Source organism: Stegostoma tigrinum, unplaced genomic scaffold, assembly GCF_030684315.1.
Source record: "Stegostoma tigrinum isolate sSteTig4 unplaced genomic scaffold, sSteTig4.hap1 scaffold_93, whole genome shotgun sequence".
NCBI classification, from domain to species: domain Eukaryota; kingdom Metazoa; phylum Chordata; class Chondrichthyes; order Orectolobiformes; family Stegostomatidae; genus Stegostoma; species Stegostoma tigrinum.
The window spans coordinates 1,337,501-1,396,704 of NW_026728818.1; the positions used below are offsets into that span (position 1 = coordinate 1,337,501).

A 59,204-nucleotide genomic window follows, 5' to 3' on the forward strand; every position below is an offset into this window, starting at 1 on the left:
CAACTATAACACTAATTTCCAAAGCTTTGAAAACTCAATGTCCTGTTTTTCGAAGATGTCTGCATGTTCCATGTAAAATCATGTATTTTCCACTGCCTCCCAGGCTAATCATTTGCTCACTATGATCTCTGACTCACTCTCTCGCCCTCTTTGATTTCTGTAATACCCGCCATCCCTACCCTCAGCTACCTGTGCTCATATGCTCAAGGCTTCTCCAATTTTCTGATGTTCATGCTCATGTTTAAGATCCTTGCACTGAATGGCAGCAATTTTTTCCAGACGCCTCAATGACTACTGCCCAGCGGCTCTTCCATCCATATTTATGACTATCAAGTGTTTTGAGAGGTTGGTCATGGGTCACATCAACTCCAGCCTCCCACATTCCCTTGATCCACTGCATTTCACCTGCTGATGCAGCAGATCCATGGTAGGTGCCTTCTCCTTGGCTTTACACATATCTCTGGAATGTCCAGATAACATGGGCATCTACGTCAAGCTCCTACTTATTGACCACATCTCCACCTTCAACACCCTAATTCCAAACAAACACATCTCCAAGATTGTGTGTAGGATTAATTTCTTATATTTTTATGCCAGTTATATGGCTGAATTAAGTAAGTCGATTTAATTTTCAAACAAGTCTAGGTTCCTTTTTATTTAATCAGAGTCCAAATGTAAATGTATTCACATTAAAATTATTTGTATGTTGAAGCCATTCATCTAAGTTCTTATGACACTTACAAAACATGATGTAGCAAAGACACCCAACGTGCTGTCTCTATGACAACAAGGGGTCGAGCTGAATGAGCACAGCAGGCCGAGCAGCATCAGAGGAGTCGGAAAGCTGACGTTTTTGGTCTAGGTCTTTCGTCAGAAAATGGACGCTAAAGAATCTGAGATAACAGCTGTCGAGCTGAATGATGCTGCTTGGCTTGTTGTGTTCATCCAGCTCTACACTTTGTTATCTCAGATTCCCCAGCATTGGCAGTTCCCGCTAACTATGTGGGCGCTCCAGTTTCCTCCCACAGACCAAAGATGTGCAGGCTAGGTGGATTGGCCATGCTAAATTGCCCGTAGTGTTCAGGGGTGTGTGGGTTCGAGGGGGATGGGTCTGGCTGGGATGCTTCAACGGGCGGTGTGGACTTACTGGGCTGAAGGGCCTGTTTCCACACTGTCGGTAATCTCATCTCTGAGCATGTGCCTCTGTCTCAGTTCTGTCACGAATGCATTGAGACTTACCCTTCGTATTGGCCCTCTAATATTGCGGCACTTCCTCAAGACTGACCATACAGAATTGAGTCGCTGCCTCAGCATTGACTGCTTGACAACAAGCCACTGGTTCTGAACAGAGCTGCAATACCTCAGTCCTGACCCTCCATTCATGGGGCATGCCTTGAATTCTGACACCTGCATAATGAGGCACTGCCTCTGACAGCAATGCACTCCCTCAGTTCTGACTCACTCAGCACTGAAGATCTAACAGTGCTTCAATATATCAGTGTTGATCCTATGAGAACGAGGCAGGCAGTCAGTGCTGAGCCTCTGATAGAGCTGCATAAAGCTCATTCCTGATGAGTTAAACACATGCATACCCTCAATTCTGACACTGAGGCACTGCCTCAGAATGGACCATCTGACAATGATGCAATACCTCAGTTCTGACCCTCTGACAGTTCTGCAACACCTCAATCCGCACCCTTCAATCAGGAGGCACTCCCTCAATTATGAGCCCTTTGTGGGTTCGTTCTGTGGCAATACCTCATTGCTGCAGTGTCAGTGCTGAGAGCGGGCCTTTTTATTCACTCATCAGTACCTAAGGCACTGGCTAATTGTCAGCAGCTCAGTGCTGAGGCAACGTCTCTTTGACAGAGTGTCAGCACCAAGGCAGACCCTCACTGTAATGGTGTCAGAATTAAAAGATTGTCATTTAGAGGGTCTAAGAAGTGGTGTTTCAGATCAGTCAGAGGGTCTATACTGAGGCATTTCAGATCAGTCAGAGGGTGCCTCATTTTAATGCAGTAAGACTTGACAGAATGCCTCATTGTCAGAGGGTCAGAACCAAGTCAGTGCCTCATTATCAGACACAGTCCAAAGAGAGGGCCTTGATGTCAGTAGCTCTGTTATAAGGTGATACCTCATTGAAGGATCATTCTTGAGTGTGTGCCGCATTGTTCGTGGGTCAGTACGGAAGGAGTGCCTCAAAACTGGGGAGAGCCACGTAAATAGAGATTTGGTGCTGAGGTCAGTGCCTCATTGTTACAGGGTTAGTTCTGAGGCAGGCTCACATTGCTAGAGGGTTAGTTCTGAGTGAGTATATTAGTTGCACACAGTAAATACTGAGTCAGTACCTCAATGCATTGGGTTCAGAGTTGATGGAGTACAACATGATCAGAAGTTCAGTCCTGAACGACTGCAGCTCTGTCAGAGGGTCAGAACACAGGGGGCAGCGCTTTACTGTCAGTGGATCAGTTCTGACACTGTACCTCATTGCTGGAGGGTCAGATCTGAATGAGTACCACATTGTCAGAAGGTCAGTACTCAGCCAGTGCCTCAAACAGAGAGTACCCATGCAAATAAGCAGTAAAAACACCCATGTAAATTAAATCTTAAAACACAGAGGCTCCTGCAAACAAACCCTAAAACAGAGAGCCTCCTGGAAATAAACCCAAAAACACAGAATGCTCTGCAAATAAACTCAAAAACACAGATGGGACTGTAAATAAACCATAAGACGCGGAGCTCATTGTTTCAGGGGTTTTTTTTAAACAAAGACCCAACCGTAACAAAATCATGAAATGAAAATCCTCCTGTAAATAAATGCTAAAACCTAGAGCTCACTGGAAATAAATCCTAAACTACACTGCTCACTGTAAATAAACCAGACAACCTTCTGCAAATAAACCTTAGAATACAGCCTTTTCATGTAAACCTTAAATCACAGAGCTCTTTGTAAATAACCCTAAAACACAGGCCTCATTGTAAATAAACCCGAAAACAGAGAACTCCCCCCCGCCAGCGTATAAGCACTGCAACACAGAGCCCCCTGTACAGAAGCCATAAAGCACAGATCTACCCTGTAAATTAAGTCAAAAACATACAGGACACTGAAAAACACAGAGCCCCCGACAACTGTACACTCAAATACTCAGACCCCTTTAAAATGAACTCTAACACACATCCCCCAGGAAGTAGAGAGGAAAAGACAGGGCTGAATAAAGCCGAAAACACAGCGCACCTCTTCATGCACCCGAATACTGAGCCGACCTGTAAACTATCTGTAAGGCAGGGCCCTTCACAAATAAACCCTAAAAGACAGAGCTCGCGATAAATAAAGAGCGCCCTGTAAATAAACCCTAAAACACTGAGTAAAAACCCAAAAAACTGCGGATGTTGCAAATCAGGAAAAAAAAATACAAAGTTGCTGCAAAAGCTCAGCAGGTCTGGCAGCATTTGTCAGCTGAAAAACAGAGCTAACCGGTTCCGGTTCGGTGACCCTTCCACAGAACCTCCCTCAGTTCTGCTGGGCTTTTCCAGAAACTTTGTTTTTGTTCCTGATTTGCAGCATCCGCAGTTATTTCAGTTTTCAATTCACCAGGCAGTCAGTAACATCAAATGGTTGTGTATCACATATTTACCAGTCAGACTCAAACACGCCGGACTCGTTCGCTCACGTGGTCTGAGAGAACAAGGTGTTGAGCCGAATGAACACAGCAGGCCCAGCAGCAGGAAGGCTGACGGTTCGGGCCTAGACCCTTCTTCAAAAAAGTGGTCACTTGTTAATCTTGTAACCTTTGCCCCTGAATATCCTGTGGTCTGCCCTGTTTACTCATATCGATTAGCACTGAACAAGGCTTCCGGAGGCTGGCTGGTGTGTCTTTCGTGATACAGGGCCAATCGCCTTCAAATATCCTTTTGTGTGGTTTTTGTGTGACATTATATCATAAGCCTCTTTACTGTTGTACGAAAGGTCCTCTTTCCCGATGCACCCACAGCGCTCCATGTGACCACTGTCGCGCTCTCATTCATTCATAACTTCACTGAGCACTCACTGGGGTCCTCTGTTTCCTGTTACGCATTTCATTCATTCATTCATAAAATTGCGATCTTGCCATACTTTTCACTAATAAAGGGAGACTATAAATTAAAATGTTCCTTCCACGCATTACTGCCTTTTCACAGTTTGAACTCGTGTTGCTGACAGTGTCCAAACCTGTGTCGACATCAGAGTCAATCCCTGACTTTGTGTTAATTTTCTAATCTATTCAGAACAATATCTTCCCATCCATCGTGTCACCCGAAACTATGAATAATTATAATATTAATCAGCCCTCAACAAACGTCTCCCAGGACTTGAATAGCTGGCGGGACATCAAACAAGTTTCTGCTTTACCACGTCTCTGTTAGATACATATTGAATAGGGCCCGCGATCACTTTCAGAAAGTTCCTCCTCTCTCTCAAAACAGCTCTTCCGTGAAATTGAGCGAGAAGAATGAGAAGGTCGGCAATAGTGAAATCTCAAGTCCCGGCCGCGGTAATCAGGCCACTGACCTTTCTGCTGTCATCAACTGATTGTCAGCCCAATCAAATCACATCGGGTTGATAATCTTTCTGGTGTCGTCTAATTTTTAAAAAATAAAAAGGATCCACACCAGCCATTGCCCTATTTCAAATACCTCAGTCCTGTCCCTGTAATAGCCCTCAATCCTGACCCGATTGGCCGTCAGACAACACTGCACGTCTACGGTACTGACCCTCTGACCATGAGGTACTCTCACCCATTATCTCTGATACTATTTTAACCTCACTGCGAAGCCTCTTCCAGGGATGCCTAACCTGAAGAAGTTACCATCCTCCCTCCGGGCAGTTCCCATTATCTCTGACTCTCACAATGAGATGTTATTGTATAACATCCCATTGATTTCTATACTTCTACAAATTAAAGTCTTTTATCTGCCTACGCACAGGGATGCAGGCACTGCCCTGAAGCTTCCTGCCCAGCTAGCAATTCAGTGTAAAACTTTTGTAACTCTTTGTCTTCCCACACATCGGTATGCAGACACTGTCTTCAGCTTCCTGACTGAACACAATTAGAATTAAACTGTGTCAAATACGGTTCGGTGGGGAACATTTGTCAAGGTGTGAAACTTCTAAAGCATGCAATTTCTGTCGCTGACAAAGGGGCCAGGGCACTGAATTTGTGATTTCAAGTTGCCAGTGTGTCTGGCTAGAACAATCTGTCCGGATAACAACTTGAAATCGCCACATGCCATCAGCAGCCACTTCACGAGCAATCGATACTATATCCTGTGAAAATGGGAACTGCAGATGCTGGAGAATCCAAGATAATAAAATGCGAGGCTGGATGAACACAGCAAGTCCAGCAGCATCCTGAGATGTGCTGTGTTCATCCAGCCTCACATTTTATTATCTTCGGGACTATATCCTGGTCTTTTATGTTCTTGATATAATAATTGTTTGGTATCCTGTCTTTGTCTGTTGTAGTAATTGTTTTATGTATCATGTCATTGTAAAATGTGTAATTATTTTATGTATCATGTATTTTGTAAAGTATGAAGAGCGGGGACTGTCCGCTGCTCGGGGAGAATTACCTGCGAGACTCTGCGCTCTGTGCCGGGTTCAGTACTGTGATTCTCCACAGCTTGTACTTGCTTGGTAATAAAAGGATTCGTGTTTTCCTGAACAGGTCAGTGTCTTGTTATTGCAACAAATCCGTGAGGGTCTCCGAAAACGAACCTGACAACATACTGACCCTCTGACAGTGAGGTTCTCCCTCAGTACTGACCCTCTGACAATGAAGTGCTCCCTCAGTACTGACCCTCTGACAGTGAGGTTCTCCCTCAGCACTGACCCTCTGACAGTGAGGTACTGCCTCGGTACTGACCCTCTGACAGTGAGGTACTCCCTCAGTACTGATTGTCTGACGGTGAGGTACTCCCTCAATGCTGACCCTCTGACAGTGAGGTACTCCCACAGTACTGATTCTCTGTCAGTGAGGTACTCCCTCAGTAGTGACCCTCTGACAGTGAGGTTCTCACTCAGTACTGATTCTCTGACAGTGAAGTACTCCCTCAGTACTGACCGTCTGACAGGGAGGTACTCCCTCAGTACTGATTCTCTGACAATGAGGTACTCCCTCAGTACTGACCCTCTGACAGTGAGGTGCTCTCTCACTCCAGTACTCTCACAGTGCTGCAATAACCATCATCCAATGGTACTCCCTCAAATCTGACTCTTTGACAAAGAGGCCCTGCCTCAGAACTGACTTGCTGACTGAGGGACTAACTCAATCCGACTAATTCGCAGTGCTGCAGTGGGAGCTGAGTTTTTTCATGTTGATTTACAGTGGGCCTTCTGTTTTAGGCTTTATTAACTGGAGGTCCTGTGTTTTGGGGTTTGTTTACAGTTGCCTCTGCGAGTTTATTTGCAGGAGGCTTAGTTTCAGGGAGGATTTGCAGGGGGCACGGTGTTTCAGGATTTATTTACTTGGAGCTCTATGTTTTACACTTTATTTACAGAGACTCTGGCTTTTATGGTTTCTTTTACATTTTATTTCCTGAATGACCCTTATTAGGATTTATTTAAAGGGGTGTCTGTGCTTGAGAGCATATTTACAGGGTTAACAAGGTGTAGAGCTGGATAAACACAGCAGGCCAAGCAGCAGCAAAGGAGCAGGAAGGCTGGCGTTTTGGGCAAGACCCTTCTTCAGAAATGGTAGGGGGAGGGGGATCTGAAATAAATAGGGAGAGAGGGGGAGGCAGACAGAAAATGGATAGAGGAGAAGATCGGTGGAGAGGAGACAGACAAGCCAAAGAGGCAGGGATGGAGCCAGTAAAGGTGAATGTAGGTGGGAGTTAGGGAGGAGATAGGTCAGTCCAGGGAGGATGGACAGGCCAAGGGGGCAGGATAAGGTTAGTAGGTAGGAGATGGGGCTGGGTTTTGAGGTGGGAGGAATGACAGGTTAGGGACCCTGTACCCCAATGGTGTCAATGTGGACTTGACAAACTTCAAAATCTCCCCTCCCCTGACCGCATTCCAAAACCAGCCCAGCTGGTCCCTGCCTCCCTAACCTGTCCTTCCTCCCACCTATCCCGTCCTCCCACTTAATTTCTCCTCTATCCGTCTTCTATCGGCCTCTCCTCTCTCCCTATTTATTTCACAACCCCCTTCCCCTCCCCCAATTCTGAAGAAGGGTCTCGGCCCGAAACGTCAGCTTTTCTGCTCGTCTGGTGCTGCTTTTCCTGCTGCGTTCATCCAGCTCTTCACATTGTGACCACAGTCACAATGATCTTTAATTGTAAACTCATCTGTCATATAATTTGATCTGTTAAGGTTACAATGGTTCCCGTGCCTCCTATGGAATACACAGATGCTCTCCCTCAGCTCTGTCTCTGAGAATGCAAAGCTGCTTTCTTCCACGCTACCCTCAGAGATAACACCAGCTTTAAACCTAAGCCTAGCCTCAGCCCTAATGTTCACACTTGCATAAACATGAAGCCTAGCCTCAGCCCTAAATCTTATTTACTGGGAGCTGTGCGTTTATGGTTATGTATTTTATGTACTTGAGCTCTGTGCTTCAGGTTTTATCTAATGTGGGTTCTGTGTTTAATAAGAACCAAAAGAACTGTGGATGCTGTAAATCAGGAACAAAAACAAAGTTGCTGGAAAAGCTCAGCAGGTCTGGCAGCATCTGTGGAGGAGAAAAACGAGTTCACTTTTCAGGTCCAGCAACCCTTCCTCAGAATGGAAGGGTACCCAGGCTCGAAAAGTTAACTCATTTTTCTCCTCCACAGATGCTGCCAGACCTGCTGAGCTTTTCCAGCAACTTTGTTTCTGTGTTTAATAGTTTATTTACAGAAGGTTCTGTGTTCTAGGTTTTATTTACAGGAGGTTCTGTGTTTTCGGGTTTTTTACAAGGGACTCTGTGTTTTAGGAAAATTTACGAGCGGCTCTTTGTTCTGAGTTTCTTTTTTCCAGTGATCTCCGTGTTTTCGGGAATATTTACAGTGAACTCTGATTTAGAGCTTGTTTACAGAGGGCACTGTGTTTTAGGGTTTATTTACAGCTAGCTTTGCGTTCGGGTTTATTTACAGGGAGCTCTCTGATTGAGGGTTTGTCGGTAGTGAGATCTGTGTTTAGGGTTTATTTACAGTGAGATCTGTGTTTTTAGAGTTTATTCACAGGGATTTCTGTATTTCATGGTTTATTTATAGGGTTTTCTGTGTCTTTGGGTTTGTTTACAGTGATCTGTGTTTTAGGGTTTATTTACAGTGAACTCAGCGTTACAGGGTTTATCTTCAGGGCCCTCTCTTTTTTGGGCTGATTTACACAGTACTCTGTGATTTAGAGCATATTTACTGGAAACTCTTGTGTTTTAGGGTGTACATAGATATTAGAGGGTCAGTATGGAGGGAGTGCCAGGCATCAGCCCTGACCCTAACCTCAGCCCAGACCCTAACCTTCGCCATCGTCCTAGCCCTAACCAGAACAGGAAAGAGCCTAAGGGTCCAAATTGTGGGTACGCACCCTTAAATGGAAGGAGAGGGGCACCTTCTTCCCCCTCTCCCCCAACCCGACCTACACCCCCACCCCCACACCCGATCCCATCCCCCATCCCAAAACCCTATTCACACTCCCCCTCTACTTTTTATTCTAAAGAGGAATCCAAAATTAGCGGTGTGCACCCATAATCCCTATTTCTGGGGGCGCGGGGGTGCGAGATAACCCCCAGATTAGGGTTGCGCCAAAATAAATGCAGCCTCTGGCACCCTCTCGCCGTGCCCCCCCACCCCGCAACCTGACCTTTATGATAAGGGGGTGGGTGCCTTCCGCCTTTTAAGGGTTGGTTTGTAGGGAGGGCGGAGATTGGGAACCGATGCTGCCTTTCGGGGACCGAGCCGGCAGATCGCAGCAAAGATGAGCACCACCACGGGCGGGCCGCCAGGGGGCTGCAGTCACAAGAAACAGCGCATGGGCCCAAGCTATGCCTGCCTTTTTGTGGGTTGCATGGAACAGTCCCTCTTCCGCAGTTACACTGGCCCGAAACCCACCTCTTCCTCCATAACATTAACAACTGTATCGGCGCCGCCTCGTGCTCCCACCAGGAGCTTGAACAGTTCATCCACTTCACCAACACCTTCCACTCCAACCATAAGTTCACCTGGACTATTTCTAATACCTGTCTCACCTTCCTGGACCTCTCTGTTTCCATCTCCGGCAACCACCTAGAAACTGATATCTATTTCACCGACTTCCACAGCTACCTAGAATACATCTCCTCCCACCCACCTTCCTGCAAAAAAACATCCCCTGTTCTCAATTCCTTCACCTCCGCCACACCTGCTCCCAGGATGAGGCATTCCACTCCAATACATCTCAGGTTTCCTAATATTTCAAGGACCGCAAATCCTCCCCCCGACTCCCACAGTGGTCGAGAACGCCCTTGACCGCGTCTCCCACATTTCCCGTAATTCATGCCCCCACTCCGCAATAACAACCAAAACACAATCCCCCTCATCCTCACGGAGCACGCCACCAACCTCTGGATCTAACGTATCATCCTCCAACCATCATCTTCAATCCGACTCCACCAAAGACATATCTCCCTCCCCACCCTTATCTGCTTTCTGGAGGGACCACTGTCTCTGTGACTGCCTTGTCTGCTCCACACTCCCCTCCAGCCCCAATACACCTGGCACATTGTTCCCTGCAACTGCAAGAAGTGCTACACCTGCCCCTACACCACTCCCCTCACTCCCCATCCCAGGCCCTTAGAACACTTTCCACCTCAAGCAGATGTTCACTTGCACATCTGCCAATGTGGTCTCCTGCATCCACTGCTCGCGTTGTGGCATCCTGTACATTGGGGAAACCAAGTGGAGGCTTGGGGACCGCTTTGCAGAATACCTACACTTAGTTCGCACTGAACAACTGCGCCTCCCAGTCGCGAACTGTTTCAACACCCCCTCCCATTCCTCAGACGACATGTCCATCTTGAGCCTCCTGCAGTGCCACAACGATGTCACCCGAAGGTTGCAGGAACAGCATCTCCGCTTGGGAAACCTGCGGCCCAATGGTGTCAATGTGGGATTCATAAGCTTCAAAATCTCTCCTCCCCCACCGCATCCCAAAACCAGCCCAGCTCGCCCTTGCCTCCCTACCCTTGTTCTTCCTCCTACCTCAAGCCCCAACCTCCATCTCCTACCTACTAACCTCATCCCGCTCCCTTGACCTGTCCATCCTCCCTGGACTGACCCAGCTCCTTCCTACATCCCCATCTACACTCACCTTTACTGGCTCCATCCCCACCTCTTTGACCTGTCTGTCTCCTCGCCACCTACCTTCTCCTCTATGCATCTTCTATCCATCTCCCCCTCTCTCCCTCAGAATCTCCTTCCCCTTCCCAATTTCTGAAGAAGCATCTCGGCCTGAAACATCAATCTTCCTGCTCCTCTGATGCTTGACCTGCTGTGTTCATCCACCTCTACACCTTGTTATCTCAGATTCTCCAGCATCTGCTGTTCCTACTATCTCTGCTAATGCAGAAAACTTGTTTGATATCCTGCAAACTATTCAAGTCCTGGGAGACGGTTGCTGAGGGCTGATTAATATTATGCTTCTTCAAACGATGACACGATGGTATTGTTCTGAATAGGTTAGAAAATTAACATGTACTCAGGGATAGACACTGATGTAGACACACGTTTTGCAGCTGTCAGCAAAATAAAGCCGTGAGGATTAAAACTGTGAAAGGGCTGTAAATGGGGTGGAAGGAGCATTTTAATTCAGTCTCCCTTTCATCGTGAAAGGTATGACAAGATGGCAATTTTATGAATGAAATGCGGTAATATTAAACAAGCTATGCCAGTAAGAGGTCAGTAAAGTTCTGAATGAATGAGAGCGTGAGAGCGCTAATATGTAGTGCTTGTGGGCGCATTGGTAAAGAGGACCTTCAGTACAAAAGTAGAGTAAAGAGGCTTGCACCAGTAATTATTTACCAAAATTCACTGGAATCTGGGCTGGTTCCCGCAGATTGTAAACTTCCTTTTTAAACAGTGGTGTCACATTGGCTGTTTTCCAAAAAGCACGTAACTATCGGTCAGTTAGCTTAATTTCGGTTGTTGGGAGAATGCGTGAATCCATCATTAAGGAAGATAATAGCAAGACAACTGGATATAAATTGTCTCATTGGGAACAGCCAGCATGGGCTCATGAAGGGGAGGTCATGTTTAATTAATTTGGTGGAATTCTTTGAGGACATACTTGCATGGTGGACAATGGGGAACCTGTGGATATCATGTATCTGGATTTCAAGAAGGCATTTGACTAGATGCCAAGGCTGCGACATGAGATAACGTTGCATGACATTGCAGGTAATGTATTGGCATGGACAGAGGATTGATTGACTAGCAGAAAACAAAGAGTAGGGGTAAATGGGTGTTTATCTGGTTGGCGGTCAGTGGCTCGTAGTGTGTCTCAGGGATCAGTGTTGGGACTGCAATTGTTTACAATTGATACAGATGATTTATAGTCGGGGATGAAGTGTGGTGTGTCAACATTGGCAGATGACACGAAGATGAGCGGTAGAGCAAAGTGTGCAGAAGAACTGAAGGCCTGCAGATGGTTATACAGTCTGAGTGAGTGGGCAATGGTCTGGCAGATGGAGTTCAATGTCAATAAATGTGAGGTCATCCATTTTGATAGGAATAACAACAAAGTAAGCTATGGTTCAAATGGTAAAAAAATTGCAGCATGTTCCTGTGCAAAGTGACTTGGGGGTCGTTGTGCAGGAATCGCTAAAAGTAACATTGCAGCAGATAATTATAAAGGCAAATAGAATTTTGTCTGTCATTGCTCGAAGGATGGAGTTTAAGAACAGGGAGGCGATGCTGCAGCTGTATAGGGTCCTGATGAAGCTCCACCTGGACTACTGTGTGCAGTTTTGGTCTCCTGACTTGAGAAGGGATATACTCTCACTGGAGGGGGCACAGAGGAGACTGACTTGGTTGATTCTAGACTTGAGAGGGTTGGAATATGAGGAGAGTCTGAGTTGGCTGGGATTATACTCATGGGAATTCAGAAGAATGAGGGGAGAGTTTATAGAAACATACAAGATTATGAAGGGAATAGATAAGGTGGAGACAGGGAGGTGAGACTAGGTCGAGGCGGGTATAGCTCAAAATAAAAGGAAGCAGATGTCAGACTGAGGACAGAAGGAACTTCTTCACCCAAAGGGTTGTCAATCTGTGGAATACCCTGCCCAGTGAAGCAGTTGAAACTACCTCACTGAATGTGTTTAAGGCAAGACCAGATCACGTTATGAACATGAAAGGAATTTAGGTTTATGGTGAGCGAGTGGGTGAGTGGAGCTGAGTCTCAAAAAGATCAGCCAGGATCTTCTTGAACAGCGGGACAGTCTCGAGGGGCCGGATGGCCTACTCCTGCTTAGTTCTGATGTTTTTCTATTATAATGTTATAGAGCCTCACAGAAAAAGGATATTTTAAAGCAATTCACCCTGCATGACTGAAGACGCGCCAGCCAGAGGTTCTGAGGAAGGATCACCTGACCCAAAACGTTAACTCTTTCTTTTCCCTCACAGATGCTGTCAGACTTGCTGAGCTTTTCCAGCAACTTTGGATATTTTCCCTGATTTGCAGCATCCTCAGTTCTTCCGGTTTTTACTGTGTGTTTTGGTATTTATTTACAAGGGGCTCTTTACTTACAGCCAGCTCTGTCTTTTAGGGTTTATTTGTAAGGGGCCCTGTTTTACGGATAATATACAGGTCGGCTCGATGTTGGGGTGTATTGACAGGTGCTCTGTGTCTTCGGCTTTGTTTAGAAGGAGCCCGGTATTTCACCTTTTACTTCCTGGGGGATATGTGTTCGTGTTCATTTAAAGGGGTCTCTGCATTTGAGCGTATAATTACAGGGGGTGAAGTTGATATTGTAGAAGTTTGTTTTAACAGGACTCTGTGTTTTAGGGGTTATTTGCAGTGAAGACCGCTTTTTACGGATGAGAGAAAGGTGTTTGAGGGCATCTGTGCAGGCGGCTCCGTGTGTGAGGGCGAGGAGTGCGGCTGAAGCTTGGTTTAGTTTGGGCCTGAGGCTCTGGTGAGTGCCGGATTGGCCTAGCGTGAGGTCTGAGCTTTTCCAGCAATTTTGTTTTTGTTCCTGATTTTACTGTATCCACAGTTCCTTTTAGTTTTTACTTTTTTTTAGTGTTTATCTACAGGGGGCTCTGAATGTCAGGGTTTATACACTGGGGTTCCTGTGTTTTGGGCTTTATTTCACGGGTGCTGTTTGTTTTAGGAGGCTCTATTCTTTAGTGTTCATTCACAGGGCCATCTGTGTTTGGGGTTTATTCACAGTGAGCTTCGTGTTTTAGGGGTAATTTAGTGGGTTCGGACTTAGATACGGGGGCTCTGTTTTCGGGTTTAGTTAAAGGGGCCTTTTTTTAAGGAGTTATTTACAGGGCGCTCTATGTTTTAGGGTTGGACATCCGCGACCATCTCACAATGATCACTCCCACAGATCTGACCCGCCGACAGTCCTGCAATCTGTTAGTCCTGAGCATCTCATAATGTAGCACTCCCATCAATTCTGACCCTCTGATAAAGAGGCACTTTCTCAGACCAACACAGTGACAATGCCACAATTCCTCGCTACTGACAAAATACTAACTTCTGACAGAGAGAATTCCTCAGTATTGAGCCTCCAATAGAAATGCAATACTTCCGTACTGACCTTGTGAATGTGTTGCTCACCATTAATTCTGAACCTGTTCCAATGAAGCTCCTCCTCTGTGTTCAGTCTCTCATAATAATGCACTCTGGCTGTTCTGATCCTCTGACAATGCTGCAATTATGTATGAATTATTATTTTGTATTATCAGTACAGGACTCCCTCAATGCTTCCTCCATTACACTGAGGTCTATCCTTTATATAGGCTCCAACAAACCTGCTCTTATTTAACGGGCCAGGCATTGCTTCACTTGAACAGATTTTGTCAAGTCCTGCTGATGTTTCTGGGAGGACTTTTTCTGACACCTCAGAATTGACCCCTGACAATGTTGCACTCCCCCCTCACTAATGACCGCACCTGAGCTGCAACACCTCGGGGCTAACCTCCTAATGATGTAGCACCCATGAATTCTAAGCCCCTAAAATGAGATACTGCCTCAGTATTGACCCTCTGTTACTAATGCACCAAGTCAGAACAACCCTCCAGCAATGTGACCCTGCCTCAGAACTGACACTGAGAATGAGGCACTCCTTCAGCACTGCATCTCTAATCATACATTACATTGAGACATTCCTTGTGTACTGACCCTTTGAACAATCAGGCATTCCCTCAGTACTGACAGTCTGACGATTGTGCACTCCCTCGGTACTGGACCTCTGATAATGAGGCACTCCCGTAGTACTGACCTCTCATAGACCTGGAACACCTCAGCCCTTATGCTCTGACAGTGTTTCAATACCTCAGTGCTGATCTCCGGACAATGAGGAGCTCTATCAGATTTGACCACCTGACAGAACTGCAATACTTCAGTATTGCCCCTGTAATCAAGTGGCACTCCCTCAATTCTGACCCGATCACAATGAGGCTCTGCCCCTACTGAGTGCCTGAAAATGATGAAATCGCTCAGTGCAGACCCTGTGACAATAAGGCCCTCTCTCCTTCTGACCATCTCACAATGCTGCAATACATCATTACTGATTGTGTAATGTGTGGGTCTCTCGCAATTCGAACCCATTTTTCATGAGGCACTGCGTCAGTTTTGACGCTGTGACAATAAAACAGCCCCACAGTTCTGATACGCTGACAGTGATTCAATACCTCCGTACTGACCCTCTGACAACGAGTCAGTGCCTCAGAACTGCCCCCCTGACAATAAGGGAAACCGTCATACTGACCCACTGCTTCTGAGGCCCTCCCTCCACACTGACCTCCCAGTACAAAACTATTTCAGTACTGGCCCTTGAAATGTGAGCAACTTCCTTAATTCTGTCCCCCTTAAATGGCAGCACTCCCTCAGCATTGACCCTTTGATAATAACGCACTCCCACATTTCTGACCCTGAGACAATGAGGCACTCCCTCACCCCTGATGCTCAGACAGCGCTTCAATACCTCAGTACTGATTGATACTCTGGCAATGAGGCACTCTGTCAGGACTGACCCCAGGGTAGAACTGTAATATGTCACAACTGACTTGATAATTGTTTAGCAGCCTCTCAGTCTGACCCCACTACAATCAGGCACTGGATCAGTATGGATCGCCTCTGACAAATGCGCTCCATCAGAACTAAACCTCTCACAAAGAGGGACTGCCTCAAGACAATGCTGTGATTGAGTCAATCCCTCAGCCCTGAATCTCTGATCATGTGGCTCTGTCTCAGTTCTGTCACCATCACCTTGAGACTTACCCTCCCTAATGTTCCTCTAACAATGAGGCACTTCCTGAACACTGACCATCCAGCATGGAGTCACTGCCTCAGCACTGACCACTTGACAACGAGACACTGGTTAAGAACTGACCTGCTCACAGAGCTGCAATACCTCAGTACTGACCCTCTCATCGAGGGACACTATCTGAATTCTGACACCTGCATAATGAGGCACTGCCTCAGCGTTCACCCTCTGACAAACTCCTGACGACCCCCTGTAAAGACTGACAGTCTCCCTGGACGTCCTATAAATACTGACAGTCTGTCCTGGACCCACAATGAACACTGACACACTCCCCAGGGAATCTTTGTAAATACCCACAAACACACACACACAGGGACACCCTGTAAATATTGACACACACACACACAACCTGTGACACCCTGTAAATATTGACACACGACCTGGTAATCCCCTGTCAAGACCAACAGAGTCCCCGGGGACACACTGTGAATATTGACACATCTGTGTGACCCCCTGGAAATACTGACAAAGCCCCTGAAATCACCTGTAAAACTGACACACTCCGTGGGATCCCCTGTAAATATTGACACAGCCCCAGCAAATCCTGAAAATACTGACAGTCCCTGGGACCCTCTGCAAAGACTGACGCATTTCCCGGGGCCCCCTTTAAATACTGAAAAATTCCCGCGATCTACAGGGGTTCAGGGACTGTGTCAGTATTGACAGGGGCTCTTGGTGAGAGTGTCAGTATTTACAGGGTGTTCCGGGGAATTTGTAATTATTTACAGGTGCTCCCGGGAGTGTGTCAGTAGTTGCAGGCGGTCCCATGGAGGGTCAGTATTTACAGGGCGTCTCAGGGATTGTGTCAGGATTGACAGGGAGACTTGGGGAGAGCGTCAGTAGTTACAGGGGGGCCCGTGGACTTTGTTTTTTCAGCGGGTGTTAGGGAGAGCTACAGTATTTCAAGGTGGTCCCAGGGAGTGTGCCAGTGTTTACAGGGATTCCAGGGGAGTGTGTCAGTATGCACCGAGCCCCTATAAATTCTGACACGCTCCGCAGGACTCCCTGTAAATACTAACATAGTACCTGAGAATCCCTGAAAATGCCACCACACTCCCAGGGACCCTCTGTAAACGCTGACACATTTCCCAGGGCCCGCTTTATACACGGAAAAATTCCCTCGGCCTCCTCTGTATACTGACACACATCCCCGGACCCTTGTACGTATAGACACACTCTACACAACTAACCACAAATACTGGGATATCCCGTAAATACCGACACACACCTCACGACACACTGTAACTACTGTCACATTCCCTGGAATCCGCTGAAAATACTGAGAAACTCCCTGGGGCTGCATGTAAATACGGACACATTTCCCAGGGACCCCTCTGAACACGAACACATTCCCTGGGACTTCACCTAAACACTGACACATTCCACGGAACCCCCGTAAACACTGATAAACTCCCAGGACCCCCTGGAAATAATTACACATTCCCCATTCCCCCTGTAAATACCGATACACAGCCCGGAACTCCCGTAAACACTGACACACTCCACCCTCTCTCACTACCGATACTCTCCCTGGGACACCCTGCAAATGCTGATGCAATCACCGGGACCCCTGTAAATTCTGTCACACTCCTCGGGAAGCCCTCTAAATACTGACACATTCCCGAGACACCCTTCAAATACTGGCAAAGTCCCAGAGAACCCCTGAAAATACTGCCACACTCCCCAGGACCCTTTGTAAATACTGATATATTCCCCGGGACCAGCTGCAAATATTGACACATTCCCTGTACCCGCTTTTAGTACTGAGAAACTCCCTGGGACTCCCTGTATATAATGACACATTTCCCAGGGTCCCCTCTAAACACTGATGCATTCCCCAGGAGCTCCTCGAAATACGGACACACAGCCCCAGGTCCCTGTACAGACAAACTCCCTGCGACCCACTGTAAATCTTGACATACTCCCTGAGACCCCCTGGAAATACCGACACACCACCCCTCCCGGGACCCCCTGGAAATACCAAAACACTGTAGGGATTCTCTGATTCTATTCTATGATGCCCTTGTCCTGTGAATGAATAAATAAAGAAACCCCGTGAAGCCGCCAAACAGCATAGCCAGCAAGTGATAGACACAGCAAAGTGATCCCACCATCAATGGATCAAATCTGAGATCTGCAGTCCTGCCACACCTCGTCATTTACTGTGGTGCACAATTAAACAACTGATTGGACGTGAAGACTCTACACATATCCCCATCCTCAATGATGGAAGAGCCCAGCACATCAGTGCAAAAGATAAGACTGAAGTATTCATAGCAATCTTCAGCCTGAAGGGCCAAGTGGATGATAAATCTCGGGCTCCGCCAGCATCACAGTAAATTCAGTAAATTCAATTCACCCCACGTGATGTCAGGAAACACTTGGAGACACTGGGTACTGCAAAGGTCACAGGCCCTGACAATATTCTGGCAATAATACTGAAGACTTGTGCTCCAGAACGTGCCGCTCCCCGTGCCAAGCTGTTGCAGTGCAGTTTCAACACTGGTATCTACCCGACAATGTGGAAAATTGCCCACGTATGTGCTGGATTGCAAACATAGGACAAATCCAACCTGGCCATATACTGCCCTATCAGGCTGTACTCAATCATCAGGAAAGTGATAGAAGGTGTCAGTAACATTGTTATCAGGCAGCACCTGCTCAGCGACGGCCAGTTTGGGTTACGTCAGGGCAGCTCAGCTCCTGACCTCATGGTTCAAACATGGACAATACAGCTGCATTCCAGAGGGGAAGTGAGAGCTCCAGCCCTTTACAACAAGACTACATTTGACCAAGTGTGGCATCAAGAAGCCCGAGCAAAACTGGACTCAATGGGTATAAGGGGACAAATTCTCCACTTGCTGGAGTCATACCTGGCACGCAGGAAAATGAATGATCTTATTGGAGGTCAGATATCTTAGCTCCAGGGGATCCCTGCAGGAGTTTCTCGTGGCAGTGTCCGAGATATAACCATCTTCAGCTGCTTCATCAATGAACTTGCATTCTTCATAAGGCCAGAAGTTGGGATGTTCCTGATGATTGCACAATGTTCAGCATCATTCATGATTCCTCAGATCCGAAAGCAGTCCTTGGCCAAATGCAACTAGATCTGGGCAATACCCAGGCTTGGTCAGACAAGTGGAAGTTACATTCACACCACAGAAATACCAGGCAATAACCGTCACCAACAAGAGACAACCCCCCCCCCTCCCGACAAACAATTTGTTACATTCACTGCATCCCACACTGTCACCATCGTGGGGGTGAGCTTTGAACAAAAACTGAACCAGACTCACCACATAAACACAGTGACTACAAGAGCAGGTCAGAGGTGAGGAATGCTGCGGCGACTAACCCACCTCCTGATTCCCCAGAACGTGTCCACTGTCTACAAGGCATAAGTCAGGACTGTGATGGAACGCTCCCCATTTACCAGGATGGCCGCAGCTGTAACAACATGCAAGAAGCTTGACTCCATCCAGGACAAAGCAGCCCAGTTGACTGACACGATATCGACAATCATCCACTCCCTCCACCACCAATGACGAGCGGCCTCAGCAGCACTGTGTACGATCTACAAGATGCACGGCAGAAATTCGCCAAAGCTCCTCATGCAGTACCTTCCAAACCCATGACAGCTTCCATCTCGAACGACAAGGACATCAAGGAACACCTCCTTCAATCCCACTCCAAGCCACTCGTGATTCTGATTTAGAAATATATCCGGAATCCTTCACTGCGACTGTTCAAAAGATGGGAATTCCCTCCCTCATGGCACTGTGGGGGCAACCCACAGCAGGCGAACTGCAGCGGTTCGAGAAGGCAGCTCACCACCAACATCTCCAGGGCAATTAGGGATGGGCAATAAATGCTGGACCAGTCAGTGACACACACATCCAACAAATAATTGAAGAAACAAACTCTTATTAATTAGTGATTTTTCACAGTCTCACAGCCAGCCATGCCTCATATACACACATCTTCGTGACAATGTGGTGACCGTAACCAGACCCACAGTGAGCCTGGGCTCATCCACACTCCTCCCAGTCACATTTCTGATTTGAAAAATAGACCTTTTTCACAAGAAATCTCTTTGTATATGTGCAATGTCACAACTGCAGTTGCGTTCTGTCCAGCTGCATATCAAATAAACAAATAAAGCATTGGACTTTGGCTCCACCCAATGAACCAAAGACCTCTCTTAGACATACAACAAAAATATTTACATACATGTGAGACACGGGGAGGGTCCGATAACTGAATGGACCCTCATTTACCTTCAGCAGGAAAACCTCAGACAGTGGTCCTTCCCGACTGTGCCTCGGCAGCAGCAGCCCCATCGTCCCAGTTATGCCCCAAGCTTTTAGTGCATCCCAGTTATGCCTCGTGGACACACCACCTGGTTACTGACAGGGAGCCTGGCAGCATCTACACGCTTCCGCGTCATGATGCGGTGACTGTAAATGGTCTCACAGTGGCCCTGGCCTCATTCGCACAACTCACAGGAAGTCCGACTTGACTGTAAACGGTCTGACAATTGCCCTCACCTCATTGACACACCTCCAGTAATTATACAGGGACACAAAACAGTCTCACACCGAGCATGGCCTTATTTAATGGTCGGTCGAGGCTCTCCTGCGTGGTGTTGTCGAAGACCCCCAGGATCGAGGACGGGAATGACTGGGAGTCACGGCACTGTCTGTGGGCATAGTGTCATCGGGACTGGCTTAAAAGGATTTGCTGAGCTTCAGGATGTCAGATTGAGACAAACTTATCGAGCTATGTTCATCCTTGAGGCTGCGGAGCACAGAGCTCTCCTTTAGCATCTTCAAGAAGGAACGTGAACACATCTCATCAGGTCACATGCAGCTTTAAAGGACACTGATTAGGCCTCCATTGGAATACTGTATCTAATTCCAGTCTCCGTGCTGTCGGAAAGATGTTGTGAAACCGGAAAGGTTTCAGAAAAGATTCACAAGGATGGTGACTGGGTTGGAGGGTTAAAGCTAAAGGATGAGGGTGAACAGACTGGGGCTATTTTCCCTGGAGCATCAAAGGCTGAGGGATGACCTGATGGAGACTAGGAACAGCGTGAGAGGCATGGATCGGATTTTTCGACATTGCCTGTGCCCTGGGGTGGGATAGGCCATAACTGGAGGGCATAGGTTTAAAGTGAGAGGGGCAAGATCTAAAAGGGATTTAAGGTACATTATTTTCATGCAGAGGGTGGTGTATGTATGAAATGAGCTGCAAGAGAGGGGCCTGGAAGCTGGTACAATTTCAACATTGAAAAGCCATCTGAATGGGAAAATGAATAGGAAGAGTTTGGAGGGATATGGGCCAAATCCTGGCAAATGGGACTACATTTATTTAGGATATCGAGTCAGCATGAACAAGTTGGACCAAACGGTCTGTTTCAGTGCTGTCTGTCTCTGACTGTTATTCTCTCTTGGTCCACAGTGCAGACCCTGAACCGCAAGATTATCTTGGAGGCCTCCAAGGCAGAGAGTGAGGCTTGCTGCCTCGACACCTCCTGGGGCTGCTCCGTGACAGTGACCCAATTGTCTGTAGTAAGAGTAGGTTTTGCATGGGTTTCTGGAGTTTGAACAGTTTTGCCCAACTCTCTCTCACCTTCTGAACACTTTTCAGGACAAAGAGCTTCTTGGTATTCCCTTTGACTGCCTCCCACCGAGTGCAAAAAGGGTCTTCATCGTTCTCCAACCTGTGTGCTCTCTTTTGAGCTTCTTCCTGATTTATCTGGGGTCAACAGTTTCACATTCAGCTTCCATGTCCCCTTGCCAGCCCACTGGCCATCCTGTAGGTGACAGTCAGCCAGCAGGAGGCAGTAGTCAGAGAAGAACAACGGCTTGACTTCAATGGATTTGATCGAGGACGTGTGGGCGCAAACAGGAAATCTATCCAATGGGTGTATAGACCCGCCTGGCTATGACCAGGCGTTTCTACTCGATGCTCAGTCTGCAGGGGTGCTGAAGATGTTATGCAGCTTGGCAACTTCAACCGTTTCCATCAGAAATCTGGACGTCGAGTCCAGTTCACTGTCATACCCTCCATATTGTTCATTCGTGCCGATGATGCAGCTGAAGTCTCTGGCCAGAATGACTGGCCTGGACATCACCAGCAGCAGTGGAAGCAGGACGGCCAACCCCTCACTCTTTCCCAGTGGGGTCTCCATGTTAATTACTCCGGGAAGCGTTTCTGTACGAGCCTGGCCTGATCTACACATCTCCCAGGAACTATATGGTAACTGTAAACAGTCTTAAAGTGAGCCCGATTGATTCACCCTCCTATCAGTAACTTGCCAATGATTATTGCCTGTTTCACAATCAGTCTAGTCTGATCTTCTCTTCCTCTGAGTGAATCCTTTCTGTCCTCTTCCATTCAGCCTTTGAGAATACAGCCAGATTCCCCTTCCGGCTGCATTTCATTCTCCTCACTGTGTCGGTGCTGCCACATACATCACCTGTCTCTCCATTTCCCTCTGCAATAGTTCTTGTGAAACCCATCCCCCTCCCCGCCCCACCTTCCAGCTGCAATGTTGGAAGATCACCACATTGGGCATTGCCATGAGTGCTCCAGCTCATTCATATTTCTTCACAAAACAGAAACACAACTCATCAACAAGAATAAGTGGCAGGCAAATGAGATACATCGTACATCTAAAAGCAGTTTGTTGTTCAAAAGTGGAACTAACTTTAATTTGTCTGCGTATAATAGAATCAGGAAGAATAATACATATATAGCATGCAGCTCATTTCACTGAACGCATTTGTGCAAATAAGTGATATCTCTGCAGTTCAACCAATTCCAACAGCATAACATTAGAGACAGAACATTTGGAAATGATACAGAAATATCAGATACTAATGATTTAAAGAGGAGTACAGATGAAGATCGGGGAAACTGAACATGGTGTATACACAAAAATCCATTTCGCAAATGGAATTCCTGATTCAGGCAATTACATCTCTCTCCCTCAGTCTCAAACGGTCTTCTTCCCATTCGATTTTCTTCCACTCTCTGGGCCACCCCCAATAAGCAGTTCCCTTTCCCTCCCCAGTTTGGCCTCATGCCTTCCTTTACACGGGTATGTAATGTTACCTTTCTAGTACATGTTTGATTTTCGATGAACACACTGCACTGGTTTGTGACCAGGTCGGCCAGTTTGACCTCAAAGAATATGAGTTGCCTGATTGGTCCATATTAACAGCCCAAATCAGGGAGCCCTGGCTGACAGATAAGAAGTGTGAGGGTCAGAGATGCTGACACCCTGGTAACTATCTCTGCATGAGGCAGTGCTAAAGTTGAAGACAGTTCATTTGTAAATAAAAGTTGAATTGGAGATCGACACTGGCCTCAGTGTATTTAAAATACTCATTTAAAATACATGTCCAGCACTGGGTTTGAATATTATTGTTATCCTTTTGTTGTCAAACATCTCTGTGGGCAGTGATCAGCAGGGTTATAACATGGAGATGTGGGAACAGGATTGTTTAGATTCCCTACAGTGTGGAAACAGGCCCTTTGGCCCAACAAGTGCACACCAAACCTTGGAGCATCCCACCCAGACCCACGCCCCTGAACACTATGGGCAATTTAGCATGGCCAATCCACCTACAGTGCACATCTTTGGACGGTGGGAGGAGACCGGAGCACCTGGAGGAAACCCACACAGACACAGGGACAAGGTGCAAATTCCACACAGACAGTTGCCTGAGGCTGGAATTGAACCTGTGCCCCCAGTGCTGTGAGGCTGCAGGTGTTTGTTGCGAACCGAGCGGAGGTGTTCTGCAAAGCGGTCCCCAAGCCTCTGCTTCGTTTCCTCAATGGACAGCAGGTCAGGAGTGAGGGGGCAAGTCGCTGTGAGCGGGTCAGGAGTGAGGGGGCAAGCCACTGTGAGCGGGTCAGCACGGAGGGGCAAGTCGCAATGAGCGGGTCAGGACTGCAGAGAGAAGTCGCTGTGAGCAAGTCAGGACTGCAGGGGCTAGTCACTGTGAGCGGGTGAGGATGGAGGGGGGAATTCGCTGTGAGCGGGTCAGGACGGAGGGGGCAAGTCACTGTGACGAGGTCTGAACTGGAGGGGGAATTCGCTGTGAGCATTTCACTGAGGCACTGTATCTCATTTCCCTCTGTCAGTGCATCCCATTTGTCTCAGTCACTGCATCCCTATTCCCTCATTCACTGCATCCCCAATTCCCTCCGTCACTGCATCCCATTTCCCACAGTCACTGCTTCCCATTTCACTCAGTCACTGCTTCCCATTTCACTCAGTCACTGCTTCCCATTTCACTCAGTCACTGCATCCATGCTGCATAGTCCATGCTATGTATAAATGTGGTATAAAATCCTTACTTGGATGTTCATTTCCTCTTGTAATAACATGTGGCATCCATGAGCATCCTTAATCACTTGCAGTTAATTTGGAAGCCTGGTACAAACACCAGATAGCTTGACAGTCCTAACAGAATGCTTTTTCCAATGCTTTAAACAGAAAGTCATGTGTGTCTCAGTGGATAAAAATCCTCCTCATTTTACCCCAATTAAATCTCATAATAAAGGGAGTATGTCTGAAAGTCGTCTCATCCGAAGGAAAACAGACTTGCTCCGGGAAAGCTGCTAAAATATATCAAGAAAAATATATATGAAATGATTCTAGAAATTTCTGCAACACAAAGATCAAAGGAAACAAGAGTTTGATGAACACACTGTTAAGTGTTGCACTTACACATCACATTTTGGAAAACAAACCACACTGATTTTCTACTTTATAAAAAATATGTTCCAAGTCTTCATTATGCAGCACTGCAGTGAACTGAAAAGGTGTAGACTTTTAACCTGCATAGAAAGCATGTGCAGAAGTTAAAACAAACAAAAAAAGCCACTTCTGTCCTAAACAGACAATATTATATTACAAAAAGGCAGGGAAGTTGAAGAATACAGCATCATGCTACCTGCAGAGATAGAGTTTTGTCTGTGTCGTAAAAAACAAAAGAACTGTGGGCACTGTAAATCAGCAACAAAAGCAGAAGTTGCTCGAAAAGCTCAGCAGGTCTGGCAGCATCAGTGAAGAGTGAGATCTGAGTAAGGGTCACAGGACGCGAAACATTAACTCTGACATTGTCTACGTCATAGTGAGTTATGTCTATTGCTTCAGCAAAATCCAACCAACTCTGAATGAAAATCAATGCTTAAGAAATATCCAAAACATCCGCTGTCCCCGTTGTGGCTTCCTCTACATTGGGGAAACGATGCAGAGGCTTGGGGACCGCTTTTCAGAACACCGACGCTCAGTTTGCAATAAACAACTGCACCTCCCAGTCACTAACCATTTCAACTCCCCCTCCCATTCCTGAGAGGACATGTCCAACCTGGACCTCCTGCAGTGCCATAATGACGCCACCCCAAGGTTGCAGGAACAGCAACTCATATTCTGCTTGGGAACCCTGCAGCCCAATGGTATCAGTGTGGATTTCACAAGCTTCCAAATCTCCTGTCCTCCCACTGCATCCCAAAACCAGCCCAACTCGTCCCTGCCTCCCTCACCTATTCTTCCTCTCACCCATCCCCCCTCCCACCTCATGCCGCACCCCTATTTCCCCTCATCCCGCTCCCTTGACCTGTCCGGCCTCCCCAGACTGACCTATCCCCTCCCTGCCTCCGTACCCATACTCTCCTCTCCACCTATCTTCTCCTCCATCCATCTTCCATCTGCCTCCCCCTCTCTCCCGATTTATTCCAGAACCGGCACCCCCTCCCCATTTTCTGAAGGTGGTTCTCGGCCCGAAACGTCAGCTTCTGTGCTCCTAAGATGCTGCTTGGCCTGCTGTCTTCATCCAGTTCCACACGGTGTTATCTCGCATTCTCCAGCATCTGCAGTTCCCATTATCTCTCCAAAACAAAGGCTGCTGTCTTTCAAAACCCAATCTCAGATTTTGCAGATAGTCCTTACCCTGAAAAAATACCAAATATGTATAAACAGGAAAACTGGAGGTGAAACCATTCAAAAAATTTTCATTGGCACAACAAATGTTCCAACTGGAAAAGCAGGTTAAGCACCTGTATATAAGGAAACTTTAAACAGACACTTACAGCCAACAAATGTGAGAAATATCCATTTCTTGCTGGATTACCAATTTTGCTGTTGGGAAAATAGGCCTAGGCTTAGCAATGTAAATTCAAACAAGATAGCCCCCTCTCAGAACTCAACACTCACAGTCGTAGAGTTCTGTTTTCACAGGTTGGCGTATCATAGCATCAAGCACAATACACCAAATCTTCTTTGGTACCTTTTCCTTCCATAAAACTGCTTTTAGTAGATGCGCACAGAATTCATTTTATACACGTTGAACAGTTGGTAAGTTCAAGAGGCCAGTTCCAGCACTTTGACTTGCATCTGCTTCATCATCAAAACAGAACAAAATAAAGACCCACTCTTTGTAAGTCACGTTTTCCATTTTTAGTGACAAGGTGAAGTGCGAGAACTGCTCACTTGATGTTAAAAACTCCTAAGTATGTACCTATATATTTCAATTCTGTGAAATATGTGGAATGAGTTCAAGAGAAGGATTAATTTTGTTGCGCTGGTAGAGAGCTGGGACAGATAAAATAGGTTGAATGGCCTCCTCCCATGCTAAAAATGTCCATAACTGTTCTTGGCCCTGCTAAATTCAAGTGGCCATCCTTTCATTATGACTGTGAGACGCAGCATGTTACGATAGACGGCACAATGAAGAAATCCTTTGTTATTAATAAATTTTTCAGTACTAGGCATTCTTCCGAAGTCAAATGTTCGATATGTACCTGTTGCACTGACTTGGTTCCAAACAGTTATAATGTGGAGGTGCTGGTGTTGGACTAGGATAGACAAAGTCAGAGCTCACATGACATCAGGTTGTAATCTAACAGGTTTATTTGAAATCACACAAGCTTTTGGAATGCAGTCCCTTCATCAGGTGCGGTCAGGGAGGAAAACACACAGACACACAATTGATAAGCAGACAGATCAAAACATCATACAACTGGTGTGAGTGGAGTGTCAGATACTAAGTCTTCATCCAGGATGTTTGTTTGTTTGCAGATATTTTGTTGAAGAAACACACAACTTGTAGTTACAGTCAGTGTGGTATCTTATAAATTCTTGCTTTTGAAATAAAGGTTAAAACTCTAAGACAGATTCTGAACACAAGCCTCTAAACTACAAGTCAGAGTCTGACCTGAGATGTCACCTTTTGTACATTCCTGTTGCGCTGCCTGATTATCATGACAACACAGCACTGACATGGACTTTATAAACGCTTTACTTGCCTCTAACACTCTTGGTCACCTGTACAGAGTTATTATCTGACACTCCACTCACGCCAATTCTATGATCTTTTGATCTCTCTGCTGATAAGCTGTGTCTCTCTGTGGTCACCTCACTAACTGCACCTGATGAAGGGGCTGCACTCCAAAAGCTTGTGTGATTTCAAATGAACCTGTTGGACGACAAGCTGGTGTCATGTGACTTCTGACTTCAAACACTTGGAGAATGTGTTTTCAATCCTACCGTGACTTGACAACAAGTCAACTTCTTAAAATTTATAAAATGAGAATGTCAAGTGAAGTATGTCTAACCTTGAGCGTTTAAAAAAGGAAATATTACAACCACAGTCCAGTCAGACAGTAAAGACAGAAGGAATGATTGAATCGACTGTGTCTGACACCACACAATTAATCCCCCTGATGGAAGAAAGGTTGGCTGCGTTCTCTTTCTTCAGGAACATCCAGCTAATACCACCTTACCACTGCTTGTTTTATTCATCTGGTGTTCCATCTAATTCCTTGCAGTCTTGGTCAAACCTTCATGTAATTTATTCAAATTTTCAATGAAATAAATTTAACTTTATATTCCACAATTTTAACATCTCCTTTTAAGGTTTGAACAGTTCAGTTCGTACAGTGTACATGTTGTGTTATTAATTGGAGAACATGGTGGGAAAATCAAGATATATTGACAAGTAAACAAATGGCTAACTTCTGTTTCCTTGTCAGTAATGCCTTTTGAACAGAACATTAAGTTGCGCAACTATGTAGAGATAACAATTTAAAACTGGGAAGACCACTTTGTGGTCCCCACACCAATCTCTATTCACTACCTACTGATTGCATTACTCCGCCTTGGCAACAATGTAATATTACGCTTGTCTCAGCACAACCTTGGCATCTTGTTTATCCCATGATGAACGTCCGACCACACATTCATGCAATCCCTAAAGCTGTCTCTTTACATCTTTTCAATCCTGCCTACCTGTCTCTTGTCTTGGCTCATTAGCAGTGAAACCTTCATCTGGAACTACTTCACTTCTGGACCTGACAATTCCAATGCATTCCCTGTTGGAGTCCCACATTTGCCCATTGAAAACTTGACGTCGTCTAAAACTCCACTGCCCGAGTCTCACCTTGAACCAAATCCTTTTCTCTGTACTTTCTACCTGACTGATACTATTAACAGTAATTTTATTAAATTCTCATTTTTGTTTACAAATCGTTCCTTGGCTATGCCTATCGCTATTTTCGTAATCTCCACCAGTCCAACTATACTTCAGGATATCTGCACTCGTTTAATTATGTCCTCTTGCCCACTCTTGATTTTAAACGGCCCACTACTAGTTGCCAAACATTTAATTGTGTCGGCTTCAAACCCAAGAAGAGACTTCCTACACCTTCAGCGAGCAAACTCACATCCCGAACCTCAACCCGAGCAACAAATCTTCTCAAAACTCGCTAACTTCCTACACCTCTTAGCCTCTGTACGTTTCCTCTTTTAAGGCACTTTTTAAAACAATCCTCTTTCATCAAGCTCTTGATCATCAGAACTAACAACTTAATAAGGCTCAGTTGTATTCTGGGATCGTGAATACTCCTTTCAGACGGCTTCAAAGTTTCCCTCCATTAAAGAGATTTTATAAGTGGTTCAAGTCATTGCCAAGCAGAGGGGGACGAATTGGGGAGTTACTTCAAAGAGCTATGATATGCCAAACGACCTCCTTCCACACTGGCCAACTCTGATTCTACAAAAACAAAAATGATTTTCAGACTTGGGAAGATCCCTCAAAAATGTCACAAGTAACCAGCTTATGGGCAGAGTCGAGCTGCTGAGATGATAGACCAGGATTTAAGGGTACCAGGAGTGATAATATGCTGAACACAATCAAATTTTGAGGTTGTAGAATGATATGGTCTTCATCATTTTTGACACTTGGACCATTTTCCTTCCTTTCCACAGAACAAGTCAAACAGCGGCAGCACAATGTTGCATGGCCGCTCAAGCCTGCTCCACCGTCGATGATGATTGTGGCTGGTCTTCCACATCAATTAAACTTTTGCTCATATCTCATCCTCTTCTCAAAACATCGATCCATTCACGTGTAGTATCCCTCTCGCTAACTTCATGAGAATTCATTCCAATCACTGAACTCCTAACGCTGACCCACCCCAGGTCAAAAAATTCAGCTGAGATCAGGAACTGATCTCGCCTGTATGGCTGAGCTGGCTTTTAAAATGTTTGCCAGTGAGAGAGTCCCAGTGAGAAACATTCATTGAAAAAAATAATTGCATGGATTGCTCTCCAATCCTAAACTCTATTCATATTCAAATTCTCTGATGAAGGGTCTAGGCCCGAAACGTCAGCTTTTGTGGCTCTCTGATGAAGGGTCTAGGCCCGAAACGTCAGCTTTTGTGCTCCTGAGATGCTGCTTGGCCTGCTGTGTTCATCCAGCCTCACATTTTATTATCTTGGAATCTCCAGCATCTGCAGTTCCCATTATCTCTGATTCTATTCAAATTCAGTTGGTTTGTGATGCAGAGTGATGCCCTGCAGAGAGGGCTCAATTGCCATACCAGTGAGCTAACCACAAAGGGTCTTCGCCTCAACCGCTCTACTTGACTGAGGCATGGTGATCTTCAGGTTAAATCATAACCAGTTGTCTCTCTCTAAGGAGTCGCCAAATGGCGTGCTCAGACTTTACCTTTAACCCTGATAACATGGCAACAAGCAGATAACTCAGCTGATGTCACTGACTAACAGAATCCTCAATTATACTGATATTCATGTTGTGATATCATCAGAAGGCATGCTCAACTAAGTTTTAATTTGCAAATTAAGTTAACAACCATTCAATCAATATTACTGAAGTACTCATATTACTGATCGTCTCGATACAACATTCTGGTTACATCTGTTCATAAGTGAAGTGTAATGTAATTGCACTTACTGTGGTTTTATCAATGTGATCCTGCAATGAGTCAATAAGCAGGTCACCCACAGGTTGCCCATCAGTGTGGACCCCCTCAGCTGTTATCACATGAGCCTCAAGATCATCCAGCGCTTTCTGCAGTTCTTGAAGTTTCTCCAACGCCTCTTCCACCTGTTTCTGCCAGTTGCTCGCACGGGTTTTCAATTGCTCCCAATTTTCCTTCACTTCTGTTGACTGTTTGTGGACAGCTTTGGCAATTCTCTGGGCTCTCTCTTCCGGGGTAGGTTCTGGAAATATGAAGTGCAAATAATTTATCAACTATTCATGATTTTGATCGATAGATTTTCTTTCTAAACCCCTTTCCTTTAAAAGGTCTCTCTGGACTTTCTCCTGAAATTGGGATATATAAGACTGAAGCACATCAATGATAAATTCTGTAATTAGCTAGCAGGTCGTGGAGCCATGAACAGAGAATCACAGAGAACCAATACAAAGCCAAATAAAATTCCGCAGATATTTGAAATTTGTCACGACCAAGGAAGCTTTAAAAAAGGAAAAGGATTAGTGACTAAATGGGTACAATTCTCAACAAAAGATTTGAAAAATCCTTTCAGTGTATCTTTCGTAGCTATGAGACAAACATCCAACACAAACCAACTTTCATCTTTCAGGACTGGCAAGTTAGAATGATAAACCCAAAGTCTACCCTGCATAGTTCTCTCTCGAACTCACTTAATGAGGTTGTTAGGAGATGGAGAGAGAACAAAGTGTGCAGCTGGATCAACACAGCAGGCCAAGCAGCATCTGAGGAGCACAAAAGCTGACATGTTGGGCCGAGACCTTTCATCAGAAAAGGGGGAGGGGGAGAGAGTTCTGAAATAAATAGTGAGAGAGGGGGAGGCGGATCAAAGATGGATAGAGGAGAAGATAGGTGGAGAGGAGACAGACAAGTTAAAGAGGTGGGGATGGAGCCAGCAGAGGTGAGTGTAGGTGGGGAGGTAGGGAGGGGAGAGGTCAGTCCGGGGAGGACGAACAGGTCTCCGGGGCAGGAAGAGGGTAGGAGGCAGGAAATGGGGGTGGGGTTTGAGGTGGCAGGATGGGATAGGTGGGCTGGTTTTGGGATGCGGGAGGTGGAGGGGTGATTTTGAAGCTTGTGAAGTCCACATTGATACCATGGAGTGCAGGGTTCCCAAGCGCAATATGAGGTGCTGCTCCTGCAACCTTCAGGTGGCATCATTGTGGCACTGCAGGGGGCCCAGGATGGACATGTTACCTAAGGATTGGTAGGGAGAGTCGAAACAGTTCGCGACTGGGAGGTGCAGTTCTTTAGTGCAAACTGAGCACAGGTGAAGCGGTCCCCAAACCTCTGTTTGCTTTCCCCGATGTAGAGGGGGCCACAATGGCAACAGTGGATACAGTCTCCCACATTAGCAGATGTGCAGGTAAACATCTGTTTGATGAGGAAATTCTTCCTGGGGCCTGGGATGGGGGTGAGGGGGGAGGTATCGGGACCAGTGAATTTTCAACGTTGTGATGACAACATTTATGGATATGCAGGGAAAAGTGCTGGGTGTCGGGAGTGCTAGAGGGGAGTGTGGAGCGGATAAGGGGGTCACCTAAGGGTGGTGGGAAAAATGTCTTTGGTGGTGGGGTCGGATTGCGGATGGCAGAAGGGTCGGAGGACGACGCATTGAATCCGGATGTTGGTGGGGTGGTACGTGAGGGCGACGAGGACACTGTTTTGGCAGTTATTATGGGGTGCGGGTGTGAGGGATGAGTTGTGGGAAACGCGGGTGACACGGTCGAGGGTGTTTTTGACCACTGAGGAGGGGGAAGTTCCGGTCCTTGAACAACCCTCAACAGTTTCTCTTTCAATTCCTCCCACTTCCTACAGACAAAGAGGGTGGCCAGGGTAGCCAAATGGGCCCAAGCTATGCCTGCCTCTTTGTCGGTTACATGGAACGCTCCCTCTTCCCTACCTACACTGGCCCTCAACCCCACCTCTTCCTCCGTAACATTGATGACTGTATCGGCACCGCCTCGTGTTCCCACAAGGGGCTCTAACAGTTCATCCACTTCACCAACACCTTCCTCCCGAACTTGAAGTTAACCTGGACAATATCTGATACCTCTCTCTCCTACCTGGACCACTCTATGTCCAACCACTGAGAAACAAATATCCATTTCAACTCCACCAATTCCCACAGCTACCAAGAATACACCTCCTCCCACCATATTCCTGCAACAATTCATCTCCTATTCCCCATTCCTTTGCCTCTGCCTCTGCACTCCCAGGATGAGGTATTCTATTCCTGTATATCTCAGATGTCCTCATTTTTCAAGGACCACAACTTGCCCCGCTCTGTGGTTGATAACGCCCTCGACCGTGTCTCCAGCATTTCCTGCAACAAATCCCTCTCACCCCACCCCGCAACAACAACCAAAACAAAGTCTCCCTCGTCCTGACGTACCACCCCACCAACCTCCGGATACAACGCATCATCCTTCGAAACTTTCAGATTCTCTGGGAGGCTACGGAACAGGCGGCGGAGCCTTTGGCCTTGATCTTTGAATCCTCATTGTCTACAGGTTTCGTACCAGAAGGCTGGAGGGTTTCAAATGTTGTGCCCTTGTTCAAAGAGGGCAGTAGAGATGACCCAGGTAATTATAAACCCAGTGAGCCTTCCGTCTGTTGCAGGAAAAGTTTTGGAAAGGATTATAAGAGAGAGGATTTATAATCATCGAGCAAGCACCAATTTGATGGGAGATAGTCAACACGGATTTGTCAAGGGCAGGTCGTGTCTCACAAGCCTCATTGAGTAATTTTGGAAGGTGACCAAGCACGTGGATGAGGGTCGGGCAGTTGATGTGGTGGACATGGACTTCAGTAAAGCCTTCGATAAGGTTCCACATGGTAGGCTATTGGAGAAAACATGGAGACATGGGATTGGGGGAGATTTAGCAGGTTGGATTAGAAACTGGCTTTGGCGAAGGAGGCAACCAGTGGTGGTTGATAGAAAATATTCAGCCTGGAGTCTGGTTACTACTGGTTTGTCTCAAGGATCTGTTTTGGGACCACTGCTGTTTGTCATTTTTATAAATGACTTGGACGGAGGCATTGGTAGATCGGTTAGTAAGTTTGCAGATGACACTCAAGTCGGTGGAGTGGTGGACAATGTGGAAGAATGTTGCAGGTGACAGGTAGACTTGGATGAACTGCAGAATTGGGCGGAAAGGTGGCAGATGGAGTTCAATGCGGATAAATGTGAGGTGATTCACTTTGGGATGAATAATAGGAAGGCAGAATATTGGGTCAATGGAAAGATTCTTGGTAGTGTTGCTGTGCAGAGGGTGTCCATCTATGTCGATCCCTGAAAATTGCCATCCAGGTTGATAGTGCTGTGAAGGCGGCTTACGGTGTTTTAGGTTTTATTGGCAGTGGGATTGAGATGCAGAGCAACTGTCCAAAAAACTGGTGCGGTCTCATTTGGAATATTGCGGACAGTTCTGGTCGCCCCATCACAGGAAGGATGTGGAAGCATTGGAAAAGGTGCAGTGGAGATGTTGCCTGGTCCGGAACGAAGGTCTTCTGAAGAAAGGCTGAGGGACTTGGGTCTGTACTCATTGGAGAGAAGGTGGTTCAGAGGGGATTTAATAGAGACATACAAGATGATCAGTGGATGAGACAGGGTGGACAGTGCGGGTCTTTTTCCGAGGATGATGACGTCAGCTTGTATGAGGGGGCACAGCTAAACAGTGAGGGATAATAGATTTGAGATAGATATCAGAGGCAGGTTCTTTACTCAGAGAGTGGTAAGGATGTGGAACCCCCGTTAGCTCAGCCACATTAGGGGCATTTCAACAGTCCTTGGAGAAGCATATGGATGATAATGGGATCGTGTGGGGGGATGGGCTTAGATTAGTTCACTGGTCCATCCACATCATCGCAATGAGCCAAAAAGCACACCGTTGTCTCTACTTCCCAGGAGGCTAAGGCAATTGCGTGTGCCCACAAGGGCAACTTTCATTGATGTACCACAGAAAGCATCCTATCTGGATGCATATCACAGCACGGTTCCTCTAGCAAAACAATCCCTAATTATTATGGCTCCTGCCTTTCTTCTTCCAGGCAGAATTGGTTCTGCTTTGTCATAACTAATTTGGGAGAAAATCCACGCTCAGTCTAAGTTAATTCTTCCAACAATTCAGATACCATGGAAAACTGAGCAATGAGTTGGTGTGTGAGAAAAAGAGAGAGAGAGAGAGAGGGAGAGAGAGAGAGAGAGAGGGAGAGAGAGAGAGAGAGAGAAAGCCAGAGAGGTTGGGGGAGCGGGGGAGGGAGAGAGAGCGCGAGAGAGAGAGAGAGAGCGCGAGAGAGAGAGAGAGCGCGAGAGAGAGAGAGCGCGAGAGAGAGAGAGAGGGCGCGAGAGAGAGAGAGCGCGAGAGAGAGAGAGCGCGAGAGAGAGAGAGAGAGCGCGAGAGAGAGAGAGCGCGAGAGAGAGAGCGCGAGAGAGAGAGAGAGCGCGAGACAGAGAGAGAGCGCGAGAGAGAGAGAGAGCGCGAGAGAGAGAGAGAGAGCGCGAGAGAGAGAGAGCGCCAGAGAGAGAGAGCGCCAGAGAGAGAGAGCGCCAGAGAGAGAGAGACAGCGCGAGAGAGAGACAGCGCGAGAGAGAGAGAGCGCGAGAGAGAGAGAGCACAAGCGAGCGAGAGAGCGAGAGAGAGAGCGAGAGAGAGAGCGAGAGAGCGCGAGACAGAGAGATGGGCGATGAGGGAGAGAGGGAGAGACAAACAGACAGAATAGGTGACAGAATGTGAGTGTGTGAGCGCCTGCATCAGACACAGAGAGATGTTGCTGAAGTGGAGATAGTTGAGAGTGTCGATCACCAACAATCTCTCCTGGTCCACCCAGATCGTCGCAATGGGCAAAAAAGCACACCAAATGTCTCTATTTCCCCAGCAGGCGAAGGTAATTTGGAGTGTCCACAAGGTCAACTTTCATTCATGTAACAGAGAAAGCATCCTATCTGGATGCATGTCACAGCATGGTTTGGCAACAGCTCTTCCTCAGACCACAAGAAACTGCAGAGTCATGAACACAGCATAGTCCATCATGCAAACCAGCCTTCCATTCGTTGATTCCACCTCTACTTCCCGCTGCCTCGGGAAAGAAACTGACATAATCAAAGGCCCTTCTCACCCCACAATTACACTCTCTTCTCCCTTTTTCTGAAGGGAAGATGTAAAAAAAGTTTGTCTACATGCGTGAAAAGATTCAAGAACAGATTCTTCACCGCTGTTATTGGACATCTGAATAGGACACTGAAAAGCTTAAATCTAATTTTGATCTTGCTCTCTGTGCATCTTCTCTGTAGCTGTCACTATGTTCCGTTTCACTAATGCGCCTTGTTTGATATCACCTGTCTGTACTGCATGCAGAAGAAAACTTTTCACTGTACCTGGGCACATGTGACAATGATGACTCAAGTCAAGATAATAAAATGTGAGGCTGGATGAACACAGCAGGCCAAGCAGCATCTCAGGAGCACAAAAGCTGACGTTTCGGGCCAAGACCCTTCATCAGAGATGCTGCTTGGCCTGCTGTGTTCATCCAGCCTCACATTTTATGATCTTGGATTCTCCAGCATCTGCAGCTCCCATTATCTCTGACTCAAATCAAATTGACTGTGTGCAAGAGAGAGGTGAGCATATGATTGTGCTCAAGAGTGCAAAGACAGTGCATGAAAGTGTGTGTGTGCGCACGACAGAATGTGTGTGCCAGTGACTGTGCTTGAGAGTGTGTGAAAGGGAGTTAGCACAAGAAGGGAGTGTTACAGCATGCATGAGGGAGTGAGTGTGTCTCTAAGTGTGAGTGAGCTTGACAGCAAGTGAATTTGCAAACCTAAGTGTGTGAGGGAGAGATTTGTGGTAGTGTGTGTGTACTTGAGAGTAAGAGCATTGGCAAAAGATCCTGCGACAGTGCGTGCAAGTGTGCCACAGAATGTGTGCAAGACCGTGTACGACTGTGTGACGGTATGGAGTATGAATGAGTGAGAATGTGACAGAGTGTGTTCGTGAGAGACTGTGTTCCTGACTTTTTTTTTTGTGTGTGTGTAGTGTGTTTGTGCATGAGGGACAGAATATGCATGTGTAACATAGTGTGACTGTGAACCTCTGTTGGTGCCTGTGAGTGAAGTGATGGGGGAGAACAGGGAGAGGAGAGATAAAGACTGAGAGAGAGAGAGACAGAGAGAGACAGAGAGAGAGACAGAGAGAGAGAGAGAGAGACAGAGAGAGACAGACAGAGACAGACAGAGACAGACAGAGAGAGAGAGAGAGAGAGAGACAGAGAGACAGAGAGACAGAGAGAGAGAGAGAGAGAGAGAGAGAGAGAGAGACAGAGAGAGAGAGACAGAGAGAGAGAGAGAGAGAGAGAGAGAGAGAGAGAGAGAGAGCGAGCGCATGAGAGAGAGATGAGATGAGGAATTAGAAATAATGGGTGGTCAATACCTGGAGGAAAAAAAGAACAGTGTGTGAGTGTTAAGAGAAGCCGCTGGAAGTGATATGGAGGCTATTGTTTTTTTGATTGTACTAAATGAAAAGCAAGTGTCACCTCTCAGTGTTAGGGGACAGGAGATGTGCATTAGAGAAGGAGATATCGTCAGCCTTGTCAGAGACAGCAGACAAGTTGCAAATGCATAGAAACTGACATTAAAGCTTTCTTGTCAATGTGTAAAGAGGTGAGACAAATATGACGAGTCAATATTGGACCTTTGCACTCAGTAAAATCATGGAATCATGAATCAGAGAATCCATACTGTGTGGAAACAGGTCGGTCAGCCCAAGATGTCCACACTGCCCCTCACAGCATCCCACCCAGACCCATCCACCTACAACTCACCTAACCCACACATCACTGAACACCTTGGGAAATTTAGCATGGCCAATCCACCGACCTTGCACATCTTTTGACTGTGGGAGGAAACTCGAGCACCCGGAGAAAACCCATGCAGGCACATGGAGAATGTGCAAACTCCACACAGAAAGTCACCAAAGGGTGGAATTGAGACAGTGGTGTTAACCAGAGCCACTGTGCTTTATATTATGCGAATTCAGCTGCAAGCACTTTTTTTTAAAGAAGGGAAACTTGCCATCGTCACAGGATTAGAGTGGTTTCAATCTTCTACCAGCTTTGAGAACCTTATCCATATCTGCCTTCACAAGGGCAAGGTGATGGTAATGGTGTGAGACCGGTTAGTATGCAGCAGCTCGCCGTGCAAAACATTAACGGCACTTTCATTGCTTTTTTCCTAGGGGCATAACAGAAGGACAAGAACATGAAAAAATCCTGAAATCTTTCTCCAATTTCAATCTCAAAGGGACCATCCGTTCCTCAAAAGTCATAACCAAACTGAACATGGGCCTCCTGCAGTGCTACAAATGATGCCACCCCAAAGTTGCAGGAACAGCAACTCATATTCCGCTTGGGAACCCTGCAGCACCATGGACATGGCTGACAGCTCTGTCAACCACGAATGCAAGGAATGCTCAGTTGAGGAAGAATGCAGACATTTCGGAATCCCTCCAGCAGAAGATGATATCATTAGAACAAATGGATCTGCCTGGACAGTCCTGTTTGTAGATTTTGGGAAGTAAGACTCTATTGTTTGTCATCAAGGATATGGTTGAGTGATCATATTCAGACTGAAGAGACCAAGAATGTGAGGCTGGAGAACGGGTGCAGAACCATGCCTCTCGGAATTCCTGCGCGTGTCTATGCTTGGCTTGGGCTACTACGGTTACCTTGTCGCAGTGTCCTCTGAGAGGCGTGATTCTCCACCCATCATGCAACCAACAAACAGATTCAATTGGACCCCCACACACAAACCCATACAGATCAAAACCGTAAATGACAGTACTCATGGTAACAGACTGGACAGTGTCAATTCCAGACAGAGTAGAATAACATCGTTTCATTGGAGGCTGTACTGATGATGTCACCGATCATGGTGACGAAACGTCTGAATGAGATGAAGCCAGCTCGGCGAGCAAGTTCACAACCTCAATCAGAGAACTGGCTGTTTTGAACTACCTTGTTCAAGAGTTTCAGTTTTGATTTTGAATGTTAAATCTCTCCCACATAGGGATGGAGGATTACTGTTAACAGCTGCATTCTAACTAATTCATATCGAATCATTATTGTTTTGACCAGTCTTCGGGTCAGGCTCCCTCGGTGACTGAGTCTCCCAAATTGTTAAGTTCCCTCCTGAAAGACTCCCCTTCTTTGCACACCCAACTAGATCCACCTCAGTTGGTACGAATTAAGCTGATTAAAAAGGATCTTTGTCTTGTGGATACCTTCCTATGTTTCAGAAGGAGTCAAGATAGCTCAGGGTGACACGGTGACTCAGTCGTTAGTAATGCTACCTCACAGCACCAGGGACCCGAGTTCCATACCAGCCTCGGATGACTGTCTGTGTGGAGTTTGCACATTCTCCCCTTGTCTGTGTGGGTTTCTGCTGGGTGCTCTGGTTTCCTCCCACAGTCCAGAGATGTGCAGGTTAGGTGGATTGGCAATGCTGAATTACCCACAGTGCCCACGGATGTGTAGGTTAGGTACATTAGCCATGGGAAATGCAGGCTGACAGGGATAGAGGAGGGGAATGGGGATGGGTCTAGGTGGGATGCTCTTTGGAGGGTTGCTGTGAGCTTTTTGAACTGAGTGGCCTGTTTCCACACTGGGGATTCGATAAAACTAGCTTCTCCTGAACTCGTGAGAGAGTGAGTTTATCAATTGCTAAATGCAACAAGTCATACGGCACCACAAATATGCACAAGTTAGAAACAAGAAATTAGCTCAAAAACCATAAAAGTTAAGAGGGATACGGATACTTCAGCCTTTGGATTGTTTGTGAAGAATAGAAAGTGGGATGTTGTGGCCACTAAGTTGGGCGATCCCCGTGATGTTGATATGAATTCAGCAGTTAATTTTGAGATTCTTGTTGAAATTCTTTTGACCTTGTTTCCCTTTTGACATTGCCCAGGTTTGCAGAGCTCAGAGCAAGAGATTTTCTTTTCTTCTTACCTGCAGCATAGGGCGATGAAACGGCTGTCCCAGAGCCGTGACCTCCGCAACTCCTGAGACCACACGAGCACATTCGCCCAGGAATACACACGGACTGATACGAAAGAACTATCGGGACAACAATACTCAGCGTGGTACTGGAAAAGACAGCATGTACAAACAGAAAACAGCTGTAAATAGTGTCAAGAGGTGAAATCAAGTGATAAAGCTAAATTCATGGCTCTTTGCTTGCGTGCTCATTGTATTCAGAACAAAATCAACAAATTAATAGCACATTTCTAGGTTGACGGGCATGATTTTATAGCTATTACAAAGACATGGTTACAAGGAGATCAACACTGGAGCTAAGTGCGCAGGGCTATACGACATTCCAAAAAGACAGGCAGGAGGGAAAGTGACTGTAAGCAAAGAAATTAGTATGAGAGCAAGAAACGATCTTGGATCGGAAGATGTAGAATCCAATTTTATTTATTTGTTCATGGGAGGAGGACATCCCTAGCTACGCAGTGTTTATTGTCCATCCCTAATTGCCCAGGGGACAGTTCAAAGTCAATCATATTGCTGTGGGTCTGCAGTCACATGTAGGCCAGATCATGTAAGGGTGGCAGTTTCCTTCCCTAAAGCGCATCAGTGAACCAGATGAGTTTTTCTGACATTTGGCAATGAATTCATGGTCATCATTATATTCTTAATTCATGATTTTCTTTTATATTGAATTCAAATTCCACCATCTGCTGTGCTGGAATTTGAACACAGGTCCCCAGAATGTTATCTCAGTCTCTGAATTAACAGTCCAGCAATAATACCACTAGGCCATTTCCTCCCCCATCGTGGAACAAGAAAGCCTGTAGCTGACTCCCACTTGGGAAAAACAGTGAACCAGGAGCTTCTTAAATGGGCGATCGCATCTCCTTACATTTTAAGACAGCCATGGATAATCAGGACCTTGTGGGAAGGGACGAAATTGGGGGAGGGAAAATTACATCAGTGTTAGGTAGGAGCTGAGCAGTATTAATTGGGAGGAGCTTTTATTGAACAAAAGCTCAATAGTGGGAGTTATTTAAAGACCTCCTCTTCAGTTCAGAACTGGCCTATTCCAGGGAAGGAGGAATGACAAGGATGGCAATCTAAGGACGTACGGACATAAGAAATAAAACAGGAGTAGGCCATCTGTCTCTTCCAGCTCGTTCCGCTGATCTTTTTTGCGGACTCAGCTCCACTTACCCTCCCATTCACTAGAACCCTCAATTCCTTTCCTGTTCAAAGATCTATCTGTTTTGGCTTTCAAAACATTCAACAAGGGAACCTCAACTGTTTCAGTGGGCAGAGAATTCCACAGATTCACAACCCTTTGGATGAAGAAGCTCATCCTCAACTCAGTTTTATATCTGTTCACACTTATTTTGAGGCTGTGCCCCCGAGTTGGAATTTCGCCCATCAGTGGAAACAATTTCCGATCCATTTGTTTCATAATTTTAAAAGTTTCTATTAGATCACCCCTCATTCTTCTCAATTCCAGTGACTGCAATCCTAGTCTACTCAATCTCTCCCCATACAGCAACATTTTTAATTCTGGAATCAACCTCGTGAACCTCCTTTGCACCCCCTCCGGTGCCAGTACATCCTTGCTCAAGTGAGGAGACTAAAACTGGACAAACTACTCCACACCAAGCCTCACCAGCACCCAAAACAACTGTAGCATACCCTCCCGATTTTTAAACTGCATCACTCTTGCAATGAAGGACACTATTCCATTTGCTGTCTCAATTACCAGCCGCATCTGCAAACTACCTGATTCAGACACAAGGCTGCCCAGCTCCCTCTGCGGAGCAGCATGCTACAATTTTTCACCATTTTAGCAAGACTCCATTTTTCCATAATTGCTACCAAAATGGATACCCTCACATCTACCATCATTGGACTCCATCTGCTGGACCCTTGTCCATTCACTTAAACTTTCTGCATCCTTCCGCAGATTTTCATCGTCCTCTTCAGACTTTACTCTCTCACTCATTTTAGTGTCATCTGTGAACATAGAAAAATATAGTGCAGAACAGGTCCTTCGGCCCTCGATGTTGCGCCAACCTGTGAACTAATCTAAGCCCATTCCCTCACACTATCCCATCATCATCTATATGCTTATCCAAGGACTGTTCAAATGCCCTGAATGTGGCTGAGTTAACTGCATTGGCAGGCAGGGCATTCCACGCCCTTACCACTCTCTGGGTAAAGAACCTGCCTCTGACTCTGTCTTCAATCCATCACCCCTCAATTTGTAGCTGAGCCCCCTCGTACAAGCCAACATCATCATCCTAGGAAAAAGACTCTCACCGTCCACCCTGACTCATCTTTCTCTGATCGTCTTGTATCTTTCTATTAAAGGCCCTCTTAGCCTTCTTCTCCCCAATGAGGACAGACTCGAGTCGCTCAGCCTTCTCTCATAAGACCTTCACTCCAGACCAGGCAACATCCTGGTAAATCTCCTCTGCTCCTTTTCCAATGCTTCCGAATTCGTCCCGCAATGGAGCGACCAGAACAGGTCGCACGAGCGTTTTGTGCAGTTGCAGCATGACATCACGGCTCTGGAACTCAATCCCTCTACCAATAAAGTCTAACACACCGTATGCCTTCTTCACAGCACGATCAACATGGGTGGCAACTTTCAGAGATCTGTGTACATGGACGCCAAGGTCCCTCTGCACATCCGCACTACCAAGAATCTTTCCATTGGCTCAGTATTGTACCTTCCTATTATTCCTCCCAAAGCGAATCACCTCACATTGAACTCCATTTGCCACCTTTCCGCCCAATTTTGCACTTTATCCAAGTCTCCCTGCAACATGCGACATTCTTCCACATTGTCCACCACTCCACCGACTTTAGTGTAATTTGCAAACTTACCAACCCATCCACCTATGCCTGCGTCCGAGTCATTTATAAAAATGACAAACAGCAGTGGGCCAAAAACAGATCCTTGAGGCACACCACGAGTAACCGGACTCCAGGCTGAATATTTTCCATCAAACACCACTGGTTGCCTTTTTACCGAAAGCCAGTTTCTAATCCAAACTGCTCAATCTCCCTCAATCACATGGCTCCGTATTTTCTCCAATAGCCTACCATGTGGAACCTTATCAAAGGCTTTACTGAAGTCCACGTACACTACGTCAACTGGCCTTCTCTCATCCACATGCTTGGTCACCTCCTCAAAATCTCCATGAGGTTTGTGAGACACGACCTGCCCTTGACAAATCCATGTTGACTATCTCCAATCAAATTGTTGCTTCCGAGATGATTATAAACCCGATCTCTTATAACCCTTTCCAAAACTTTTCCTGCAACAGACGTAAGGCTCACTGGCTGTAATTGCCTGGCTCATCTCTACTGCCCTTCTTGAACAAGGGCACAACATTTGCAATCCTCCAGTCCTCTGGTGTTCAACCTGCAGACAATGAGGACTCAAAGATCAAAGCCAAGGGCTCCGCCACCTCCTCCCGAGCTTTCCAGAGAATTCTCGGAAAAATCCTCTCAGGCCCAGGGGATTTATCGAGCTTCACACCTTCTGGAATTGATAACATCTCCTCCTTACTAACCTGAATCCTTTCAAGTCTAATAGGACGTATCTCAGTCGTCTCGACGATATTCTCCTCTTCCTCAGTGAAAACAGATGAGAAATATTCATTTAGCACCTCTCCGATCTCTACCCGGTCCACACACAACTTCCCACTTCTGTCTTTGATTGGCCCTATTCCTACCCCAGTCATCCTTATATTCCTCACATACCTTGAGAAAACTTTACGGATCTCCTTTATTCTACCTACGAATGACTGCTCAGGACCCCTCCTTGCTCTTCTTAACTCTCTCTTTAAATCCTTCCTTGCTCATCTGTAACTCTCCATCGCATCAACTGATCCATCTCATCTCAACATCACATAAGCCTCGCTCTTCTGCTTAACGCGAGATACAATTTCTTTCGTAAACCACGGTTCCCCTACCTTATCACTGACCCCTGCCTGACAGGGACGTACCTATCAAGGACACGCAATATCTGTTACTTCAACCAGCTCCCCATTTCGATTGTCCCCATCCCCTGCATTTTGCTACCCCATTCTTTGCCTCCTAAGTCTTGCCCAATTATAATTGCCTTCCCCCATCTCTAAGTCTTGCCCTGTGGCATGTTCCTCTCCCACTCCATCGCTAAACTAAACGTAACCGAATTATGGTCACTCTCTCCAAAGTGCTCATCGACCACGAAATCAAACACCTGGCCTGGTTCACTGTCAAGTACCAGATCCAGCGTGGCCTCCCCTCTTGTCGGCCCTTCGACGTACCGTGTCGGGAAACGCTCCTGCGTGCATTGGACGAAAACTCATCCATCCAACGTACGAGAGTTACAGCATTTCCAGTCAATGCTTAGGAAGTTAAAGTCTCCCATAATGACGACCCTGTTCCTTTCACTCCTGCCCAGAATCGTTTTGCCAATCCTCTCCTTCAGATCCCTGGAACTTTGCAGAGGCCTATTAAAAAACTCCCAACAGTGTGGCCTCCCCTCTCCTGTTTCTGGCATCAGCCCATCCCACCTCAGTAGACCAGTCCTCCTCAAAAGTTTTTTCAGCCTCCGTTACACTGTCCTCGACAAACAAAGCCACACCTCCCCCTCTTTTCCCACCTTACCTGATCTTACTCAAAGATCTGAACCCTGGAACCTGCAACATCCATTCCTGACCCTGCTCTATCCATGTCTCCGTAATGGCCACAACATCGAAGCCCCAGGTACCTATCCATGCTGCAAGCTCACCTCGCTTATTCCGGATACTCCTGGCAGTCAAGTAGACACACTTCAATTCAGCTTGCTGTTTGCCAGCACACTCCTGTGACACTGAGATCCTGTCCATGTCCTATCTATTCTCTTTCTCCTGTGTACTGAAACTACACCACAGTTTCCCATCCCCTTGCTAAGCTAGTTTAAACCCACCCGAATGGCACTAGCCAATTTCCCACCCAGGATATTAGTGCCCCTCTGGTTCAAGTGGATACCGTCCTGTTTGTACAGGTCCCACCTTCCCCAGAATGAGCCCCAATTGTCCATGTACCTGAAGCCCTCCCACCTGCAGCCACGTGTTCAGCTGAAATCTCTCCCTGTTCTTTGCCTCGCTATCACTTGGCACGGGTAACAAACCAGAGATAACCACTCCGTTTGTTTGAGCTCTCAGCTTCCAGCGGAGCTCCCTGAAATCCTGCCTGACGTCCCTATCCCTCTTTCTACCTATGTCGTTGGTACCTATGTGGACCATGGCTTGGGGCTGGTCACCCTCTCCCTTCAGGACCCCAAAGACACTATCCGAGACAACACGGACCCTAGCACCTGGAGGCAACGCACCAATCGTGAGTCTCTTCGGTTCCAAACAAGCCTTCTATCTGTCCCTCTAACTATTCAGTCCCCAATGACTAACACTCTCCTCCTATACCCCCTTCCCTTCGTTGCAAGAGCAACAGACTCTGTGCCAGAGACCTGCACCCCAGTCAGTATTGAGGTAATGCCTCATCGTAAGGAGGTCAGAATTGACGGAGTGGCAGATATTTAGAGGGTCAGTACTGAGGCAGTGCACAACCGTCAGAGGGTCAGTACTTAAGGAGAACCCCATTATCAGAAGGTCAACACAAATGGAGAGTCACATCGTCAATGGTTCAATCCTGAGGAACACTTCATTGTCATAGGGTCAGTCCTGAGGCAGTGATTCATTGTCAGAGGGTCAGTATTAAGGTTTAGAATTGAGGGAGTGCTATCTGATTATGTCACTCTGTCAATGAGGCACTGCCTCAGGAATGAGCCTCTGACAATGAGGCACTTTCTCAGTTCTGAATCTCTGACAAGGAAGCATTCCCTCAGTGCAAACCCTCTGTATGGACCCCATGTCAATGAGGCACTCGCTGAGTACTGACCCTCTGACAAAGTTCCAATAGCTTACTACTGACCTTCTAATCATGTGCCCCCTACCCCATTTCTAAATCTGTTACATTGAGGGCACTGCCTCAGAACTGACACACTGGCTATAAGGCAGTCCGTAAAGACTGACCCGCTGATCATGAGGCTGTCCCTCAGTTAATGACCCTCTAAATATGAGGCACTCCCGTAATTCTGACCGTCAGGAGCTACCTCAATGTTGACTCACTGATATGGAGGCACTGCCTCAGAATTGACATGCTGACGATGGGGCACTTGCTCAGGACAGACCCTCTGATAGAGCTGCAGGTTTGATGTTCGAGCAGTGATGCACCACGAGCAGGTCAGTATTAAGGGAGTGCCACACAGTCAGTGGACCAATATTAGGGGAGTGCCACACTGTCAGAGGATCACTCTTAATGGAGTGCTGCACTTGTGGTGAGTGAGTACTGAGGCAGTGCAGCACTGCAAAGGGTCAGTAATGAGAGAAAGCTCCATTTTCAGAGGGTGAGCACAGAGGAAGTGCTTAATCAGAGAGTTATTTCAGAGAGAGTGCTGTATTGTCAGAGTTTCGCACTGAGGGAGTATCACACAATCAGAGGTCCAATATTAAGGAAACAATGCACTGTTGGAGGGTTGATATAAAGGGAGGGCTGCACTGTCAGAGGGTTAATGATGTGGGAGTGCTGAAATATCACAGAATCAGTCCTGAGAAGTGCTGCACATTCAGAGAGTTAGTGCTGAGGGAGTGGTCTAATGTGAAAAGATTGATATCAAGGGGCACTGCTGAAGGATCAGGAGTGCAATACTGTCAGAAAAACAATATTGAGGGAGTTCTGCTGTGTCAGTGGGTCAATATTACAGGATTGCTACACGATCCACGTATCAATGTCAGACGGTCAGTCCTGAGGGAGTGCTGCACTGTTGGAGGGCCAATATTGAGTGTGCGCGACACTCAAGAGGATCATTTTGTTGGACTTGTGCACTGTCAGAAGTTCAATTGTAAGCAAGTGCCACACTGGTAGCGGGTTAATATTATGGGAGTGCTGCACTGTCAGACGGTTAAAGATGAGGGAAAGCTCATCATCTGACAGGGCATCACTCCCTTCAGACGAACCCTCAGGCGGTGCAGCACTCCAACAAGTTAGTTTCAGAGGCATGTTGTCCCATCAAATTGACCGTCTGAGACAGGAGCATGCACTTAATATCGACCCTCTCACAATGCTGCACTGCGTTAATATAGGCCCTCTGGCAGGGCGGCTCCCTTTCAGGACACACCTTCCAACACCACAGCACTCTCCCATCATTGACCCTCTGACAGTGCAGTACTCTCTTAATATTGAATGTGTCACACTGCACAACTCCATTAAAATTGACCCAAGCAATCCATGAATATTTGCCCACTGACAGTGCAGCTCTTCCTCAGTTCTGACTCTCTGACAGTGCAGCACTCCCCGAAATACTGTCAGAGGGTCAATACTGAAAGAATGCTGCACTGTCAGAGTCAGCTCCCTGCAGTCCTATCAGATGTTCAGTATTAAAGGTATGCCGCATTGGGAGTGCGTGAGCGTCAGCGAATTCTGCACTGCAAGAGGGTCAACAATGAGGAAGAACTGCAATGTCAATGTAACAGGGTCAGAACCGAGTGCCTCACAATCAGAGGGTCACGACTGAGGTCAGAATTGAGACAGTTATGCAGGATTAGAGTGTCACTGCTGTGGTCGAGTAGCACTCAGAGGGTCAGTACCGAGGGAAAGCTTCATTGTCAATGGATCACTTCTGAGGCTGTGCTACTTTGTCGGAGGGCCATACGAATGCAGTGCCTCATTGTAATGGGATAAGAATTGAGGGAATCGCACAGTCGGAGGATCAGTACTGAGGTCCTGCAGCACTATCAGCAGAGGGTCACTACTGATGGAGTGCCTTATTGTTAGAGGGTCCGTGCTGAGGGAGTGCATCATTGTCAAAGGATCAAATTGAGATGATGCCTCATTTTAATATGGTCAGTTTGAGGTAGTGCAACACTGTCAGGGGGCCAGGAGTACTGAGGAAGTGCTGAAAATCCCCATGATTAAGGGAAGACCCTCATGTTTAAAATGTCAAAACAGAGAGAGGGCATAATGGCCAGAGGGTCAGTTCTGAGTTTGTACCTTGTTGCCAGGCGGCTAGTTATGACGGAGTACCGAATCTCTGGGAGTGACTAATCTGTCAGAGAGTCAGGACTGAGGGACTGCTGACCGTCTCTCAGTGCTGTAATTCCCCAGCACTGAACCGCTGGCACACTCTTACTGTTGACCCTCTGAGAGGGCAGTTTCCCTTCGTACTGACTCCCCTCAGTGTAGCACTCCCTCATTGCTAACCCAACTCTGTGTAGCATACCATTAATATTGACCCTCTGACAGTGCAGTGCTCTGTGATGACTCACTGTTCTGACAGTGCAGTTCTCCCTCAGTAGTGACACTCTGACAGTGCAGCACTTGCTAAAAATTGGCCTTCCGACAGTGTGGAGCTCACTCATTGATGACACTGACAATGCAGCACTCCCTCAGTACTTACTCTACAACACTTCAGCACGTGCTCATCATTGACCCTCTGACAGTATTGCAGTCACTTAATATTGAGCCTCAGTCCTGGAGCACTGTCTGAAGATTGACCTCCTGACAGTGAAGCTCTCCCTTAATATTGACCCTCTGAGAGGGTGACTTGCTCTCGGTGCTGACCCTTCAGTGGTGTCGCATGACTTACCACTTTCCCATCACCACCTTATGCTACCGTGCCCCCCCCCCACCACCGCATCAACATCATCTTTCTGAAATTGTTGCATTCCCTGAATTTTAACACTCTGATAATGCAGAATTCCTTCAATATTGACCCAATGAGAACATAGCAGACCCTTCTTATTGATGCTCTGACAGTGCAGTGCTCCCTGAAAACTGGCCCTCCCTCAGTGCAGCACTCCCGTAGTAAAGAGCTCCCCCCCCGGCCTGACCCCTATTCAGTGCTGAGCTGCACTCAGTGCTGAATCCCCCCACCCCGAGTGCTGACCTCCCGTAAGCTGAACCACTACAGTGCTCATTGTTGACCGGCCACTGAGTGCACATCCCCGCTTAGTGCAGCTCTCCCACTGTGCTGACTCCCCCTCAGTGCTAACAACCCACAGTGCAGTACCCCCTCAGTGCTGACCACTTTCAATTCTGACACCGCACTCCTTGTCAAGGAGACAGAATCAAGGCAGTGCGACAGGATTCGAGTGTCAGTGCTGTGGTACAGTAGTACTCTGAGGGTCAGTACACAGGGAAAGATTCATTGTCAATGGGTCAGTTCTGAGGCTGTGCTACTTTGTCAGAGGGCCATACTAATGTGGTGCCTCATTGTGGGGCACATTGTGGGGTTGACACTGAGGGCGGTGTGGGTGAAAAGAATGAGAGAGTGTTGCACTGAGCAGGGACAGCATCCAAAGAGTGCTGCACTGAGCAGGGTCAACACTGAGGGAGTGCTGCACTGAGGTCGGGTTAGCATTGAGAGGTGGTCAGCACTGAGGCAGTGATGGGGTGTTAGCACTGAGGGAGTGCTGCACTGAGGTCGGGTTAGCATGGAGAGGCGGTCAGCACTGAGGCAGTGATGGGGTGTTAGCACTGAGGGAGTGCTGCACTGAGTGGTACTCAGCACTGGGATGGTGTCAGCACTGGGGAAGTGCTCCATGAAGGGGGTTTCAGCAACGAGGGGCGAGTTTGCACCGAGATTCTGATATTCATGGAACAAGAATTCCAATGGTTCCTCCATTCAATCCTGCCAAGACATAAGGGCGAGGTTAGTTGTAACATTTTCAATATTTCACTCAGATTAGTTCAAGGGTCAGAATTTGTTTAAGGTTGAAAGAATTGAATACTCAGTGAGAGAAAGAGAGTGTATGAGAAACAGGGGCTGGCTCCATGCAGGATCAGTGCGGTTAGCTGTGCTGCTGAGGAACTGGCTGAAGGGTCCTGATTCTGTTCGTTCCCAGAAGCTATTTTAAAGCTGAATGAAGTCCAGGAAACAGGAGAAGCCCTAGGAGCCACTGGACAGATCGAAATGGCAAAGTTAGGGCTCAGGACTTGGTGCTGTAAGGTGTTAGGGGTTCACAAATAATTCAGCAAATGAGGAATTGGAACCCCTGATTCATTGCTAGCAAGGCTTTGGGAATTAGACATTAGACATCAAATAGTCTTATTTTGTTAAGTTTTCCAATACAGTTAAGTTATTCCAATTCCTCTTTTCTTTGTTGTATTTTAGCTGCAGTGTTTACTTAATGTAAAGTACTTTGATGAATCAAATTGCATCTGGAACACAGTTCCTCACATTTACCTGCAAAATAAGAAAAAGTTAGGGTCTAAGCTACCTTTGTAATACATTTTGAGGGATTCAGGTCTGATCGATAATTCTTTCTTTGCTCCATATTCCCCAAATTCAAGTATCTCATGGAATTCGGAGCCCATTTTTGAAAAATACAGTGGGAAAGCCGCACCGACACAGACAGCCCCTGAACAAATATAACAGTAGTCCCACACTGTACAGTGATGGTTATGGAGCTCTCCACTGCTCTATGTTCATTTTCTACCCAGTCTTCCTGTATGTAACGTGAGGAATCTCCGACCACAGCTCATTGTTGGAACTTGTTCTGTTCATTGCCCGCAGTGAGACCCCCACCCATTGGGTTGGACACCTTCCCAACTTAACACCACTCTCCCCTATGATCTGCCCCAACGCCACCACTGCTGCGTTGTCTTATTTTATTTTCTAGTACAGTTTTCTTGGCAGGCAGGGTATGTTCATGAAAGAACCAGGTTACCAGCTCACTTTATGAAGAAAGTGCTTCCTGACATTCTCCTTTGAATGGCCTGACATGAAGATTATCCCAATGTTGGTCAGAGGTTGGTGGGAAAACCACATGACGGCTTGTGATTTGAAATAAACCTGTTACACCATAACCTGGTGTCATGTAACTTCTGACTTTCTCCACTCCAGCCCAACACTGGCACCTCCTCCTCATGGTGTACTTCATGAAGGTGGTGCCCGCTCTAACATGGGGAGAGTTGCTGCCAATTTGTGCAAAGCAAGATGCCACAAACAGCAATGTGGCAATGAGCTGAGAATCAATCACTTTACTGAGTTTAATTGATATAAAGACAGAGATTGTGAGGTGGGTCACAAATGCCCCATTAGTGAAGGAAACCTGCTGTTTTATCCTGGTCTGTGTGTATACATGATTACAGTCTCAAACACTGATGTGGTTAATTCTTAACTACGCTCTGAACTCCTCTCTCTGTTTGTGTCCGGTCAGTGGCTCAGGAAAAAAGCCACCCACCATCTTTTCAAGGGGCAATGAGGGAGGGGCAATGAATGTCGACACTGAAAATAAATGGAGTGCATCGCTTCTCAATATACATCAGAGCATCAACCCAAAACTATAGCACAGTAATTAATGGCTGTATTTACAGGGAGAGACTCCAATAAATGGTCAGCAAGTTTGGTCATTGCTGGAACGTGTTGAGTGTTTTCCTAACTGCAATCCTCATCTTGCTATGTGCGTGAAAGTGTGAATGCTTCATTCAATTTTGCTTGAAATATTGGCTCCCATTTTTCTTCCTTCAGTTAGTGACTGCTCCTTTGGGGCTAGACACCAGACACTTCTGTATGTGGCCCCCATGTCCCTCTGATCCAGAGTGGGCCTTCCATTGTTGTGTGTCCACATGAGAAACCATGGTTTGTTTTGATCTGGAATATGTAGCTTGTTTGGGAAGTGAAAGCACATTTCAACAGAACGTCCAGACATGTAACTGTATCTGTGCTGCACTGACTCCCTCATTTACAATAACCACACTGTGATATTGTGTTATAGCAGGAGGAAGACAGCGGCTGAGGAGGCAGCTGCAAAGACCAATGAGAATGCACCGACCGACAGTCAACTCTCTGTGAGACACCAGGTACAGAAGCAGTTTGCACTCACTCCAAAGCTTTACGCTCAGCGTTTAGTCAGTGAGACATGTTGCAATTTACAAATCCAAGACCTTTCTCCCCACCACCATCACCATTTTGAAGGTGCCCAGTGATGTGACTGTGCACAGGGACGAGGACACAGAATATGCACAGATCAGATTCTGTCCAAACTGTGAGAGAAACAGTAAGAGGGATGTTAGAGAGTGCCGCACTGTTGGAGGGTCAGGGCTGAGGGAGCGCCGCACTGTCAGAGGGTCAGAGCTGAGGGAGAGCTGCACTGTCGGAGGGTCAGAGCTGAGGGAGTGCTGCACTGTCAGAGGGTCAGTGCTGAGGGAGTGCTGCACTGTCAGAGGTCAGAACCGAGGCAGTCCCATCATCTCGGAGGGTCAGTCCTGAGGGAATGCCACGCTTTCATTGGGTCAGTTCTGAGGGAGTGCTGCACTGTTGAAAGGTCAGTACTGAGGGACTGCTGCACTGTTGAAAGGTCAGGACTGAGAGAGTGCTGCACACTTGGAGGGGCAGTAATGAGGGTGCTGACCCCATTCTGAGTAAGGGTCATGGACTCAAAATGTAAGCCGCTTTCTTTTCCCAGAGCCTCTCAGACTCGCTGAGTTTTGAGCAATTTCTTTTATTGTTTCAGAATTACAGCATCTCCAGTTCTTTATTTTATTGTTCATAAGTTTGGTGTCAACTGTTTATTGTGTTGCTGCTGTGGAATCTTTCTGTGCATGATCCACAGCTGCACGTCCTACACTATAGCATTGAATACACTTCTAAAAGATGCTGGCTCTGAAGGTGTTTGGAATGTACCATTTGAGTCAAGAAGAGAACTCAAATCCAAATTTGATACACAAACTATGACACTGTAACTCAAGGGTGAGAAAGGTTAGAGACTCGAAAGTGGAGAGAGAAATGACACGCGGTATGACAGACAGATACAGGGAGAGGGGAGGTGTGGGTGGAAAAAGTTAAATTCACTGAACTGTGTATAACACTCATGAGGCTGCGCAGCAAGTTCCCCCAAATGTGCCAGCAAATTGTGAGAATATCTTCATTTCCATTCCTTTAACAGAACTCTGCAGTGTCGAAGATGCCATTTTTCAGATGGCACATTAAGCTGCACCGTCTGCCCTCTGGGAGGGTGATAAAAGACCCATGGCCATGATTTGAAAGAGAAGCAGGGAGCAGTTCTCCTCAGTGTCTGGGGCCTTCCGCTATCTCCGTCAGACAAAACAGCCATTAAAAATGTGATGTTAGTTATTCTAATACTGTTGTCGGGAGATTTGCTGTGTGCAAATTCACTGCTATACTTCCTACATTACATCAATGACTACAGTTCAATAAATGAAGCCCTTCAGTGACTTGGAGTATTTGTGATGTTCAGTCTCTGTGAACAATGAGCTTCAGTTTTCAAGGTAAGAAAGAGAAGGGTGAACCCTGATTAAACCCCTGATCCTCGACTGACTCTTATGAGGTTGTGCAATAATTTAAACCTATCCACGCCAGTAAATGGTGTGAGAACATCTCCTGTTTCAATTTCTCTGAGGGGATCATAGGATAACTTGGTGGTTACTGACCATCAGAACACAACTCGGGACACCACTAGAGTTGGGGAGACACCAGCTCCCCGGGCTGTCTTTGCTCGTGCAGTGGGAGGAGATGCTAGACACCAAAACGGAAATAAAGACCTTCTCTACGACAATATCATCTTCTCAAAGCTGCCCAGCAGAGACGGGGCTGTGCACAGGGACAAGGACACAGAACATGCAGAGACACAGGGAGAGCAAGTGCGTATTCTGTAGGTGACTCAGGATGTATTGTAACCTTAACAAGTCAAACAGTGTTTTAGATTAGTTTATAATTCAAGATTATTCCAACTGTCTTCCTGGAAAAGTACAGTCCCTACAACATTGGGCTGATACTAATACACTCACTCAGAAGTGACCCTCCAGCAAAGCAGCCCTGCCTCAGAACTGACCCTGTGACAATGAGCTACTCCATCAGCAGTGAATCTGTAATCACGTGGCACTCCCTCAATTCTGAAAACATTACACTGAGGCACTCCTACAAAGGCCTCTTCGTTTTAGGGATTATTTACAGTCATCCCTGTGTTTTACAGGTTATTGAAAGGGGTCACTGTTTTCAGGTTTATTTTCACCCTCCAATCTTGCAGCACTCCCTCAATTCAGGCGTGTAGCAGTAATGTCTCCAGACTGAATCTCGAAAAGTGTTGCAAACCCTCAATTCTGATCTGCTCAAAATGAGCCACTGACTGAGTATTGGCCTTCTGACAAAAAGTCACTTATTCAGAACTGGCCTTCTGACAATGTGACACTCGTCCACATCTGACCCTCCAGCAATGAGGTACTGCCTCAGATCCGCTGACAGTAAAGCACTGCCCCCTCAGTTCTGACCCTCTGACAGAGCTGCAATACTTCAGGACTGAACTTCTAATCATCTTGTACTCCATCAACTCTGAATCCAATGCACTGAGGTACTGACTCAGTATTTACAGTCTGCTCCTAATGCACCCTCAGAATTGACCCTAAGGCAATGTGACCCTGCCTCAGAACCAACTCTGTGACAATGAGGCACTTACTCAGCGCTGAATCTCTAATTGTGTAGCACTCCCTCAGTTTTTAGGCACTCCTTCCAGACTGGCACACTCTCAAGGCTGATCCTGCAGCAATGAGGAATTGCCTGACAACACAGCCACGAACAACAAGGCCCTCTTTAGGACAGTGTCTGATAACGAGGCACTCACTTGGTTCTGAGCCTCTGACAATGAAGCACTTGCTCAAGTCTGACCACATTAAAATGAGGCACCCTCAAACTGATCTGAAACACCTCAGTTTCGACCTTCTGATGGCTCTGAAGTGCCTCAGTTTATATCCTCTGACCGGTCTTTTAATTCTGACACAATTACAGTGAAGGTCAGCCTCCGTGCTGACACTCCCTCTGACAGTGTTGCACACCCTGAGCATCACTGACAGTTTCAGCATTCCCTTCATATGGACCAACTCACAATGCAGCACTCCCCTAACATTATTATTTATATTGACGATCTGACAGTACAGCCCACCTCAGTGCTGACCCTCCGACAGCGCAGCATTCCCTCATTACTCACCCTTTGATACTGTAGCCCACCTTTGGTAATGACACTCTGACAGTGTCACACTCCCTTACTATCGGCCCTTCAACAGTGCAGCACTCCCTCAATGATGACACCGTAACGATGCAGGATTCCCTCAGTCCTGGCTCTGCAACAGTCAAGCATTCAATCAACACTGACCCTCTGTTAGTGCAGTATACCCCTAATATTGATCCTGTGACAGTGCAGCACTCCCTTAATATTGGCCTTCCGACAGAGTGGCACTTTCTTGACGAAGGCACTCTGACAAAACAGTTTTCCCTCATTGCTGATGCTCTGGCAGTGCAGCATTCTGTCATCATTGGCACCTTGCCAGTGGAGCTACATGCTTCTTATTGACCCTCCACAGTGCAGCACTGCCTCTCTACTGACTCTACAACATTAATATTGATCCCCGAACGGGAGGTTCTCTTTCATACCCACCCCCACAAAGAGAAGCCCTCCCTCATCTTTCACCCTCTGACAGTGCAGCACTCCCTTAATATTAACCCGCTGCCAGTGTGGCACTCCGTTACAGTGCAGAACTCCAACAAAGTGATCATCTGAGTGTCGCGCACACACTCAATATTGACCCTACAACAGCGTAGCCCTCCCTCAGAACTGACCGTCTGACATCGATACACTGATAGTGTCACAATTCTGTAATATCGACCCCCACCGACGCAGCAGAACTCTCTCAATATTGGCCTTCGGACAGTACTGCGCTACTGATCCTTCGGCGGTGCCTCTTGATATCAATCCTCTGACATTATAGCACTCCCTCAGTACTAACTCTCTGAACGTGCAGCACTCTCTCAGGTCTGATTCTGCGCTATTTCAGCACTCCCACGTCATTAACCCTCTGACAGTGCAGCACTCCATTCATATTATATTGTATTTATCAACCCTCCAACAGTGCACTATTTCCTTAATATTGGACCTCTGTTTGGACAAGCTGACAGCATCTCATGTTCTTTATCGACAGAGAGTCAGTTCTGTGGCAGTACCTCATTGTAATGGGTCAGAGTGGGTCTAATCAGTCCAACCCCAAACCTAACCGTGGCTTCAGGCCTAAGCCTAGCCTCAGGCCTAACACTCACCCTCAACCTAAGCAGAAGCCTCAGCCCCAAACCTAAATGTGGTCTGAGCTCTAACCCTAACCATAGACTCAGCCCTAAGCCTAACCTCAGCCTTAACCCAAAACCTCTCCCGAGCCCTACCCCGAACTCCAAACTTAACCTCATTAGTAACCCTAACACAAGTCTCATCCCTCACCCTAACTCCACCCTCATCCAAAACCTCGTCCAATCCTCACACCTAATCCCTAGCCTTGGTCCTAACCCAAACCCTAACCCTCGCCACCCTCTCACGCTAACCCTCATTGTTAATTAGTGAGTACTGAGGTATAGCAGCACTGTCAGAGCATCAGAATAGTGGGAGTGAACTATTGTCAGACTGTCAATACTGAGGCAGTGTCTCATTATAGAAGGGTCAGAATTGAAGCACTGCCACGCTAACAGAGACTCAGTACTGAGGTACGGCAACAGCGTCATCGAATCTGAACTGTTGGTGTGCATTATTGTCAGAGGGTCATGATCTGAGGCAGTGTCTCCTTGTGAGAGGGTCAGTACTGACAGAGAGCCTTCCTTGCCTGACGGTCAGTACTGAGGCACTGCTTCTTTGTCAGGGGGTCTGGAGGGATAGTGTCTCATTGTTGGTCAGTCCAGTGTGAGGCAGTAGCTCATTGGTGGAGGGTCAGTCCTCAGGGTGGGCGGATGATGTGGAGGTGCTGGTGTTGGACTTGGGCGGACAAGGCTGAGTATTGACACTCTGCTACAAATGCACTCTCTCGTTCTGACCCTCTGATAAAGGCAAACCCCCTAATTGCTGACACTCTGCCAAGTAGGCACTGGCTCAAACAGACCCTCTGACAATAGGCCACTGACCCTCTGATAGAGCTGCAGTACCTCAGTGAGGCAGTGGCACTCCTTGAATTCTGATCCCATTACAATCAGGCACTGAGTCAGTACTGACGTTCTGCCAAAGAGGTACTGCCTGAAAACTGACCCAATGACAATGAGGCACTCCATCAGGACTTACCTCTGACAGTGCTAGATTACCTCTGTACTGACCTTCTAAAATGGGTGGCACTCCTTCAATTCTGACCCCCTTACAACATAGCCCTGCTGCAGTGCCGACCCTCTGACAACAGGGCATTCTCTGAAGCCTGATCCCCTCAAGATGAGGTCATACTTCAGTATTAACACTGACAAAGAGTCACTTCCTCTACATTGACCCTCTCATCGTGCGGCACACCCTCAGTTCTGATCTTACGACAATGGGGCACTTTTGACCAGCTGACAGTGGTGCTCTCCCTCAGTTCTGACACCTCCACAGTTCTGCACGACCTCTGTACTGACTCTCAGTACTGACCCTATTCTGATCCATTACAATGAGGCGCTGCCTCACTTGTGGTTGTATAACAATGGTGCACTCCATCGATTCTGCGCCGCACACAGTGCTGTAATACTTCCGTACTGCCCTGTAATTGTGTGGCACTCCCTTAATTTTGACCCCCTTACACTGAGGCTGTGCCTCAGTATTCACCTCTGAAAATAATGCACTCCTACAGATCTGGCCCTCTGATGCTACTGCAATAACTTAGATTTATCGGCTCGTCACGTGGTTAGCTTCAATGCTGATGCCATTACACGGAGGCAGTTTCTCAGAACTGACCTTCTCACAATGGCACTCCCTTCGGACTGTCAGATACAGCCACACTACCTCCGTTTTGACCCTCTCATCACGTGGCAGTCCCTCAATTCTGAACTCCTCACAATGAGTCGCTAACTCAGTATTGACCCTCTGACAAAGAGGCACTCCCTTAGGGCTGACCTTGCACCAATCAGATACTGCCTCACACCAAACCCTCTCGAATAATGAGGCACTGCTTCAGTACAGACCCTCTGACAAAGACGCACTGCCTCAGAACTGACTCTCCAGCTACGGCAACCGGCCACAAAACGGACCTGCTGACAATGAGGCACTTCCCACCATCTCCAATCATGTGGCATATCTCTAATCCTGTGGCCCTCTCTCAGTTCTGTCGCCATTGCATTGAGGCATTCCCTCTTCGTTGATCTTCTGAACTCCCTCAAGACTGACCATCCACCGTTGGTGCACTACCTCAGATCTGACCCACTGACAGTCCTACAATCTGTCACCATTCCATGTAGCATTCCAGCAATTCTGACCCCATTTCAATGAGACGCTGTTTCAGATGGTCACTCTGAAAACGAAGCGCATTCTCAGGACTAAATCTCTGAAACTAAAGCACTTCCTCAGTACTAACTCTCTGGCAGGCAAGTATTGGGGGTTAGATTAGGGCTGAGGTTAGACTTGGAGCTTAGGCAAGGGTTGGGGTTGAGGCTAAGCGTTAATTGGGGCTGTGTGTTACGGTTCATTTTAGGGCTGAAGCCATAGCTCGTGGTCGGGCTGAGGCTCACTTTAGGGCTGAGACTAGATGTTCGGTCTGAGGATCAGCATTAGGGCTGAGGGTAGGGAGGGTTTACGCTGAGGATAGGGATAGGGTTAGGGTTAATGCTGAGGTGAGGGTTAGCCCGAGGCGAGCGTTTGTATGGGTTTAGGGCTGAGGCTGGGTTTAGAGTCAGGGTTCGGGCAAAGAGTCGCTGCCTCAGAACTGACCTGCTGACAATTAGCCAGTGCATTAGGTACTGATGAGCTAATAAAAAGGCCCGCTCTCAGCACTGACACTGCAGCAATGAAGTCTTGTCTCACAACTAACTCACAAAGGGCTCATAATTGAGGAAGTGCCGAATGATGAAAGGGTGCGGACTGAGGTGTTGTATAACTGTCAGAGGGTCAGAACTGAGGTATTGCGTCATTATCAGATGGTCAATTCTGCAGCAGTGGCCCACTGTAATAGGGTCAGAAAGGTCATACTGAGGTCTTGCAAGATAGGGTCAGAACTGTTGGAGTGATTCATTATCAGAGGGTAGGCACTGAGGCATTGAAGCATTGACAGAGGGTCAACACACTGTCTGTATTGAACATGTGGCAATAATGTTCTGACTCCATAACATCAAGGCACTGCCTCAAAACTGACCCTTAAGACTGACCCTCGCACAGTGCTGCATTGCCTCAGTCGTGATGCTGCATTCGTGTGGTACTAGCAGTTCCAACCCCATGAATAGGATGGGCTGAAGGGTAAAATTTCTTGATATTTGAGAAATGGTTGACTTTGAATGAGTCCTGTCAGCATTCCTGTTTTACAGTTAATTTTATTTCTGTAACTGGTTTTTTTCTTTGCCAAGTTGTTTGTTACACCGGAGCAGAGGGAGCATTTTGTTCCTCGGCACTGGACGTCATCTCGGAACGAGACCGCGAACGGTGCCAGGAACAACCTCAGCCTCCAGGCCAGCCATTGATCGAGGCGTCCCTCACGGCCACAAGAACATGAGGCTTATTCTTTTTTACTCTCTACTTGTTACTCTTTTTAATTACTCTTTCTCCATCTTTTATTTCCTCAATAAATGTTCATCTTTCAGAAAATTGGCAAGCATTCCTTTAACTGCACTTGATAGAATCACAAAAGAACCACTTCGATGCACGCTGTCATCAAAAACACACCATTATTATGAGGCACTGCCTCAGCATTGATCCTCTGACAATATCGCACTCCCACAGATTTGACCCTTTGACAACGAAGCAAGGCCTCAGTATTGAAGCTCTGACAATGCTTCAATCCCTCAGTTCTGACCATCTGACAAGGAGGCACCTTTATTTCTGACCCTCTCACAGTAGCAATATCTCAGGACTGACCTTCTATTTGTATGGCACTGCCTCACCTTAGAATGAGGTGCTGCCTCAGTCTTGACCTTCTGACAATAATGCACTCCCACAGTTCGGACCCTCTCATATTGCTGCATTTCCTCAATACTGACACTAAAAATGTGTGGCAGATCTTTAGTGCTGATCCTTTTACAAGGAAGCATTGTCTCAGTATTGACCACCTGACAATGATGAACTCTCACAGGGGTCAGGACTGAACCCCTGTCAATGAGGCACTTCTTCAGTGCCCGCACTCATTATTCGCCTTCTGACAAAGCTTCAATACCTCAGTACTGACCCTCTCACAGGGCCGATCTTCTGTCAAATCTAGAGAATTAATACAGAGGTGGTGTTTCTTATTAGAGGGTCTGCCTGAACTCTTGGTTTAAGTGTTCAATAAATTGTGACAACCTGAAAGAAGTAATTCTTCCCTGAATTAATAGGCAACCAATTTGAAAATGTGGCCTCTGGTCGT

At 46.8% G+C, this 59,204-nt stretch overlaps 1 protein-coding gene across 2 annotated transcripts; it reads right to left on the reverse strand.

Annotated features, from left to right (window-relative positions):
- Window positions 1–25,150: 25,150 nt before the first annotated feature.
- Window positions 25,151–54,452, reverse strand: LOC132209431 (utrophin-like). 2 transcript variants are annotated; one of them, XM_059644503.1, is made up of 4 exons: window positions 53,876–54,452; window positions 38,829–38,965; window positions 29,765–30,033; window positions 25,151–25,462 (listed from the first exon to the last, which is right to left on the reverse strand). In XM_059644503.1, the coding sequence occupies exons 1-4, from the start codon at window positions 54,199–54,201 to the stop codon at window positions 25,316–25,318; spliced, it is 879 nt and encodes a 292-aa protein (XP_059500486.1). In that variant the 5' UTR covers window positions 54,202–54,452; the 3' UTR covers window positions 25,151–25,315. The 2 variants fall into 2 exon arrangements, with proteins under 2 accessions (XP_059500486.1, XP_059500487.1); XM_059644504.1 differs by having other exon boundaries at window positions 25,160–25,462; window positions 53,896–54,424.
- Between the last annotated feature and the right edge of the window lie 4,752 nt (window positions 54,453–59,204).

Bases quoted from the DNA above. Each gene is read 5' to 3' on its own strand.
- LOC132209431 (XM_059644503.1), bottom strand. From the start codon at position 54,201: ATGATGACAGAATGCTGCACTGCCAGAGCATCAGCAATGAGGGAAAAC. The intron at 38,966-53,875 runs GTGAGTAATGAG...TGTCTTTTCCAG, and splicing joins GTGGGCTACAGTATCAAAGG to TACCACGCTGAGTATTGTTG. The intron at 30,034-38,828 runs GTAAGAAGAAAA...TCATATTTCCAG, and splicing joins TTCATCGCCCTATGCTGCAG to AACCTACCCCGGAAGAGAGA.